We start from the raw sequence: 72,089 nt of genomic DNA, 5'->3' as shown, positions 1-72,089 counted from the left end.
TTTGTTTACCGATTTTATGACAATTAAGTAACCACGAGAGTAAAACTGAGAAAGGTTCTGTTAACTTTGTTCCAGGAACATACTGAAGGATAAAATGTATATATCCCCATTTCATTGTGACCCACCCTTAGATATTAAGTGAACAGAGTCTGAGGCACTCTTTTTGTTTGTTCTACAGGACAAACCAGATAATGGCAGCCTGGTAGCTGCGTGAAAGCATGGAGTGACTTGGACACAACTCACAGTGACCCCTCCCCTTTCCCCCATGTAATTTAGAGTGATCGAGAAGGACGCACACCATAGCAACTTCCCCTCCTCTACCCTTGTCAATGGAAGTGTAGGACGCCAGCCAAAGCGGCTACAACCACGTGTGTAAAAATTATTTGTGAACTTTTCTTTCAGGTTTAGAAAAGACTGCTAAGAAATATTCATCTGTTTATGTATCATGTTATTTTCTTTGAATTTGTGTATGTAAAAATGTATTTAATGTATTTAATGGATTTAAGATTTTCATAATTTTTCAATTTGTGTGTGTTTGTTTGTCTAAGGCAATATGTATGCCAAAATATTTCAATGACTTTGCTTAAAATTTTGAGTAATGACATTGTTTGAAAGGCAGTGAACATGCCCACAATTTAAATAATTAATGTAGGTAATCAGTTTTCTTTAATGTTTCTACCGGTTTATATTTCAATTTTGATTTTCATAGGGAGTTAAACTGTACTCTTGCTTCCCTTTTTGTAATTAAATTTTTTTTTCATTCATTAACATTCATAAACAAAAAATTTAAGTAGAGGGTGATGTAGGGAAGCAGCCTACTCACGCTGTAGTAAATTCACATCAGTTTCCATTGTGTGCCAGTCAGTCTGCTGTAACTAGCTCTGACGTCATAAATGTTGCGCAATACCTTAAAAATCAAGCAAATGAACTAAAACTTTTCTAGCATGTCAGGAATAATACTAAATTAATGTGTGTTAAATATCAGTTCGATAACTTCAGCCATTTTCGAAATTTGGACGTTTTTCTGGAAAAATCATTGGCGCAACAGAAAAGAGCTAGAGACTTCAAAATTTATATTTAGATTCATCTTTCATAATGATTTAATAAAAACAGTACTTTGGATTTCACAAATTAAGATTTTAGTGGAAATTCATGATTTTGTGGTTTTCGTCTCAAAACTGAAGGAAGCAAGATAGATTAAGTAGGTTAATAAATAAGGCTAGGATGTTTAGATTTAAATAGGTTGGAGGTCCGCTATGACTATGAAGATGTGAAAAGTTTCTTTTGAATACCTATAAAATTATAGCGATAGCGGATCTCAAAAGGGCCAGTTCAGAGCTCATCTACTGCGTACAGTGTAATTTAATTAATTCTCTCGCCCAAAATATTTAACTTAGCCACGTCAAAATTTTATTATCAATACTTACCTGCGTGCTGAATTCACGTTTAAATTAAGAGCTTCTTCGGCCATCAGCAAAAGAAACTATGAATTATTATGTAACTTGAAGTGGTGCGTTACTAGCCCAGCGGCTAGTCGGGAGAGCCGAAAAGATCAGGCGTTCCCTTAGCCGTCCGCACCGCGACTTTATATACAAGAACGCTGCGCGAGGAAGCAAGGCCCCAGTTCTCTCCAGACGCTGAATGACACGCCATCTGTGTCGGGAGTCGCGTCGTATCAGTGTCACTGCTACAAACAGCCTCGGGTGCCGTATTAAGTTACTGGAGATATGCGGAACCATGAAAACATTTCAAGTGAAGTGTTAATTCTGATGATTTTCATTATCTAGCTTCAGTTTGCGTATTGTCGTATTTTCACGTGCGGTCGCGGGACAGACATTCTACCAAATATTTAGTGTGGCATTTGATGAAATATTTTCATCAAATTATGGCGAGCATTCTTTTTAACATTTAATTCGGACATTTATAGTTGCATCAGCGCATTGGACTCTGAACTGCTCTGTTAGTTAGGTTGAAGGGATACTTGTGTTTTTTATCAATGAATTTCAGAATATACTCAACTATTTTGGAAAACCGTTTTTGATTAGAAATCCCGGACAATCTCCTAATTCCTCAGAGCTATAAGCTGCAGCTATAATGGTATCTCAAAAGAAGTGGGCACTAGGATCTCTAATTACTGGTTCCATGTTTTATTAAATCACTTTCTGGGTGCCAAAAAGTAAATAGAGAGCCAGTGTTGAGAACGGCGAAAGACAGCATTAACAACATTCTAAAAGCCAGAAACTGATTCTACATGCAAGCGTTTATACAGCAATCAGCAGATTTAGTTTATTTTCTACAAACTTATCCGCCGCCCCACAAAGTGATGGGGACAGGAGCACCTGCCATGGATACTCGCCGCAATCAAGCCTCCCAATGGACAGAGGCTACGTGACTAATCGAAATCAAGCACTCCAAAGGTGAGAGCCAAGGGGCACTCATCGATATCAAGCATTCCGTTGGAAACAGAGAACTATTACATCCACGTCATTGTTCCGGGATCACGCTAAACGTAGTTTCTAACCGGACACTGTCGCAGCTAACTATAATATACTGTAATATACTAACTATAATATACTGTGCAGCCAAAATTGCAACATCAAAGCAAATTTGGGACATAAATATCACCCGTTAGAACACAAAGGATTCCAGTCACATCTTATTTAAAATGTAGAATCAGAAGCATGGGTTCTTAATTGCAGAAAGAGGCACACTTGATACCTGTCGACTTAAGATCCATCTACCACGAATGAAAAACAATGGTTTGAGTAAATCGTGCGCATTGTTTGGTGTAGACTCCAAATATGCACTAAAATACGGGGGTTCCCATTTTAAAATAGGAAGGTGACGGTGCCCACACAAGACTGATGGCTAGGAGGTAGCCAACTGTGGCACAAACAAATGTCCCCTTTACTAATATTAACTTTTGACCTACAACTTTTTTTTTCATACGATACTTCGTTTTCGAGATATTTAACTCTCTCAAGTTAAAACGAAAACACTGTATATGCTACAGATGAATCTCCACAACACCATCAGAATTTGGGAGGTTGTTCAAAGATATTTTCTCAATATTTTGGTCCAAGAAACCTGTAGACTCCGGTAGCTTGCTACAGATCATTAATGTAATTATGATTTATTAGGATTGTTACTCCAATTACCTTCGTTTGTACGCAAGGAAATTCACAATAGTGAAGAATCCTGCAATATGTAATCACCAAAACTTACAAGACGTGACGCCTATGTACAGATGCGAAAGTACTCCGATGTGGTTCCTATCGCTGAGGGAACAGCGCAGCCTAGCGTTGTTATGCTGTTTTTTCATTACATTCAGTAAAACCGTAGACGAGGTGCATAAAGACTAACTCTTCAAAAGTAAATCTATACACAATGGTTTGTATCACAACTAACATAGTCTGGTAAATAAATACGAGACAGAACTGAATACGAGCTTGTGGGCAAAGAATGTAGCGGGCATCATTCTTGTCAACAGCAATGAAACATGTTCGTACCCAGACAAGACACACAGCACATACCGCTGACATTTCCACTGTTGTGCAGATGTTTTCAGTGCAACACAAATACATATACAAAAAGGGTAAAAGAAAAAAGAAATGCAATTACTCTGTAACAGGCCATAGTATTCTTCGGGTAATAGAAAATGCCTCTGAACAGCCTCCGAATTCGAGTTGCCACTATCTAGAGTGGACTCTGTCAAGCAACGAGAGGCAGTTGGATGAAAATACGACTCGTACATCAATATATTGTATATTACGAATATGTCGCCAGGAGTATGAACGCTCCAGTAAAATAGATAACTAACTACATTTGTTATTATTGGTCAAACGTTACTAAATTTCAGCCTGAGCTTCTTGAGTGTGCTGCTGGTAACAATAAATATTTCTCATAGCAAGACTTTGTACAGAAATGTCTGACAATTAGCTGTAATAAACTGACGGATATGAAAAGGTTACACAATCTACATCAGTGGTTCCCAACATTCTCGAGACTGTTACCCCTAAATAAGATCAGATGTCATCCTATACCCTGTGTGAAGTTTGGGGCTTAGCTACACATTAAATTGCAAGAAATTAACACTCCTATTTTTAAATTGGCAAATCATGTATAATAATTAATGTTCAGACAATAGAAACTCGCTCGTTTTTTATGGTTTTTCATTAACTCGAGAAATAATGAGTCATTCAGGATAGGGCATACCTCGGTTTGCTTATTTCTCATAATTCATTTTTCAATTCCATTTGTTGTGCACGATTGCATATCAAAAGTCATGTAACAATTTTATTCCGTTCTTCACCCTTGCTTGCATTGCTGTTTCAGTCGAACGTCTGTTTCAATACCTGTAAAGTGTGGCGAGCGAAATCTGTATCCTCAAAGAATTGTTACTATTTTAATAGCTGCTAATCACATACCGTTTGGTAAAATAATGACAGTACTGCTACATGAAAATCTATTTATAGTGTATAGCCTTCTCAAGATGCATGAAACTGCACTGCCTCTCGAATTTCAATACATAAAGGTATTCCTTCATTCACGAAATCTGGTCTTGCAACCCTGAAATTTTCTTGAAAATTTCACAAATCAGAGAAAAGAGTTTCTAATAGAGTTTACTGTGGAAGAGTTACTTGATAAACACCAAAAGAAACAAAGTGAACAGTAAAAATGGCTTACGGTAGTCTTGGCAAAGTAAAGGAAGTTTTCAATGTCTATGACATGGAACGTTTGTAAACAGTTCGTAGGTGCAGTTGTTACTCGTGAGGGTGGAACGCGGTCTTTTAGCACGAAGACCATTCAAAATCTGAGAGTGTCTAACTGACAAATGGAGAGATTGAAGTTGCAAAATTACTGGAAGAGACAGGAATGCAAATAAATGGATTAGGAAACGTACTAGAATAGATTATGATAGCGATGGAAATGCGGATGTGAGCTGCAGAATTGCCAGCGAGAGGGTCGGTAGATGACCAAAGGGAGTTCTTTTCTGTATTCCAAGAAATAACAGAAGACTGAGAAGACAAATTAATGGAAGATAGGTAGATGACACTAGTAAATATGCAGAAGCAACATGGATTCGTAACGCTGATAATCGCAATGTATGGAATTTCTACAGGAGGCTTTTGTACATCAGTGGATGTCAGATTGCTGCTGCTGATGATGATGACCTGTTTTATTTTTTAAAAAATAGTTTAGTCTGGTGACTAAATCTTCATCGAACCTATTTTGTTCCCCCCCCCCCCCCCCCCACAAAGTTTCGTTTTACCCCTCTGTGGATAATTACGCTTCAGATTGCGAAACACTTATCTTCATCTTCACTGAACGCAAAGAAACTGATAGTCATATCCATTTCTGTGAGATACGTTGATTACTGTTTCCTCCTTACGCGATCTTATTTTCAGTAGCTTCACTACAGAAAAAAGTCATTCCTGCACATGAAGGATAGTGTGAGTGTATGATGGGTATTGACAGTGTCTAACGGTACTAGAATGTTTAATACACCTTTGTATAAAGCATCCCACTGATTTCAGACTTAACTGTTAACAGTGACGTATAAATATTGGCATAGTGCTCAGTACTGTTCAGCATGTGAGAAGGGATACCCTGTTCCATCGCTTCGGCAAAGTAAGAAGCAGAGTCAAGTGAAATGCCGATACGGCCATGTAACATTTGCTGCAGTCCTCGTCCCAGTAACTCTAGCCTCGCGAGGAAATTGATAACTGGATACTGAAAAAAGCGGCGACCCGGTTTGAAGAAGCTATTCGTTTTACTTGAGCTTCCATGTTCATTTCACGTTACAGTTTAACGAGAAAGGAGTTCTTGGGTTTTACGCTACACATAAAACTGAACAGGCAGGGAAGCAGTAAACTAGCAAGGTAGGTGGTGGGGTAGTCATGATTTCCATACTCCTCTCCCCGCCTGCCTCCTGTACCCTCTTGAATTTGCACCTAGTAGCTGTCTCCAGCTGCTAAGAAGTAGACTGATATTGTCCGTCTGTAATTAGTGTCACGCTTTAAAATTTCACCCCCAGCTGCAAAGAGTTACCAATGAAAGTCGTCTGCCGACATTTCGCTCCCCCGACAAAAACACTGAACGACTCAAAAAAGCAGAAGTTGACAAAAATCGACTTAAAGAATTCTACAAAACTTATATTGAAACAGGATAAGCGTCTTAAAATTCCAAGTAAGTAATTTTGGCAGAAAATTCCATTATACTCTACACAGGAGTAATAAAGACGAGTTGTTCTGTACTCGTCGATTATGAGATGTTGTGAGGTAATTATTAATTAATTCTTTGAGCTGTGCCACTTTTCTTGGTTTTACAAAGACTTTCTTGTTTTTGTTATGACCTCTCATGTTATACTTTTGCCACTTTTACACAAGAAATGATATTTTATTTTTACTTATTGTAATATAATACGTTCGAACCTCCATCAGCCAAAATTAGTATGTAAGTCAAAATAAAAGGAGTAGAGAAATATAAAATGCAAAATTGTAATTTGTGAATAGTAATACAATTCAGTAAGGTAGATCAGTTAGGTAGAATTTAAGGAACACAATTTGCGAAATGTTACAATCATAAATGAGCTTCTGTGAAGTAGGAATACTTTTAATCGACAAACGGGATTCAATATGACGTTTCTTTATAGCAGAAATTTCCATTTTTTTTACTCGTTAGCTGCATCGCACGAAATTTCATGAAATTTACAACACCAGTAATCCTCAAAACAGTGTCTACTCCCTTATGCATGCATGCATGTCTGAAGAACATTGTAATGTACATACAGGCACTGTATAAACGCAGACATTGTAATAATCAATGTTAATGCTACTTACCTTATTTACGAAAAGTTTCTCAACTCAGAATGCGCTTTTCTTGTTGAATGATCTACGCGAACCTGCCAGTAGTAACGCTGAAGTGACACCGTTCTCTCTGTGGTGAATAATGCAATAACCTACGACAAAACTGACACAACTGCCCTGAAGTGGAGAATTTGCGAGATAGAGACGTGACGTTTCTCGTGCACTTGGGGAACTTCACACGTATTTTTCAGTGACAAAAACTAAAAATTGCTCTTTTCTGACTTGTCACTTTTCTTGCCGGGGTGTGATGTGAGTAACGTTTCGGAATAATGTTAAAGGAGGCTGACACTGCAATTAAGTGATGAGAACACCATCACCATGCTTTTTACGTTTGCATAAAAATTCAGAAACCTACATTTTCCTCTTCTATGCTGATACACTCGCTCCGTCACGAGAAGTGCAGTCGCCATACAAAATATCACTTTCTCAAAAGCACAGTTTTTCATCGCGACTATAACTAACGTGGTATCAAATGAAACATACGTACCGATGACCAGTGACGGCAAGTAAAGGATAAAACCAATTGAATTACGTGAAACTATAATTTTTCATGTAATTTTTCCTTGTAATCGATACACTTCATAAAATGTGATTTGTTCCCGTAACTTACTTAATCGAATAAAATAGTAGTCATTATAACATTGGAATCATTATTTTATAAAGGGGCTATGTTTCCCAACACTGATTCTTAAGCAAGCACTCCTTGCAGTGTTGGATGAGGCCCTTCATACTTCTCCACTAGTTCAACTGAAGTAAAACTCCACATGCAGTACACATCTTTAAATGATTATTTTTAAAACTAAATGAAGGGATAACATCAACTGCTTTTAATTATTGCCGTTTAGTGTATGCAAGGAGATTCTTTCAGCCAGACGGACCAGGCTCAGTGATAAAGACTCTGAAATGCAGCTTTTTTGCAAAATCAGTCGTAATCTAAAACTATAACTGGATACTGAGTGTATAAAATGGGGATAATAAAAGAATATATGTATAAAATGGTAATAATAAAAGAATGAATACACAATATACATATAGTCTATCAACTGTAGTGTTTGGTGTCTTCTTCACATGCCATGATCTTCTCCATCTTCATGTACTGGTGATGACTGTCAAAATGCTCATTCTTTCTCATCCAGAGCACAATATAATCAGTGAGTGAATGGCACCAGTTGAATAATATAAAAGTCGCTGCATGTGAGGGAAGAGGTTGCGGAAGGTGGTATTGAAATGAAGCGGAATGGGTTGGAGTAAGCGATGTTGTATTCTTTTTCATGTTAATCCGTCTCTTCCCTTTTAAGTATTTTATATTTGCTTCATGCAGCTTTCTAATGTTAGTTTCTTTTAGTAACTGTAACTGTAATTTGTAATTGTAGATACGCTAGCTACTTTTTGTAAACATAATTTGTAATTGTAATTGAGTACATAATTTCTCAAACAATTGTAAGTGATTCCAATTACTTTTTATGAGTACTTTTGGCAGCACTGCCGATGACGTAGACGTAGAAAATAAAAATAAAATTCTGGCAATATTGCAGCGCCCTCGCAGTGCTGGCACACTTCGATGATAATTCTCTCGTATTCTCTTCGTTTCTGCAATAAGAAAGCTTCCCCACATGCACAGGCGAATGGTAGTGTAGACTGGCGTGATGTAGTTCACTTAATTCTCATCCATTCGTTCCCTTGGAAACGAGGCATAATTTCGGTTAACGTCTCATAAAGTTCATGTGTTGACTAACGAGCTGAAAAACCAGAGTGAAACCTCCGAACAGACGTTGCGCCGTAGGACTGTTGCGACGCACTGGTTAGCAGCGATAAACAAGACGTCGCAACATTCCTCATTTCGTGGGTAGTAATTCCATTAATGGGCCTGTATTTATCACGTCACGAATCGGCCTAAGGCGGGTGCTGGTCGGACGTAATTGGAAATCTCCGCCTCCTGTCTTTTCCTTTCCTCTGCGCGTGTGCCTGTAATGGCGCTTGTGGCAGTCTGACATCATGGGCAGTAGCTCATAGCCTCTGCGGCCGGCGGCGACACGAATTAGGCAAGCGCTATGCTTAGCCGACCGCTCACTCTTACATTTGGGTTACGTCTGCGTTTCTCTCACTGTGATAACCTTCCTTTCATCTGTCGATGTCTTGTGGGTAGAACTGAAGCTGATTAATGATTTCGCCGGCACATTGTAACCACATATGGGATATATGAAATCGTAATTACATCTTAGTTTGTGTGCCTGCACATTTCTCTCTCTCTTCTCTTTCTCTCTTTCTCTCTCTCTCTCTCTCTTCTCTCTCTCTCTCTCTCTCTCTCTCTCTCTCTCACACACACACACACACACACACACACACTTACCTATGCACAATGATTACAGAGGTCCGACGACTTTGATTCTCAGTAGTCACACCCTTTTTGAATCTTTTAACGTAAGTCTTGATAAGAGTCTAGTGTATCTTTTATTTCTTTCATTCTCTCGCAGTTCTTTACTGTACACACTTCTTAATTCTTCAAGAGTTTTTCCTTGTTGCTAAGCATTATGGCAGTGGTATCATTGGTCACTTGGACGTACTGCCGGCCGGAGTGGCCGTGCGGTTCTAGGCAGTGCAGTCTGGAACCGCGAGACCGCTGCGGTCGCAGGTTCGAATCCTGCCTCGGGCATGGATGTGTCTGGTGTCCTTAGGTTAGTTAGGTTTAAGCAGTTCTAAGTTCTAGGGAACTGATGACCTCAGAAGTTAAGTCCCATAGTGCTCAGAGCCATTTGAACCATTTTTGTGGACGTAATGAATTCCCTGAGAAATGAGTAATGAAAGTGTCCTCGTTGAAACCAGTTTTCCGACTTCGTCATTCGGCTTCCGGGAGCTAGTCGAGTTCACATCGTACAGTATTCAGAGCTGCACTCTGAAACGGAATTTAAGTGTCACTCGCATTGATGACTCACTTTCTCCATTTTGCTGTTTCCCATTGGTCATAAGGACCATTAACGCCTACTCGGACGCTTGAAAAATATAGGACGTTAAACCGATCAACAGGGCACTACATGCATGTTAACTTCAAACTGACCAGGGCCACATCAGGCGAAAGAGGGATAAATTCACGTGGACCGTGTTTTCCAGGTTTTAAATCGTTCAAATGGCTCTGAGCACTATGGGACTTAAGTTCTGAGGTCATCAGTCCCCTGGAACTTAGAACTACTTAGACCTAACTAATCTAAGGAAATCACACACATCCATGCCCGAGGCAGGATTCGAAGAACCTGCGACTATAGCTCCAGGTTTTTTTAAGTTTGTATGGTCTGTGCTGAAGCAATATAGGTGGATCAGCCCACATTTGAAAAGATTTTTATTATTATTATTTGTTGCCATTTGTTCTTCAGGTCGAAAGAACATATGGCCTTAACTCAAAGTTTGTGTTGAGCTTAGACCAACACATATATTTTGTAAGTTATACGGTGCCACTCCGTAGCCTATCTGTGCTACACGCAGTAGCCAGGCTTTAGGGAAATCACCATCTGGTTATACAGATTTAGGTGTAGTGTGAAAGAACATATACCTCTAACTTAAAGTTTGTGCTGAGCTTAGACTAACACAGGCGTATTTTCTAGGTTATAATTCTTATTGGTGCCTCTCCAATATTCCGTTTCAGATCTGTGCTACTTGCAATTTCCAGGACTTTATCCAAATCTCCGCGTGGTTATACAGGTTTAGGTTCAGCATGGGTTTCTTAAATCATTTAAGGTGAATGCCATGGTTCGTTTGAAAGGACACGGCCGATTCCCTCCCCTACCCGTTCCCAATCTGAACTGTGTTCCGTTACTAATGACGCCATCGTCGACGGAACGTTAAACCGTAATCTACCTTCCTTCTCTTCTGTTAAAAGATTGCACTAGTTCTTTCTGTGTGTTGCTATCAAGTGTGTCGCAACCTTAATTTATCCAGACATATTATAACAGTGGATGTACGTACACATTTTAACTACTCGAACGATTTGTACCAAACGTGTTACACGTATCACTTACTGTCTTTAAATCATCGCTTTGGGTGTAAGAAAAACCTACCTATCAAAGGGGTGGGGGTGAAAAAGCAGTGTAGCCCACGACAATTAGTTCAGGAGATGTAAAGTCTTACTTCAAAAACGATAGCATCATGCACATTATTTATGACGTTGTAATGTATTCCTTTTTTACTACTAACTTTATTCACCAAACATTTCGCAGACAGTCGCCATATATACCACTGGATGTACCTGAAAAATTATATCACTGTACAGCACACAGTTCATGAGATACGATGTCATAAACATTGAGATGCATCAAAATGAAACTACAGAGTGAAATTCGATAGAGATACACGTCAAACATGTGTACAAATAGATGTGAAATGTGTTAAACACTTGTGAAATTTATTTGAAATTTGCGTATGCGGGCAAAGCCACGAGTGAGAAGCTCAGCCTAAGTCCCTGGCACTATTTGAACCAAATTTGGTAGACATATTAATTACAATCAGGGAAGAAATATTTTGGGGTAAGAGTCACCAGTCTCCTATTGGGGTGAGCGTGGAGAGACAAGTGGAGAGGAGGCGATGGACAGAAAGAGAGGGAGGGGAAAAGGATAATGAGAGGAGAGTATACCGAAATAGAAAGGAAAGAGATGGATAGAGACAAGGGGAGGAACAAATAGGCAGAATGAGGAGGGAGAAAGAGATGAACAGATGGGAGGAGGAAACGGAGAGATAACGGAAAGAGGAGAAGACGGACAGAGAAAGGAAACAGAAGGTGAACGGAGAGAGAGGAAAGAAGGAGATAGACGGAGAGAGGGGTAGGAGTAGGTGGAATTACAGGGGGGAGGGGATGGATGGAGGAGCAGATGGGCAGAGGGAAGGAGTAAGAAATGGACAGAGAGATGGTGAAGGGGATGAACAGAGGGTGGGGTGGGGAGGAGGTAGACTATGAGAGGGGATGGAGGAGATGGACAGAGAGGAGGTGAAGGAGGAGATGGACTACTAGATGACCAGATAAATGCATACCTGGGTAACGCCAGAAACTCAGCTAGTAAACAATAGATTTCCTTCTAGAGCACTAAGTGGTATGTTTTTCCATCACTTAATATGTCTCTCATAGTCTCCAGCTATCCACTTTTTACGTACTTTTACCCTCATATAACCTTCAAGCCCGGCCGCCTGGCTTGGAATGAAACGTGTGAATACACGGTAGAAGACTCTAAATCTCACGACCCCGTAACACCATTGCATGCAATATTTAAAATACGAATAAATGCAGAGACAATCGAACGGTTTGCTTTCACTCTTCATGAGGATTCAGGAGGCTATATAGTATACTGTTTAAGGTCTTCCTAAAGGACTATGGGGTTCTTCCACAAACATCGATGGAAAAAAAATTAAAACGATACTGAAATTCGAATTTAAACCCCACTTATTATATGCAATCGTACTTAAAATAAATAAAAATTTGAATTTCTCATTGCAGCCTAATATAGTTCCAGAAATGTATTATATGTCTGAAAAGTTTTTTTGCTGGTTCAGACTATTTACAAGCGCAACGAATTTTTTAATCGTGAAACTACGATTTGCGTTTTGCTACAAAATATCTGTTTATACTAAATGATTTTCAGCTTATTATGTGATTACGGGGCAACAAGAAACTACTAATCACCAGCATCTGATGATGTCCCAGGGAAGTTGAAAAGTGTTTGGCATAAGCAAATATCACTGGAACACCAATTTGTATTTCATTCTTACATATTAATTTCTGCCACCGAGCTGTGACAAAAGATTCCATTACAATGTATAACAAATTGTTTTATTTAGAAACTTTACTGTCAGTAACAAAAGTTGAAATTTACATCCGTTACATATTTTCTTTTCACGCGGAATATTTATGAAAACAAATGATCGTATGGCATTATTGGATGGTAGACCACCTTCGGTGTTGTTCGACCTCTCGGTGCCGGTTATTCTATTTGACGTCACTTCGATGACTTGTGCGTCGATGGAGATAAGAAGATATGACGATGCCAACACAAACACCCAGTCCCTGAGCGAAGAAATCTCCGACCTGGCCGGGAATAGAGCCCAGGGCCCACGGTCTAGAGGCAGCAACGCTAACCACTAGACCACGAAATGTGGACATTTATGAAAATATTTTTTGCTGATAAAATGATGATGATTGATTTCTATTTCACATCTTACTTTCATGTGACAGCCAAACCTACAATGTCGTAATGAATGGGTGAAGCCATTTCACAGATTTGCTGCAAATATACTACAATGCCGAAAAAAAAATAGTACACCTGGAAACATGGCGCCCATTTTAATCCGATGACGTCATATGCCTCCTGAAGTGTAGTGGATGTATTAATAAATGTTTCAACGTCATCCGCCAACAGATACTGTAGTGGCATAGATACCTATTCATTAACAGGGAATGCTCACGTTTCAAGAAAGCAGGCAACCATACCACGGAGACGCAATCGTGCTTCCTACAGCAAACTGAACAAGTTTGAATAGGCCAAATTGTGGCCATCTGAGTGGCGTGATGGCCCTTTCGGAAATATGGTGCACAAGTCGGACGTGTTGCGTCAGTTGTGCAACGATGCTGGTATCAGTGATCACGTGAACACTCTCACGCACGCAGACGACGTTCTGGATGTCCACGCAGCACAGACGCTCGTCTGTACTGTCGTACTGTAAGGGCAGCAGTGACGGATCGCACAGATACCACAGCACAGATAAGAAGTCCTGTGTGCCCAATTGTGTGAACACGAACTGTTGCGAAACGGTCATTAGCAGTGGAAGTACGGGCACACCGGGCCCTCTTCCACTCACGCCACGGCATCGAGGTGCACGGCTCCACTGGTGACGTCAGAAGATCACTTGTAACATGGAATGGCGTCCTGTGGTCTTCGGCGATGAAAGCAGATTCTGTCTGCACGTAAGTGATGGCCGTTTGTGCGTACGGCATAGACCCGGTGAGAGCTGTCTCGCAGAGTGCATTCATCCAAGACGCACTGGCCCCATCTGGGCCTTACGGTCTGGGGTGTGATAAGTTACAACTCCCGTTCACCTTGGATGGGAACGCTAACCAGCGCTTGGTTCGTGCAAATTAATATTGTTAGACCTGTTCTTTTTCCGTTCTTGCATCAGGAAGAAAAATGTGTTGCTCCAACAGGATAATTATCCACGCATACATTGCCCGTGAAACTTAACATGCTCTGTAAGGCGTGCAGTAACTACCATGGCCAGCACGGTCTCCGGAATTGTTTCCAATCGAGCATGTGTGGGATATGATGGGACGAGAAGTGACTTGTCAACCAGCAGTTCTTACAGAATTACGTGAGCAGGTCGACCAGGCGTGCCGTAACACATCCCAAGACAATATTCGCCATCCATACGATTGACTATGAAAGAGTCAGAGCCTGCATTTTCGCCTGTGAATTCTACACCATATAATACTGATACGGTGTTTCAGAACAGGTCGATTGCTGATACCTCTGAACCGCTTGTGCTGTTAATCTGTAAATATACTTATTTCGCAAACTCTATATGTACTGTTCCAATAATAAATCGTGAGTGAATTGGAAACCTCTAAAAGGGTGTACTAATTTTTTTACCTGCAGTGTTATGTGCCCTCTACTGATTCTGCCGCTATACGTTAGGCAATCCAGTTCTTCCAACATTAGTCGCAGCATGTCCCTAACAACTGTTAAAAAGCAGTGTTTGTGCGAGCTCACGGTTTTGGTGGATATTTTGCAAGAAGAGGTATAAGCACTGAGTCTTCCATATAACGCTACACAGAAAAATCGCATGTGGCTAGGTTAGCAGAGCGTGAAGACTATAACCTAAATTGCTGATAATCAGACCTATCACGACCGATTCATCGGTTTCTCTACTTCCCGTTTAAGAATTCACGAACATCATGATAGAAGTGGCGCGAAGCGCCATCCTGTTGGTAAATGAACTCAAAATCGTCAGTCTCCAGTTGCGTCATAAGTTAATTTTCCAGCATTTCTAGATACACGAGTCTGTAATAGTCAACATTTATCTCACTCACTGCAGACAAGTCCATTGATTTCCCTTTGCAGAATTATCCTGAAGCTTCAAACTGTGCACACTGTAGCCGAATGGAGTCGGCAGTTAGTGGAACTATGTTGAACTGCGTTCGGAAGTTTCGTTGTACTGCTACGGCAGATTGATCTAAATGCATTTCAAGCATAACATACGCTTTCTCATTGCCTGTCTCCATTTTGCTTAACTATTCACTGGTGCTCTAGAGGTAGAAATCTGAAGTGCGGCTCCAGCAACATAAAACTTTTCGAGTTTTTCTATAAGAGTGTTGAGCTTTGTGATAGTATGTATATTGATGCAGCTGGAGAGAATTTATGAAATTGCTTCAATCATTTATAATAATCTTGTACTTCAACCGATTATTTCTGCGTACTTCGTTATCTAAACAGTGATTTACTGTGATTTCAGATAGATTCCTATTTTATGTGACAGGTCCGTCAAATAGATAGTGATAATGGCAACTACTCACTGCAGGTTCTTCCATCGTTTCTTTTACTATAGGCAGGTTATACTGTCGAAATCACTGCTCTAACATCTACAACCCCAGACGTAGAGAAGACCCTTCAGGATTCTGTGTACACGACTCCTCTATCAGCACATGAAAGTTAGTGTTTAAGTGAAAGTTCCTCATACGACTTTGTAGAGACTGTAGCGAGAGTGGATAATCAACATGTAGGCCGATATCATTGGTATCAGTTTGTTCGACCTCATGTACTTGTGCACAGGCGTACACATTTTGAATATCTGTCGCGGCAATAAGTGAGAGAAGAAAAACGTTCCAAGCAATATCACTATTTTGAAGAGCATGTCTTGGAAACCAAGCATTTCCGGACATATATTGTAATGAACTCTCCTATTGTTTGTATATGGGGAATAAATACCCGAAATATGTTCTCTATCTGTGAAATACCCTGTATAAGTTGATGGAAGGAATACATTTCTTTACAAGTTTTGAAGAGTTTTGACAGCACTGCTCTCTTCGATGCCAAGCGGCTTTATTGAAGCGTTTTCCATTGTGGATCGTTCTGCATTTATGATGCCCTCACTCTAATTAAAACCAGCTTGGTAAACATGAGACAGTCAAAAAGTTCCATTTGAAGGCGTTGCTGCCGGCAGGAGTGGCCGAGCGGTTCTAGGCGCCATGGTCTGGAACCGCGCGACCGCTACGGTCGCAGGTTCGAATCCTGCCTCGGGCATGGATGTGTGTGATGTCCTTAGGTTGGTTAGATTTAAGTAGTTCTATGTACTAGGGGACTGATGACCTCAGCAGTTAAGTCCCATAATGCTCAGAGTCATTTTTTTTTTTTTTGAAGGCGTTGCTGAGATATATACACAGTGTAGAGTGAAGCTATTTTTACCAAATACATCCATATAGGACCTATATGCTGTTGCTTATTTTCTGGATGCCGACGGAAAAACACTGGTAGACATCCGGCAGAGAGTGAAGAATGTGTACGGGACAGCATTTCTGTCGAAAACGACCGTTGCGGAATGGTGAGCCAAGTTTCGCGTTGGTCCCTGCTCGGCACATGATGCCGTTCGATCTGCGAGACCAGCCTCATCCATTACAGGCAACTGGGAGACACTCGAGCGCACTCAGTATTGTCCTGATCTCTCCCCATCACGCCTTCGATCCCTCAAAAAAGGCTTTGAAGAATAGACGATTCCTGCCAGACAAGGATGCGCAGCAATCAGTTACAGGCTTCTTCACACACCAGGACACTGTTTTACCAGACAAGTCTCTTCAACCTGGTGCACCGATGGGTTGTTTGCCTCAGAGCTCAAGGGGATTTTGCCTGTTGGCATACTGATTCTAGACTGCATGGCCTTCCAAAGGAAACGTTTTGATCGTCCCTTATATGTCCCAGAACATCCAACAAATCTCAAAAATTTTTCAAACAAAGATTTTGCACACTATTCCCGTCGTCAAGGTCCCAAAAAGTGGAAGTTATTTAACTCTGCGGCCTAAAGAGTGCCAAGAGGATTGCAGCATCATTTTTACAGTAGGGAGCGTAAGCATATCGACGCCAAAGACTGAGGCAATACACTTGCAAACCAAAGGGAACAAGATGGAAGAGTTATTGAGCACTTGTCTACAATAGGAACAGCAGCAGCAGCAACACCAGAACCACCTCGCGAAAGAGTTCAACAAGGAAACAATGGAGAGGAACACTTATCGGACATTCAACAGTTGAATGGAAATGATGGCAGTCAGTCGGAACTGGATGCTGATGAGTAGGCTGATTACTGCTGTAATGTGTTCAGTGCAAATACATAATTGTTTAAATAGCAAACAAATATAATTTGACGTACAAATCCTTACGACAACGCAAAGGCTATAGTGCGCTATTGTGTTCGACCTGCACTGGATCAGGCAATTCTATGTTGGAGTTCGATAGGGGCGAGTGCTGGGTAGCAGTACCACTAGCATGCGCCAGTGGCTTCAATGTGGTATCAGTTAACGAATAAAAGTCGCTGTACGATATTTAGTAATGTTTCTGCTGTTTGTCTACTAGCGTACAGGTAGACTGTTAACTGTTTTGTGCATATACCTATAATAATCTATATGTAAACCATGGATGGGGGGTAGGAGGGGGCGGAGGGGCTACTGCTGGGGGAGGGGGGGAGGGCTTACTTCTCTCCACAATACCATCAGCGGTACAATCTGTCCCTCGGATGTGTTAGCTACTGTGTCACATACAAATCGCAGAATATAACATTAAATTATCCTATTACATTATTATTCGCCGCCATTTTTGCGGAATATGTTATGACGTCATTAATGGATACACGGCGCACTTGGGATTCAAATACTATTCTTACAAAACTACACTATTAATCTAAATTACCTGGTATAGTAACTGCATAAAGGCCTTTCCTAAGTAAAGCTTGACGTTAGCTTGGAGGTGGCATCTTGCTTGTACAGAGACAACTAAGCTTATACTTTACGATAAGACAGTTAGGGTTGATTTTTTAACGTAGGCGACCTCAAATTATAGAGTAAAATTATTAAGATATTTTATATATGTCAAATCACAATATTATCGGTAACCACCTTGCAGATTTCAAAGTTCAGAAGAACGCGAAATCCCGAAGTCTGGCTAAAATTTACAGACGCTCGAAATTTGGCACGGACTTCAATGCGAGATACCTTTCAAAGGTTCCACAACGAAACATTGTCGTCTCGCTTCCCACGCCCGGGTTCCCGGGTTCGATTCCCGGCGGGGTCAGGGATTTTCTCTGCCTCGTGATGACTGGGTGTTGTGTGCTGTCCTTAGGTTAGTTAGGTTTAAGCAGTTCTAAGTTCTAGGGGAGTGATGACCATAGATGTTAAGTCCCATAGTGCTCAGAGCCATTTTGAAAACATTGTCTCTAAATTTGGTAGAAAATCCGAAGAAATTCTGGTCGTATGTAAAGTACACAAGCGGCAAAACGCAGTCAATACCTTCGCTGCGCAGTGCCGATGGTACCGTTACCGACGACTGTGCCGCTAAAGCGGAGTTATTGAACGCAGTTTTCCGAAATTCCTTCACCAAGGAAGACGAATGGAATATTCCAGAATTTGAAACACGAACAGCTGCTGGCATGAGTTTCTCAGAAGTAGACACCTTATCGCTTGATACGGGCAAGTCTTCAGGTCCAGATTGTATACCGATTAGGTTCCTTTCAGATTACGCTGATACAATAGCTCCCTACTTAGCAATCATATGCAACCGCTCCCTCTCCGATAGATCCGTATCTACAGATTGGAAAATTGCGCAGGTCGCACCAGTGTTTAAGAAGGGTAGTAGGAGTAATCCATCGAACTACAGACCTATATCATTTACGTCGGTTTGCAGTAGGGTTTTGGAGCATATATTGCATTCAAACATTATGAATCACCTCCAAGGGAACGATCTATTGATACGTAATCAGCATCGTTTCAGAAAACATCGTTCTTGTGCAACGCAGCTAGCTCTTTATTCGCACGAAGTAATGGACGCTATCGACAGGGGATCTCAAGTTGATTCCGTATTTCTAGATTTCCGGTAAGCTTTTGACACCGTTCCTCACAAGCGACTTCTAATCAAGCTGCGGGCCTATGGGGTATCGTCTCAGTTGTGCGACTGGATTCGTGATTTCCTGGTAGGAATTTCGCAGTTCGTAGTAATAAACGGCAAATCATGGAGTAAAACTGAAGTGATATCAGGTGTTCCCCAGGGAAGCGTCCTGGTACCTCTGCTGTTCCTGATCCATATAAATGACCTGGGTGACAATCTGAGCAGTTCTCTTAGGTTGTTCGCAGATGATGCTGTAATATACCGTCTAGTAAGGTCAACCGAAGACCAGTATCAGTTGCAAAGCGATTTAGAAAAGATTGCTGTATGGTGTGGCAGGTGGCAGTTGACGCTAAATAACGAAAAGTGTGAGGTGATCCACATGAGTTCCAAAAGAAATCCGTTGGAATTCGATTACTTGATAAATAGTACAATTCTCAAGGCTGCCAATTCAACTAAGTACTTGGGTGTTAAAAGTACGAACAACTTCAGTTGGAAAGACCACATAGATAATATTGAGGGGAAGGCGAACCAAAGGTTGCGTGGCAGGATACTTAGAAGATGCAACAAGTCCACTAAAGAGACAGCTTACACTACACTCGTTCGTCCTCTGTCAGAATAATGCTGCGCGGTGTGGGATCCTTACCAGGTGGGATTGACAGAGGACATCGAAATGGTGCAAAAAAGGGCAGGTTGTTTTGTATTATCATGTAATAGGGGAGAGAGTGTGGCAGATATGATACGCGAGTTGGGATGGAAGTCATTAAAGCAAATACGTTTTTCGTCGCGGCGAGTTCTATTTACGAAATTTCAGTCACCAACTTTCTCTTCCGAATGCGAAAATATTTTGTTGAGCCCAACCTACATAGGTAGGAATGATCATCAAAATAAAATAGGAGAAATCAGTGCTCGAACAGAAAGGTTTAGGTGTTCGTTTTTCCCGCGCGCTGTTCGGGAGTGGAATGGTAGAGAGATAGTATGATTGTGGTTCGATGAACCCTCTGCCAAGCACTTAAATGTGAATTGCAGAGTAGTCATGTAGATGTAGATGTAGATGTAGAAGTATCCATACATGTGTCTACAGGAAATTTCCTTGCCTAAAGAACTTGGTATACCAGTCCGGAGACCACTACAGAATGGAGCAAGTGATTGATTCCTGTGCAGACTGTTCAGATATGTACACAATTACACAATGACTCGTATCTTTCTTTTGAACTACCTTGTTAAGGGATATAATTACGTCACTTTGGCAGTTATTGGTAAAAGCTCGCTGCTATAGCTGCTGTAATCATATTATTATTTCTCTGTTTTATATGTATTACGACGTCAGTATCATCGTCTCTTCAAACTGGCATTGTAATGCTGTCACACAGCGTATTTTGCAAGTATTTTAGAATTTTCCAACATCTTATACACAGAAAATAATTAATTTACGACTCTGTTGTGTTTTACCATCACAGATCTGACTGCAAACTGCTGTTATTATACACAGTCTTCTGTAGGTCTGTGCCATTTCTAATAATAGTAGTAACTGGCAATCAGTAGCATCGTTTGTATTGTTTCTAGTGAACAAAATGATGCAGTATTTTTATCCATCCTAAAATGGTGCTTGAGAAAAATGTAAATGTGGATGTATTTAACTCGAGGGGTCATTTTATGAGTTACATAAGCAGTAGGCCTAATTAATTACATTCAGTTCGTCTATTTGCCTGTTTACCATAATATTTTTAGCTAACACCTATTTTTCTGCAGTTACAAGCCTGGTCACGTTAGTTTTATGACATCGAGTTATTAGGCCTACATTCTCAAATGTCAGCATGTGTTGAATTCTAGCCCTGGGGTGTGTACCTTAGCATTTTGGGCACTAAAATGGCGAATATGTGTATATATGGAAATTAATTCACACTAACTTTTTCACTGCAGACATGTTTTTGCAATATTATCATACCATAGTAACTGATTTGTGTCTCACAGCGTTTTTACATAATATTAATCTCAACCAGCAATGTAAATCTTCCACTCGTCATGCTGCCGACTTATTTTGCAGACATTTCAGAATTTTTAGAGCATCTTAGGTGTGGAAAATAATTAATTTACGACTCTATTGCGTGTTTTAGCTTACTAAAGGTGGCGGAGGTAGGTGTGAAAGAGATCGCAGGTACGGTGGTTTTTCAGTTACCGCCTAAAGCGCACCTATAAGCTTGGCTGAAGAACTCCGAGTCTTTGGGGGACACTGATTTCAGAGATCAATGTGTCTACTGTTTAGGAATGATTAGCAAAAATTAAGAATGAACACGTGAAAAAATTTACGTATCGTGCCACAACTGTAGGTTTTGTCAGTAGAAACTTTGTTTTTGGTTATCAGTGAACCACTTGTGACCACATCCGCATAAATATTTGTTTTTCACTGTGTAGTGCATGGTGGAGCGTACTTCGAAGCAGTGTTAGAGTCGTATACCCTTTTTGTGTGGAACAAGAAAACTGTGCAGCAATCTATTAGTAGCAGCAAAAAGATACACACAAAGATCGAATATTGCTCGATTTTACAATGCTGCCCTCTGCTCGTGATAGGATCAAACAGGATGTGAAACAGGACATGCTTTTCTTTCACATTTTCGAAGGTTGTGCGATGACATTTAAAGTAAAATTCATTTTCAACAAATACAAGTTTCCAGCTCGTTATTTATATTTTAGGTGAAAAATGTTAGTTTTTAATTGTTTCTAAGGAAATATGCTGCCTACTTGTTCTAATATTCCATGGCGAATGATTTATAGCTTCAAATGAAATTTGGCACTGGCATGGTGTAACCAGTGGCTCCTGAAAATCAATCCTTCCAAGACCCAGGCAATCATCATAGGTTGTACCACTTGTTCCTTCCGGCTCCTTGATTTCTCCCTTACCATCTGCACCCATCCTGTCCACATCTCCCCCCATCCTCACCTACCTTCATCTCACCACTGACTGTCACCTCACCTTTATCCCTCATCTCCGCTCTATCCAATCCAAAGCCCACAACCACCTCCAATTCCTCAAACTCCTCTTTGGCCTGACATGAGGGTTGAACCCCTCTATGATCCTCCACACCTACAAATCCTTAATCCATCCCATCCTCTGTTATGCCAGTACCGCCTCTATATCTGCTCCCTCCCCCCCTCGCAAATTCTATCTGTCCCTCCCAATCCTCGAGCGTCATGCACTCCGCGTCGCCTTCCGTATATGCCTCCCATCCTCCATGCGAATCCTCTGTGATCTGATTCCTTTGCCCCATCTGCTCCTTTTCCTTGAACATATCCACATCCTCTACACCTCATCTCCTGATTGCTCCTTTACTCTCCAATCCCCACCCTCTGCCGTGCTTTCACTGTTGTGTCCCCCCTACCCTTCACCTCTCCACCCTTCATCTCCTTTCCTGAGGTGGCTTCTATCGACTCCCTCTCCCGGATGTTGCCCTCTCTCCCTCCATTTATCCCTCCTGTCAACTCTGATCCTCACCACCTTTCCTCTGTCCTTTCCCTGAGCTTCTTCCCCCCTTCCATCCTGTTTTTTCCCCACCTAACCTCTCTCTGCCTCCCTTCTCTCTCCTAAGTCCTTTCTGCTCTCCCCTCCACTGCCTTTCCCACTCCTCCTCATGTCTGCCCAGCCCCACCCCCTTTTCTATGTCCCCTCCCACCACTGGATCCCCCTTTTTTTCTTCCCTTCCTCCCCTCTTTTCCCCCTTGTTGACCTGGGTCCTCTCCCCTCCCCCCATCTGCCACCATGTCACCTGTGTAGTGCTGGTATAACTGAGTGTTCAGTGTTGTGTTGTCCATCTCCTGTCAGTGTTGTGAACAGCTGGCATACTGTCTCTAGTTGTGTTTTTTATCTCATGCTAACAGGAACCAGACTGCCGCCGTGTTTTTTAATTGTGCCTGTCTACATCTTCTGTGACTTCATCCGCATCGTCACTGCAATGTTTTTATATTTTAAATTCCACAACTTTCCGCCATTTTACAATGTCTCCATTTTATCGCCTGTATTCTTGTTTTTTTATATTCTCATTATGTTTTTTAACATTTTGTAGGCTGTAGAGCAGCATATTACGCTACTGCCAGGGGGGGGGGGGGAATTGAAATCCAATAAAGAAAAAAAAAATTGCCACTGTGATTGGTGCAACAGTCCTTAAACGAATTTTTGGAAATCAGTAATGTAAACAGTTGACAGATTCTTCAGTGATTCAGATACTTCATCGTATTTAGCCTCTGAGCAGGGATGCATGGGTGTGCATGGTGCAGGATGGGTGTGCTTCATGCAAGTTGCAGGCGTGCAGGGTGTAGGGAAGCAAGTGGTGCTTGTGGCTGGTTGCTGATGCTGATGCTGATGCAGATGCTGATGTCAGCGAAATATGATATGCATCGGAACTGCAGTCAACTCTCGCTCTCACAAAAGTCTGGATGCATTGTTGCACTTCATGCTGACAACATGCACGCCACTGGTTACAGAGTGGAAGCACTCAGGGCTGGGAATGTTTCGTGCAAACTTCAGAAGATCAGGAGGGAATCAGTCCTCCCCTCCTCTCCCCCTCCCCTCCTCCTCCCCCTCTCTCCTTGACCTTAGCACACGGTTCCTGGGAAAGCTTTCGAGATAAAGAAGTGCTGATGCTACTGTCAGCAAATACGACAGGTGCTATTGCTTCAGCCGTAATATGACACCACAGATAAGAAAGCACTGGTGCTGATGTTAGCACATTCTTCACCAGAACATACACAGCTCTACTGCTTGATAGGCTCCGAAGTGTCTTCTACATTGAGAGCAATTGGTAGCAAACAAATTTTTTTTCTTGGTAGTTGGATTGATTATTTCTACTAACTTATACAACCAAAATCTCTTATTGAATTCACTAGGATTTTATCTTTTCAGTTCCCTTTCACCTTCTTGATAGGATCCGAAGTGTCTACTAGATTGAGGGCAATTGGTAACAGAAAAATTCGCGATTTAAAGATTTTTTAATTTTTTTGGTTGTTGGATTGATTATTTATGCTAACTTTTATAACCAAAATCTCTTCGAGAATTCACTAGGTTTTTATCTTTTCAATTCTTCTGTGTCAGTTTATTGCCTGCGTGTTAACATATATTTTAGTTTAAATAATTATTTCCTGCTTTTTAGTGTCATGTATGCTAAATTATTCAATCGATTTCAAAAATTTCGTTATGACAGAAATGGAGACATGTGTAAAATTTCAGGTTTAGTTCAGTTTCCCTTCACCTGAGTCAAACAATCTACTGCTTCTTATTCCCTATATCTCGCGATAAAATAGTGAAATTCTTCTTTATGAACTTCTCCATAAATTTGTGCCTCATTACTACTGTTTCAAAGGTTACATGATGTTTTGCTCTGTAATTTTCACGTCTCGTAAATCTTCTCTAGTGTCTTCTAAGCAGCTAATTTTGGTCTTGTCTGACTTAGTAATGATGATAAGATCTTCGATGAGGCTGCTGTCCTACATTGTATAAATTTAGCCATAGAATTTTAATTGCCTCTTGTACACGGTGTGAATGAACTTACCTATTACATATGGAGATCAGACGTTCTCCTCTTCATCCAATTTTCATTATATTGTGCGTAACCATAATTTTCCGAAAGCTTTTCAGATCCTATTTCTCCAAAAGTTAATCCCAGTGATGCATATAGTGCTTCTAGTAAAAGTAGATATTGCTACGCAAATTAAGTTACTTATGAGATAATTGTCTGGATAAAAATCAAGTTTGATATACCATATTTTTAAATTGGACTATTTATTTCAATAAAAATCTATTTTAATATACATCATTTTTATACTGGACCAAATGTATAAAATAATTTCTGATAGCCTCATACTGATTCCTAACTCCATACAGACGGCCCTGAAAATTTTTGTGCGCGGTATTTAATAGCTATGAAAATACTTGTAAAATTTAGAACGAAAAATTTGGAGTGCAGGCATATAATAATGAGGTGAACTATTCAGGAATGCATGAATGTATTACAAGCGCCTCATGTTTTTCGTTTTAAATCTTAGGAGTATTTCCGTAAGTATTAAAATTTCACACTCACAAATTTTCAGAATTCTCTGTATCACCTAGGAGAAATTCTTGTACGCATTTTAGTCCAATTTTAAAAAGTAAAATATTTAAATTGATTTTTATTTAAATAATTGTGTCCTGCTTTTTTGTGTCATGTATGTGAAATTGTTCAATGATTTCAAAAATTTCGATATGACAAAAACAGACATGTGTTAAATTTCAGGTTTAGTTTAGTTTCTCTTCACCTGAATCAAACAACCTATTGGTTCTTCTTATTTATATCTTCTGATAAAATAGTGAAATTTAACAGTGGAGATATTCGAGCTCATAAAGGCTTACTGTCGATCGTTCTTCCCGCAAACAATTCACCCCTGGAACGGGAAAAGGGAGAGATTGTAGTGGTACATGAAGTACTCTCCGCCACACACCAGGCAAGCAGGTGAGTTAATATTGCATGTCATCCAGTTTTCAGTTGTGATGTAAGTAGTGAGTTTCTAGCTCACTGGAAGTAGGTTTAAAATCAGTTGCAAAATTTGTGCTGTGCGGACAGAAAGACATGAAAGCGACCGAATAAAAACGTGATAAATATATTACTGATAGTGAAACTACAGAGCTGGAATATTTGAAACTTTTTATTGAGTGTGTCTCGAAAGTACAAAACATTTTAACAGATTATTATTTGACCAGAGGTGGAGAGGTCAGTAAGAACATGTCAGTGAGGCTGTAGCGACATTCAGTGATGGACCCACAGGGCCCAGATAGCTTCGTGTTTTCCTGGTCGTGTTCTACCGCGCCAGCGATTGAGATGTGTGTGTCTTTGTGTGTGTGTCCGTCTGACAGCTTCCTAGGCGTGCCCCCCGGAGATGCCGACGGTGTAGCCGGTGCCGCTGGTCTTCTCCTGGATCCACTTGTCGAAGCGCTCGGCGAATCCTGGAGGGAACTCGTTCCTCCAGCCGCCCGGCTGGCCGCGCCGCATGAACTTGGGCAGGTCGGCCGCGTTCGGGTCGAGGCCCATGCCCTTGCGCACGGCGGCCACGTAGCCCTCCTTGTTCACGGCGGGGTTCGTCTTCATGTTGTCGAAGCTCAGGTGGTCCACCAGCTTCTGCAGCAGATCCTCGCTTACGTCCGTAGACATGAAGCGCGCGCACCGCCGTACTGCTGCCGGGAGGTCCTGCAAGGCAATTCAGACAGGTGCTTACTTCGTCACTTGTTTCCAGGCTCGGGTCCACGATTCGCTTGAGGTGGAGGGGGGATGTCTCAGTTACCGTCCACTGTCACGTTTCCATCAGAAGCGCCACGTTCCTTATGGATCATTTCTATTAAAAGGTACTGCAGTGGGTGAAGTTGCCTTCAGCGCAGGCAAGTATATCATTAAAAAATGGTTCAAATGGCTCTAAGCACTATGCGACTTAACATCTGAGGTCATCAGTCCCCTACACTTAGAACGACTTAAACCTAACTAACCTAAAAACATCACACACATCCATGCCCGAGGAAGGATTCGAACATGCGACCGTAGCGGTCACGCGGTTCCGGACTGAAGCGCTTAGAACCGTTCGGCCACACCGGCCGGCAATAACTATGAAAATACTTGTAAGATTTATAGCGATAAACGTAGGATGCATGCGATAGATACGTAAGTCAACTATTCATGCATTTATTATTTTCTGCATGTACTAAACGTTTTTTGTCATAAACCTTACAAATATTTTTATAACTATTAAAGTTCACAATGACAGATTTTCAGAACTATCTCTATGTGGGTATCAATCTGTATGGATCTAGGGGAAATTATTTTATATTTAAAAAAAAAGGCTAGGAGAAACTATTTTATATTTTCCAGTCTGATTTAAAATATGCTATATTATAGAATTTATTTTTATTTAAATAATTATTTTTTGCTTTTTAGTCGTGCATGTGAAACTTGTCAATCGATTTTAAACATTTTTATGAGATTATAACAGAGAGATGTGCTAAATTTCAGGTTTATGTTAGAGTCTTTCCACTTGATCATATTTAAAATAGAACAGCATTATACTAGTTCGCTATTAACTAAAGTGCAGCTAGTCACGGAGATCCACTGTAGGGTATAATTATTGTATGATATCGAAACTTGGCACATATTCTATTGGGTTAATGCCAAACCGATTTACCCTGGAAAGAATTCAGTTCAAATTTCTGGAGCTGTACAGCATCTCGTCGATGTCCCTGGTGACCATATAACACAAATCTTGTAGGTGACAGTTAATAACAAAATCACCTGTTTGACCATTGTTACCCACATACCGTTCCTAATCTGTTACGTAAGGAAACATTTCTGTACGTCTTTCTTGCCGTGAGAGCACCAGTTGGACCCTGGTGGCCATACTTGGAACTAACATTTTTCCAGCGTATATCGATTTCGCATTATCACATCACAATATCTACCAAGTTTCACTGGCATTAAAACCCACTCTGGACTTCTGAGAGTAGCTGTACTTTCACTGAAACCACCTGGTACCTACCTAGTAGTAAGATATAGAATGCAAAATTAATTTTATATAATTTCATATAAGACTTTTATGTGAATACTATCTTTATATCAGTGTCTTTGCCCTTGTTCACATCTTCCTCTCCCTCCTCTGTCTGTCCATCTCCTCCTTCCCCTCTAATTGTCCATCGTCTTCCCTAATTCTCTGTCTACTTCCTCCTCCTCCCTCTACCTACATCTCTCCTCCTCCCCCCTCTGTCCGTCTCGTCCTTGGCCATCTCTGTCCATCTCCCCCTCTCACTTCTCTGTGGCTATCTGTTTATCCTCCCTCTCTCTGTACATCTCTTACTACCACTTCTCCTTCTCCTCCTCCAATCTTCTCTATCAATCTCCTCTTCCAACTTCATCTTTTCGTCTCCTTCTCCTCTTGTCTCTGTCCTCTCACTCTCCTCCCTCTCACTACCCATCACTTCCATCTCTCTCTCAGCCATGTTATACTTACATACACCTCCTGAGACGCAGCCCAATAGTACTTGGTCACGCAGGGTAACCTACATGTCAGGTGTTACCAAACACTTTAACTTTCGCCACACTGGGTAGTCACACAGTCTGAGGCGCCTTGTCATAGTTCACATGGCCTCCCCCTGTCGGACGTTCGAGTCCTCTCTCGGGCATAGATGTTTGTGTTGTCCTTAGCGTCAGTTTGTTTAAGTTACATTAAGTAGTGTGTAAGTCTAGGGACTGATGACCTCAGCAGTTTGTTCCCTTAGAAGCTTACCACAAATTTCTGAAAATTTTCACTCTCACACCCTCCCCTATCGATTAGATTGACAAGAAAGCGAGATAATACTAAATTGTCATCCAGTTCTGAGCGAAGTTTAAAGTTTCAGGTCTCTAGGTTTAGTTTAAATTAAATTCCAAATTTTGCGGCGAATAGACGGACAGACAAGAAAACATCAAATAAAAATGTTTAAAATATTCATAATTAAGAAACCCAAAATTCAGGGAAGTTTTAGTAATCATAAGAAAGACGCCACAATATAGAGAAACTGATAATAAATATAATTTAATAATAGGTGGGGATTGTATTTTGAAACGAATTACCCTTGAGAGATTACAAAGATGCAGGAAGTTCAGTTCAGTGTTATAACGACATGAAGCCAGTGACCTCTGACGTCTCCGAAAATAGTGAAAGCGTTAACTGGATGGCACAAAGTAACATTCCGTGAGAAAAATCAGGTGATATCACTGTACATCATTAGGGAAGGAATGGTGCTGATTCCATGTATTTTGAGATTCTTCGTCAATACTGAACTGCCTTTACCATTAGACGCAAGACTACATAAAAGTTTCACATATATAAAAAATGTTCTGTACTATGTATGGTAGAATACACACTTATTTTACAATGTCATTCTTGTATGTAGTTTGAAAGTCGTAACACATCACGGGGTCGTGACACAGACGCCGCATCGTGGGTGATTAGAAAAAGTGCGGGGTCAGGAATCTTATTAACTGGACAGTGATGGGATACCAACCTCAATATCACCAGCCATAAGGCGCAAAAACCTAGAGTGATGAGTCTGAGGTGCCATTTCACCTCATAGCCGGACCCCTTGTCATCCACATCACTCTTGCAGCACTGCTGTCCGTCGACGACATTCTACGCCTCGTTTTGCTGCACTTCATGAGCAGCCATCCTGGGCTTACATTCAGTAAGATACTACCCTTCGCACACACGGCGAGAGGTTCTACTGCTTTTATTCTTAACTACCAAATCCTACGTTGGCCAGCAAGGTCGCCAAATCCCTCCCCAATTGAGAACGATTGGAGCATTATGGCCAGGGCCCTCCAACTATCTTGGGATTTTGATAATCTGTCGCTCCAACCGGACAGACTCCGGCACGATATCCCTCAGGAGGACTCTGTCAATCAATGCCAATCAGAATGACTGCTTGTACAAGGGGCTGAGGTGGACCGACGCTTTACTGATTTGCTCAGTTTGTGAACCTCTTTCTCTTGAATAAATCACCCAGTTTTTCTGGAACCATAATCTACCGATCTCCCACCCCTTCGGATAATTCCCTTTTTTTTTGTCTTAGAGAGTATGTAAAAGTAAATATCACTTGAACGACCCAGTGATTCCTCAACACTGTAAACTATAATCAGAACAACTAGTGCACCTGTAAATGACACAATCTGGTACTTTTTCTTATCAGAACAGGTCCACAGAAGCTAATGTTTGGAGCTACTAACACGGCGAAGGCTGGCTGCAAGTGTGTGACGTCATGATAATCCCCTTATTTACCTCCATGGTCTCTAATGTCTTGATTATGCACACAAAGTGCTCAGTCATGGTACATACATGTTTGTATATAGGCTTTTGTTTCCTAGGAACATGGACCGTGCACGCGAATAGTTGTTGCCGTGACATTCATCGAATCGACGAATGACGTTGAAGCACATTATGTGAAGACACAGTTACAAACAAAGCGACCACGAATTCTTAATACTGCTATATCTGTTTTTCTTGCTTTTATATATTTATTTTAGAGTAATTCTGAGTATGAGGACTTGCATCCTCGAAACGAGTTACTCCAAGTGCTTTTGCTTTATGAAGGGAGATTGAGTCTAGATTTTAACACTGAGTTTAACAACCACGACCTCTCTTCCATCATGGATACAAAAAATTGTACTTACCCTCTTCATTTCTTCATAAGTGGTGAAGAGGACGTTCGGCTGATCCCGAAGCTTCCAGTAGCCCAGGACGTGCGCCCAGTATGGGCCGTACGGAACTGAAACATTAGAACGCTTGTCATAAAGCGAAGCTAAGTTTTTTTATGTTTGTTTGATAAAGATATGAAGTCCCCCCGATATGATATCTGCAACATATCATTACTTTTACCATGTTGCCAAAAAAGGAACTATATTATGAGCTCACTGTTTTTCAGCAAACTCTCTTCTTCTTTTGGTCAAGAGTGCTCTTCCCTGAGATGTCTAGTCCCACGACAGTTAGAACGTGACGAGAGCATAGTGATGAACATTCTCCTGAACTGCGAACTCCAATTTTTCAAATTTTTTATTCCGTTTTTGCAATTTTATTAGGTATCGAAGTACGCCAGCTTTATCATTCAAGAGAACAGTTGAAGTTAGAGGCCCTGATCAAGTAAGGTAGGAAATTTACAGATCAATAATTCGTCGAAATCACAGTTCTTATGGACTGCTGGACATGGATGACTCGGACAGGGAAATACTGCGGTATTCACATCACGTATACTAGCTAGCGGACAGGGACTCTAAATCAGGCCAGCTGGACAGAGCACCTGAATACCAATCCAATGTCTAAGCCGCTGGGAGGACATTACAAATATTACGTACCTAATTTGAAAACTAAGGGTCTTGATGGAGAAACGAATCCAGCTGCATACACACAGAGTGAGGATAGTGATCTAATAAAGAAACTGGACTCGTTTGTATTCGGGATAACGATGGTTCGATGGCAACAACATTTAGATTTTCTAAGTCTTTTCCCCTCAATAATCTAAAAGAATGATAATATTACATTGGAAACACTTGGTAATAGTCTGAAAAATTATGTTTATTTAGTCGTGAATCGCCGTCCGACTTATTAGGCCATCTTCATCTGACAAAGTATCACCCAGATAAAAATAACGTACGACTTACAGAGATATTATTTACACAGAAGACACAAACACGATGATATATAACGTGTTTTCAGATGAAAGTGTTACTTTTTTGTCTTGTAGAAAAAGTTACACTAGCTAAGAAAGAAAACAAAGTTTTTTATGTGGAGACACATTTAACAGCTGATGAGAAGTAATACTGAATTTGCAATCTGAATCTAGTATTTGCAACTAAAACTTAATTTAACAGAGGAGAAACAGAAAATTAAGTTTCGGCATTTAATACTAAGGTGGAATTCTCTGTCATATGTTTCTTGATTTCCGGTATACCCAGTAGGGTCATTATTCTTTACACTCTGTTTAGAAAAGAAGACAATGTGTCATCTTTCTATATTTTCTGTTAGGAAAAGCAGAAAGATGACCCTACTGTAAAAACTGGAAATCAATAAAACGTATGACACCGATTGCCAACTTACTATTCAATGACCAAACACAGTTTACTTTTTGCCCTGTGTTAAATTAAGCCGTCGTTACAAATACTAGATTGAAATTGTTCAATAGTTGTTAAACGTGCCTCCTCATAAAAAACTTTGTTTGCTTCCTCAGGTAATGTAATTATTTCTGCATGATTAAAAAACGTAACACTTTCCTGTGTCAACACTCCACAGGTCTTCATTTTGGTACCTTTTGTATCTTCGTGCAAAAAATCTGTCTAAGTAGCAATGCACGTTTTCTGTTTTTGCGACATTCAGTTGTCATCTAAAGATAGAGTAAGACGCCGGAAGCTAGTTCCTGACCAAATAAACAGAATTTAGCTGAACATCAGGAAGTGTATCCTATTTAACAGTGTCATATTCTGCCGAGCACTGACGGTAAACTCAAGTAGTGTTAAAAGAATGGTATTTTTTGCCAGTTGCCATACGTTTTATTATCAACTGTTTTTAGCTACTGTGTGCTTTTTTTTAGCCATAAGATGTAACTGCTGACTGCGCGGTAAATATACCAAACGAAAGTAAGTAAAGAAAACTAGAATTTTTTTGAGTGGAATCGAACGTTTCAAAGCAAAGATCATGGCATTCATCTTAAGAGAATTGGTATAAACACGAGAATTCTAAGTCTGGATGTCCGTGTGGTGATTTGAACCTCGCTCTTACGTAATACAAGTCCATCGCCATATCACTGCACCACCTCTGCAGAGTTATTTCAAGAACCCATGAGCGACCTCGGCTTGGTTTTTTTTTTTTTTAAGAAAAGGGAAACAATCACGTTGCAGTTTTTCTCATTTTATGAAAGTTATTAATGTCACTATTCTCCCTCTGAAATGAATTTTGTGTGAGGTGTTTCAGTTTCCATAGTAAACAGTTGTATTACAAGTTGGAACAAAAACAGTCATTGCTTGTACGGGTGCTTGTGTGTTTCTAGTGCGTTTCACGACGAAAGTTTGGCGCTAATTTTTAGACAAATGTATGATGTGAAGAGAGCAAGAATAATTCACCAGGGATTGGCGTGACGAATGCGTCACAGCAAACATTATATGACTAGAAAAACCATTCCCGTCAATGTTTCTGGAAATACTATAGTTGATTGTAGCAGCACGTTCTGCTTGTTCGGTTCGGTGCGATACTTTCCCCTGGAAGATCTGCTTACAATTTCAGGCGGTGTTTCAAAATCTCGTAATATTTCCAGTGAACTCTCATTACCGGTAAGTTAAGTAAGAATTTCACATATCTCAATGAGCGTGTAAAATGTGTGAGTAGTAAATGCCAGCCTCATTGGTTGAAGCTGGTTTTTGTGACTCTCTATAGTTTTCATTTTTGTTCATTTCGTTATTGAAAACTCAAATTTAATGAATTACATGTGAATTCCTTTACTATGAAGAATCCATGGTGGATATTCAGTTCAACACCTACGCAAGCAGTTTATGTTAGAAACAGAAACTTATTTAAACGCATATGAATTCCTTGACTATGGCGAGTCCGTGGTGAAATATTTCGGCACACGTCCATGGATGCTGTTCATACGTGGAAAGCCAACCAGGCTTGGATATGAGGTGTCGTGCCTAAACAGTGACAATAGATATTTGGTGAATTTAAAGGCTACTCAAGGGGAAAAACACGCTAGCGATGGCAAAGCAACGGTTCTTGCGATTTCTTTTGTAGGTGAACTGGCAAGTGATAAAATAACATTGCCATATAGTTACAGACGATTTATTCACTAGCTAGAATCTTTTCGAGGGTTCAAAGAATGTAGGTATTCGGGAACTGGAACAATAAGGAACCACTGAATTCCAAAAGATTTCAATTTCATGAGGTAATGAAGCTAATGAGCGTTGAAATTTTGAAGAAACTCAAAAAAAAAAAACAAGATGCTATTTTAACAGAAAAATTTATGGACGGTAATGTGGTCCTTATGGATTTAGATTCACTGGGATGAAAACGACAAACGCTCCTAACAAGCAGTAACTGAAGGAATCGATAGAAAAAAAACATGCTAACACACAAGAATTTATTTTGATATCTTACATGCTATATGTTTCGCTGGACTGAAAGACAAGAACATAAACACAACAAGACAAAATAATACGTAGCCAAAACAGTTCTTACTGACAATAGATGTCGAATTACTAGTTATCAGCGCGAATCAGACAATACTGTCAGACTAAGGCTTACTAAATTGAACGTTACATCTTTCTACCGTTATCCCTTCAATATTTATGCCTAATGAAAACATGGGCAAGACAGATAGAATGGACCATGAAATCAACGAGTGTCGTATTTCTGTTGGAGGAAAGAAACAGCACTGGTCAGTACACGGACGTGGCCTTTTGATGGCACAATGAAAATGACATAGAGGAAAATGATAACAGATGGTTTCAAGTGATCTGACATACATTTTTAAGTACAAAACTCGTGAAAAATCTGCAGGACTAACGGAAGTTTCGACAAAGAATTCGATGAGTGTTCTAAACAATAAACACTATAATCGCACAGATCTCCTCTTCAGAGAGATAGATAAAATAAGAAGGAATTTGCAAAAGCAAGGCAGCACAATCGATGTTGCATCCACTTGAGGAAAATGTGGTGCATTAAATAAAATATTCCGTTGCATACGAAACAACAATTATTTAGTTTTTATGACGATTTAATCCCAGTTCTGATGTTTAAACTTTGATACTTTGGCTACCATAAAAGTGGTTTACTAAATACTTACATCCACGGATTAGGCAAAGATGTACTTACTGATACTGACATAAATCTGTCTTACGCAGAATATACAGTTTCTTTCAGCCCTCTACTGCATGACGCTACAAACGATGAGTGTCACACGCCCCCCTTCCTTATTAAATACTGATAACAATCTTGTAGAATTTTTATAGGTCTGAACTAAAGTTATCAGTTAAAAATTATAACATGTTTTTGTTTTCCAACAAAAAATAATTCCCATGCTTTGGGGCGATAAAGTCGATGCATTCACCGATGGAAAACGAGGCGGAGCCGTACCGGCGCTATACTGATTGCTGGCGCTCTACTTACGGGATTCGTCGAGGAAGGCCTCCAGGAAGTCGTCTATGGAGCCGGAGTATCCGTAGCACGTCCTCATGTAGTGGTAGTAGGACACGGCCACGTCCTTAGGGTCGCGCGCCACGTAGATGATCTGTAGACAGCGCATACACGTGACACATCATACAGGCCAACGATGGAAACACCTTTCTTTATGAAAGTGGCTTATTCTTGAGGTGTTTAGTAATTACAGTGAATCCTAACACGGTAACACAAAAGTAGTATGTATTACTCAACCTTTTTCTTACAATTTACTCTTTAGTGAGCCTGTTTTTGCAATTAAGAGTTAACGCATATGATTCTAATTTTGTAACCTAACGGTTGATACTGATATTCAGACGTTACTTGAGTGTTACAAACATGTTTCTGCATTACAAATATTGATATTTCTGGCAAATCATCAACTTGTATGGTAACGTAGTTTTCTCTTCCCCATGAGACTTATTCCGTTCACAAAAACTGACAACGGCCGGGAGAACGGCGTGCTGACCACATGCCGCTCCATATCAGCATCCAGTGACGCCTGTGGGCTGAGGATGACACGGCGGCCGGCAGGTACCTTTGGGTCTTCATGTTAGGATGGAGTTTAGTTTAATTTTTATGTGATTGATTGTCAAAGTCCATAGACAATCGGTGTACTTGATTTCGATGTCCGTCCTCAGATCCCATCATCACGGTGATTGATTTCGGTGTGTGTTTCCACCCAAACCGCCGTAACTCTCGCACTGGCCGCTGCACGGCTAACGGCGAAATACAAACAACAACCGTTGTAATAAGGTATAACGTCCCTTAAGTGGTAGTGACAGCTCACGTGCCTTTGATACTTAGCATAATCAGGCACCCCAATGGCGAGAGGCAAGGGGATTCACCGAAATCAAGCATCTCAGTGGAAACAGAAAACTATACGACCGTAGATGCTTCTGGAGAACGCTAAACGTAGTTTCTAAACAGACACTATAACGAGTAATCGTATTATACTCTACAGTCAAATTTGCAACACTAAAGTGAATTTTGAACACAAATATCAACCGATAGGTCTCAAATGTCTAGATTTACATAGTAAATTAAATGTAGAATCAAATGAGTCGGTTATTAATTGCAAAAGCAGACGCACTTGAGATCTGTCGATTACAGTGCTATCTACCACGAATGGAAAAAGAATGGTATGACTAAACTGTACGGATTTCTTGGCGTGGAATCCTATTATGCAATAAAAATGGGAGTGGGTGTTGGGGTGGGGATCCCATTTGAAAATACAGAGTTGACCCCGTCCACGCAGGAGGGGTGGTTAGAAGGTGGCCAATTGTTTCACAGTCAGATGTCCCCTTTACTAATATTTTCACCTAGAATATTTTTTTTCGTACGATGCGTCATTTTCTAGATATTCAGTTCTCTCAAGTTGAAACAAACATCCTGAGTATGAACATCCCAACTCACTCATCACAAAATTTAAATAGAATGTTCTAGTCCGTCCCCTGATTTTCTTCCATACTATCGTGACTTAGCAAACAGATCGTAAAGGTTTGTTATGTCTAATTAAGTGTCGAACGAATTTTGCTTTGCATTAGTCTACAGCTTTCAGTAGTCCTTTCTCCTCTGCTGTTTCTAGCAGAACCACCTAACTCATTTTTCCGTCATTCCAGTTCTCCCGCGGATCCACATTCCTGTAGCTTTCTCCTGCTTTGCTAACACAGAGTTTCACATCCGTATGTCAGGACACTCCATACAAAGACCTTCACATATATTCTCTTAACGTGGAAATCGATATTCTTCTTGAGCAGAAGGTTCTTCTTATTTTGGATGACACCCTTAGTCAATATTGCTCTTCCATTGATCGCCTTGAGATTCCTCCATAATGATAGTGAGACGGTGAAATTCGGTTACCTTCTCGAGCTGCTCACTGCGTGCTCTTATTTCAGTCTTACTTCCATCACCTTTCCTGTCTACAACCCTGAATTTTGTCTTGTTGGTATTTACTTTGAATTGTAGTTTTATTATCTCTTGATTTAAGACCCTAACCTTTTTATGTAATTCCTTCTCTGGCTCTGCCTCTATTGCTGTGTCATTGACGAATCTGACATAGTGAACATGCATTCCATTCATTTTGACGTGAATGTGATGGAAACAAAGTTATCATATGACAGAATCAACTAATGTCCTCTGATTACAAGCTGCTTCACCGATTCGATGATCAGTTATCATTCTAACACAAATGAAGATACTTTAATAACTAGATTTGGTACGTGGGGCTTTTTCTTAACCTCCTATCAGTGAAATCCGATGAAGCTTTGCGCAAATGTGTTGTGCAGTGTATCTAATATACCCGTGAATCGCGTCACTTCGCGCTTTCCAGGTCTGACGACACAGTGAGCACATAAATATGCCTAGATCAGAAGTGTTGACCGCCACGAGTGAAGTGCACGCTGAAATGTTCAGCCTGATTTCACGTAGCCCACACAACGTAAGTGCCATGTGTGTCCTTCTTCATCATAACGATCAGCCGCAAACTGCTGATACAACAAGGACACGCCTTCAGCATTTTCGGTGGGAAGTGTTTGATCGCCATCCATACAGACCGGGTTAGACTCCCTCTGATTTTCATCTCTGTGTTCACTTGAACCGCAGGCTATGACAGCATTTTGGCACCGGAAACGAGCTGCAGACCAGCGTAGGTACTGGCGGATAGCATAGGCGGCCACCTTCTTTGACGAGGATATTGGAAACTTGGTACCACGCTACGAAAAATCTCTAAGTCGGAGCGGCAATTATATAGAAAAGTAGCTAGTAACTGCAGCTAAATGTTGCAAATAAAATATGTCAAATTTCCACAGTGGTTTCCATTTCCCAACCGATCAGGGGTTGAAAAGCAAAGTAGCCCTCGTATATGGCTTTCTAGTTTGCTTCTTGGAAGTTTGTCAGCTAACGTTTGTGAAGAAATATGGTTTTGATACGTTAGCACATTTTGCAACTCGCGTCCAAAACATTCTCAACGCAAGTTTCAGGGAACCGAGCTTCCCAGATTTGACTACTTTAGTCCTTCTCCGGTGGAGTGATACGTGAAGTGTGGGTATAGAGATTTCTACGGAGTCGGAAGAAAATATGTTTCCACCAGTTGCTGGTAGGATAACCAGGGTCGCGTTAACGTCACGCAGGGTCTGGGCTTGGGATACTATTGAAATGCAGCGACCCTGTTGAACAATGCATACTCATATTCTGTAATACATGCTGTTTTATTTACTTATACGAGTAATACGTGAAGCTAGAGTCTGATAAAATTTTATTTCGCGAATGTAAGCATTAACAGTCACATCTGATTGTTATTCGCTCCATTCACATATGAAGGAAAAACTACTGCTTAAAAATTATTCCGTAAAATAAAAACTTTTAATACTCTTTTTATTTTTCTTTGTTGATTTTTCTGTCTATTTCTAATTGAAGTGCTGACGCTTTATGCACTTTATCTTGGTAATCAATGTCACATACTCTGCTGGCCATTAAAATTGCTACACCACGAAGATGACGTGCTACAGACGCGATATTTAACCGACAGGAAGGAGATGCTGTGATAGGCAAATGATTAGCTTTACAGAGCATTCACACAAGGCTGGCGCCGGTATCGACACCTACAAGGTGTTGACATGAGGAAAGTTTCTAACCGATTTCTCATACACAAACAGCAGTTGACCGGCGTTGCCTGGTGAAACGTTGTTGTGATGCCTCTTGTAAGAGAGGGAAATGCGTACCATCACGTTTCCGACTTTGATAATGGTCGGATTGTAACCTATCGCGATTGCGGTTTATCGTATCGCGACATTGCTGCTCTCGTTGGTCGATATCCAATGACTGTTAGCAGAATATGGAATCGGTGGGTTCAGGAGGGTAATACGGAATGCCGTGCTGGATCCCAACGGCCTCGTATCACTAGCAGTCGAGATGTCAGGCATCTTATCCGCATGGCTGTAAGGAATCGTACAGCCACGTCTCGATCCCTGAGTCAACAGATGAGGACGTTTGCAAGACAACAACCATCTGCACGAACAGTTCGACGACGTTTGCAGCAGCATGCACTATCAGCTCGGAGACCATGGCTGCGGTTACCCTTGACACTGCATCGCAGACAGGAGGTGTACGAATGGCAAAACGTCATTTTTTTGGATGAATCCAGGTTCTGTTTACAGCATCATGATGGTCGCATCCGTGTTTGGCGACATCGTGGTGAACGCACATTGGAAGCGTGTATTCGTCATCGCCATACTGGTGTATCACCCGGCATGATGGTATAGGGTGCCATTGGTTACACGTCTCGGTCACGTCTTGTTCGCATTGACGGCACTTTGAACAGTGGACGTTACATTTCAGATGTGTTACGACCCGTGGCTGTATCCTTCGTTCCATCCTTGCGAAACCCTACATTTTAGCAGGATAATGCACGACCGCATGTTGCAGGTCCTGTACGGGCCTTTCTGGATACAGAAACTGTTCGACTGCTGCCCTGGCCAGCACATTCTCCAGATCTCTCACCAACTGAACACGTCTGGTCAATGGTGGCCGAGCAACTGGCTCGTCACAATACGCTAGTCACTACTCTTGATGAACTGTGGTACCGTGTTGAAGCTGCATGGGCAGCTGTATCTCTACACGCCATCAAATCTCTGTTTGACTACATACCCAGGCGTATCAAGGCCGTTATTACGGCCAGAGGTGGTTGTTCTGGGTATTGATTTCTCAGGATCTATGCACCCAAATTGCGTGAAAATGTAATCACATGCCAGTTCTAGTATAATATATTTGTCCAATGAATGCCCGTTTATCATCTGCATTTCTTCTGGGTGTAGCAATTTTAATGGCCAGTAGTGTAATTCCGGAAATCTGTAGTGTTACTGAAGTTCAGCATCCGATGAACTGAGAGTTGCCCACCATTGCAGGCCTTGACTTGTGCACATTATCTAGAAGTTAATTAGAAACTGCTACAGCTCAATTAGTAAGTCCTGTCAGTTTTTTATAATGGGTACTGGACCAGAATGGAACGGAACAAAATAAAATTGTTGTGCTTAATTGCAGTACATAAAATGTGGTTCAATGAAGTAGAATTACAATAAATGGCGTGCGTGAAGAAGAAATGGGAGTCGATGTGGAACACATAGGCGATCGAATATTAGAGTCAGGGTTTAACAGAGCTTTGGAAGATTTGCCACCAAATGGCTGAAAAGGAATGTCTAGGGGGGGAAAATGTAAGGAATTAGAAACATATTTCACTAAGAGAAAGGTAGATATCGCCTACAGGAAAAATGAAGTGGCCTTTGGAGAAAAGAGAAGCGGTTGTATAAATATCAAGAGCTCTCATGGAAAACCAGTACTAAGCAAAAAAGGAAAGATGGAATGTGGAAGGATTATATAGAGGATCTCTGCAAGGGAGATTAGCTTGAAGGCAAGATTACAGAAATGGAAGAGATCGTAGATGAAACTGTGATTGGAGGTACGATACTGCGAGAAGAACCTCACAGAGCTCTGAAATACGTAAGTCGGAACAAGGCCCCGGAAGTAGACGACATTCCGTCAGAACTACTGGTAGCTTTGAGAGAGCCAGCCATGATAAAACTATTCCATATGGTGTGCCAGATGTATGAGGCAGATGAAATAACGTCAGGCTGGAAGAAGACAGTAATAATACCAATTCGAAAGAAAACAGTTCCCGATAAGTGTGAAAATTACCTATCAATTCAATACTGCAAAATAGGCGACTAACACGAATTCTTTACAGAATAATGGAAAACCTGGAAGAAGCCGGGCTTGGGAAGAACAGTTTGGATTCTAGAGAACTGTAGGGACAAGCGAGGCAATACCTACCCTAAGACTTATCTTACAAGGTAGGTTAAGGAAAGGCAAAACTTCGTTCATAGCATATTTAGACTTAAAGAAAGCTTTTGACAATGTTGAGTGGACTAGTCTCTTTGAAGTTCTCAAGGTAGTAGGGGTAAAATACAGGGAGAGAAAGGCTATTTACAACTTGAATGGAAACCAGGCGGCAATTATAAGAGTCGGGGGGCCCAGAGGGGGAACAGTGGTTGAGAAAGGAGTGAGACAAGGTTGTAGCCTAACCCTGTTATTCAATCCGTACATTGAACAAGCAGTAAAGGAAACAAAAAAAATGGAGTCGGAATTAAAGTTCTGGCAGAACAAATAAAACTTAAAGGTCTGCCGATGGCACTGTGATTCTGTCAGCAAAGGACTTGGAAGTGCAGTTAAACGGGATGGACAGTATCTTAAGAGGAGGGCATAAGATGAACGTATACAAACGCGAAACAAGTAAAGTGGAATGTAGTTGAATTAAATCAGATGATGCCGAGGACATTAGATTAGGAAACGAGACACTGAAAGTAATTGATGGGTTTTGCAATTTGGGCAGCAGAATAACTGATGATGGCAGAAGTAGAGAGGATGTAAAATGCAGACTGGTAGTGACAAGAAAAGTGTTTTTGAAGAAGAGAAATTTTTTAACATCGAATATAGAATTAAGCTTTAGGTTGTCTGAACGTATTTCTCTGGAGCGTAGCTACGTATGGAAGTGAAACATAGGCGATAAACAGTTTAGGCAAGAAGAGAATAGAAACTCTGAAATGTTGTGATACTGAAGAATACTGAAGATTAGATAGGTGCCGGCCGTTGCGGCCGATCGGTTCTAGACGCTTCAGTCTGGAACCGCGCGACTGCTCTGGTCGCAGGTTCGAATCCCGCCTCGGGCGTGGATGTGTGTGGTGTTCTTAGGTTAGTTAGGTTTAAGTAGTTCTACGTTCTAGGGGACTGATGACCTCAGATGTTAAGTCCCATAGTGCTCAGAGCCATTTGAACCATTTTTTGATTAGATAGGTAGACAGCTAATCAGGAGGTACTGAATAGAATTGTGGAGACAAGAAATTTGTGTCCAACTTGAGAAAAAGAACGGATTGGTTGATAGGATACATTCTGTGAGATCAATGAATTGCCAGTTTAGCATTGGAGAGAAATGTGGGGGTAAAAATTGTAGAGGGGAAACCAAAAGATGAATACAATAAGCAGTTTCAGAAGTGTGTAGTTTACAGCAGTTCTTCGGAAATGAAGGACTTGCACAGGATAGATGGCATGGAGAGCTGCACCAAACCAGTCTTTGGACTGAAGACCACAACAACAACAACAACAATGGTGCGGAAGTGGCAGACAACATTCCTTTTCAACTACTACAAATCAGCAACCAAACATTTTTGTTTGTAAAATCTATGAGTTTCCAGACAATGTTTCGGGAAAGTGTCATTCGTACAGTCGCAAAGATACTAAGTTCAGGTAAGTGCGAGAACAAATTGCACAACCGGCTTAACAGCTCTTGCAACCAAGATGCTGGCAAGAATAACATAGAGAAGAATGGAAAAGACATTAGGGGGTATGTTATATGGTGATCAGTTTGGGGAAGGTCAAGGCACCAAAAGGCAGTTTTGTCGTTACGCGTGATATTAGAAGCAAAACAGAAGAATAATCAGGGAACTTTCATAGGATTTCTCCACCTCGAAAAGTGCTTGGGAATAGAAAAGGCTTAGAAGATGTTCGAAACTCTCACAAATATCTGTGTAAGTTATACTGAAAGACGAGTTGTGTACAATATGTACAAGAAACAAAAGGCAACAACAGGAATGGAAGGCCAAGAGCGAACTGAATTGCTCGGATAAAAAAATGGCGTAAGACGGGGATGCAGTCTTTCATTACTACTTTTTAATGTATACTTCGAAGAAGCAATAACTAAAATAAAAGTTAGGTTGAGGAATGGGATTAAAATTCACAGTGAATGGTTTTCAGTGATAAGATTCGCTGATGATATTACTATCCTCAGTGACAATGAGAAAGAATTGCAAACTGAATGAGCAGTGTAATGAGCACACACGGTGGTCTGAGAAGAAACCGAAGAAATACGAATGTAATGATGAGCAGCAGAAAAAAACATAAGTGATGAAATTAAAATGAAAATCGGTGAGCACAAAATCAAGGAAAAGAAGTAATTCTTCTATGGCTCTAACGCTTGGCAGACGAAGCAAGGAGGAAATAATAAGCAGACTAGCAGAAACAAGGAGGGCGTTCCTGGCCAAAATAACTCCACTAGTTTAAAAAAAATTTAGGAAACATTTGTGATCATGTAATTTTAGAGCACTGGATAGTTTGGAAGTAAATCGTGGGCTCTGGGAAAAACGGAGAAGAACAGAACAAAGCGTTTAACATGAGGAGATTCAGAAGGATGTTGAAAATTAGTTTGACTGATAATAAATGCGGAGGTTCGCCGTGGAATAAGTGAGGAGAGCAACATGTGAGAAACATCAACAAGAAGGAAGAGAACAATAGTTCGTGTGTTAAGATTTCATGGAATATCTTCCATTGTACTTAAAGGATCTAAAAACTGTAGAGAAAGACAGGAATTGTAACATATCTAACAAATAATTGAAGGTATTGGATTCAAGTACGTAAGGCCAAAACAAAAAAGTACAACAATACATACACGTATACACGCACACACTTACACCTTGGTGCTGTCCACAGATATATTTTTTTTGACTGAATGTGTCAGTTTAAGGGCGTGCCCAGCATGCGACGCTCTTCCCACCCCCACCCCCCCTCCCCCCCCTTCCCAAAATTGTGATTTTCGTTAGTCGAATTCACATTTCCCCCATAAGCATTTGTTTTATTGCAACTGATTATTTTACGAATTTGTTTTGATCTGTTGTTGTTGTTGTTGTTGTTGTGGTCTTCAGTCCTGAGACTGGTTTTATGCAGCTCTCCGTGCTATTCTATCCTGTGCAAGCTGCTTCATCTCCCAGTACCTATTGCAACGTACATCCTTCTGAAGCTGCTTAGTGTATTCATCTATCGGTCTCCCTCTACGATTTGTACCCTCCACGCTGCCCTTCAGTACTAAATTGGTGATCCCTTGATGCTTCAGAACATATCCTACCAACCGATCCCTTCTTCTAGTCAAGTTTTGCCGCAAACTCCTCTTCTCCCCAATTCTATTCTATAACTCCTCATTAGTTATCTGAACTACCCATCTAATCTTCAGCATTCTTCTTTAGCACCACATTTCGAAATCTTCTCTTCTTGTCCGAACAATTTATCGTCCATGTTTCACTTCCATACAAGGCTACACTCCATACAAATACTCTCAGAAACGACTTCCTTAAATCTATATTCGATGTTAACAAATTTTTCTTCTTCAGAAACGCTTTCCTTGCGATTGCCAGTCTACATTTTATATCCTCTCTACTGCGACCATCATCAATTACTTTGCTCCCCAAATAGCAAAACTCATTTACTACTTTAAGTGTGTCACTCCGTAATCTAATTCCCTCAGCATCACCCGAGTTAACTCGACTACATTCCATTAGCTTCGTTTTGCTTTTGTTTGTGTTCATGTTTTGATCTAAAGATGGGAACAGCCTAAAACTTTTAATAAATAAATACACATTGAGTGAGGTAGACGACATTATTAGTAATCAAAAAGTGTTCGTGAAAAAGTACATAAAATTTATATCCGAGTGCACAGTGTTGTTGGTCATTTCAAAATTTAATTTCTGTTAACGCGAGCAGGACAGTACCTTGGCCTTGGTCTTCCAGATCTGCTGCGGCAGCAGCTCCGTGGGCAGGTGGCACTTGATGTAGCGAGGCGCCGGCATGTCGAGCAGCTGCTGCAGGGGGTTCACGCCCTCCTCGGACCGCACGATCACCTGGTGCCTGCACACACACCCGACACTTATACCTTAACCACTGCCCACATATCTTGTTGCGCTGGTTTTAAATCTCCCGCTAGTGCGTCATCGGGGCGGCCTCGCTCTTCCATTGCTTGCACTCTCCGATGAGGAGGGGGTGAGGGGGCCGCATACACGCCGCTGGAGGACGCGGAACTGACACGACATCACTGCTTGAGGCTCCGATTGGCCCGTGCGTCTTTTTACGCAGCCGCAATTCAGAGCTTCACCCCAGTTCAGATCGTCTGTATACACATTAATACAGAAGACTGCACTGAGGACAATACAACGACACAGCACGACGCTACTAACCTTTACTAAAAGTCCTTTCTGTCTCACGCCATTCTTCAGCCACTTTCTCGAAATCCTTCTCAGTTGCAGGAACCCGACAATGAAATTACCTCGAGCACTATATTAGAGAAATGAATAAAATCTCCCGCTTCAGAAGTCCGAAGCAACAACAATGACTACCATTGTCCCTGTACACATTCGTTACTCCTGTACATTATTCTCTCCAAGCAGATCTTCCTCATTTCCCACTATTCTTATCTGTTGCAGCCTTCTACATCAGAAAACATCTATTTTGTATACCTATAAATTCTTTTTATAGCTGGAACTACCATTATTATTGTTATTGTCATTTTTACTATTATTATTATTGTTATTATTATTAGTTGCAGTAGCAACAGTAGTAGAAATACCACCAGTATCAACTTTATTAGTTCATAGTCACTATTATTTAGTCGCATTATCTCTATAGACACTAAAAGTATTTTAACATTGCTTGTCATGCTCAAATTGTTATTTCTGAGGTAAATACGATATAAAAAAAGTACTGTACGTGCGAAAACCTGGTGATCCTAATCAGATCAGGTTAAACAAGTAAATATAAAAAATTAATTCAGTGTCTTATTGAAGTGCATGACCATTAGAGACTATTTGTTGTAGTCAAGTACTTTACTCTCGCTGTATACACTCTAGCACCAGAGAAGAACCTACAGCACTTCAAAGTTATGTACATCTCATTTATAAAGCGTACCTAACATAAATAAACTTATTAATGTGTTACCTTTTTAAAGATTTCTGATTACCTTTATATTCCCCTCTACTATGGACATTTTTCACTTCCTTAGAACTCACAAGTTGGGTGTGCTGGCTGTGGTACAACACATTGCTCTTGTGTCAAAAGTGCAGGGTTATTCGTAAGCACCTCCTGGGCTCAGAACACAACTTGTGAAAGCTACATTATATACAGAAAATAGACATATATTCGTGGATAGATCGTCTCTCCATTCTTTTAGCTCACTCTGCAGGTGCTCAGTATAGGCACCGTTTGTTTCTTTCGCTGTGATGCAGCAAGCTGCTGCCAACTGCTGGTAGTTTGTTGGAAATCAATATTACCTCCTGCCAACTGCTAAATCGATGATACACCTCTTAATATTTTATTACACTTTTAAGATTTTCACATGAATCACCCTCACAAATAAGCATAAAACGGTGGCCAACCCAAAGGTTTGGTCGAACGCTGCGTCGCTTTGCTAGGCCTGGTCCTGTCGGAAGAAGGATGCCATTGTCTTCCTCTAATCTCAGAAACAACTTATCCAGGTGATAAGAGCAGGACCTGCATTTTAACATAGTCTGTGAACCACAGTGCAACTCGACATTTTTCATACATACTGAAACGGGTCTCCTTTTTCGCCTCATTTGACTAACGCATTAAGATGACGCTACTCCAGCTCGTTATATTCTTTGCTATCCACAGTCCAACCAGTATCGTTGAGCCAATACAGACTGCGAAGATCTTTGGACCTGCAGGAAGCCGGACGGAAGACATGTCTCACGTGGATCGCTTTTGGTACATTCAGCCATTCAGATCCGTTGTGGTGAGAGTTCGATTCACGTCAGTTAAATTTCTACACTTCCATCTGTCCAACAGTAGTTTTCCAGTCTGAGGTAGTGATTCGTTTTGTGTCCTATTTTCGGTTGGCGTGCTGTCTACACTCAAACTGCGGCTGATTTTGGTCATTGCTACTGCAAACTGTTGGATTCTCTTTGGGCGACCTTATAATTATTCCTGATGTCGCCACATTATATCACCAGATGTGTAATTCAGTGAGCCTGCCAGGAAAACGGCTTCAGCGAAATTCCGAATATTACTGCCTTGCGATGTTTATTTGTTGTTCAATCTTCCGGTGACCCTAGTACTTTTCGGTGACATTATCTCATCTTTGATCCCCAGAAATATTATGTGTTGGCAGTTAACTATTATCTAACCGCAACGTAGCAATATTTGGAACTCCTGGCTGGCTCATTTAATTACGCATCTGATGCTATTATATGGCGGCAACAGTTAACCTTCGTAATATTAAATGCAATGGAACACAGTCTATGAAGCATCAGCAGAACTAGTTAATTGAAAGAATGAAAGTCTACCCCACAAAATGATTTACAGAATATGTAGCTAAGAGCCAAATGCTAAATTTTTGATTACATGCTTAGGCTCTTAGCCACTGAGACTCTTTTTAATGTGATGTATCAATAAAATACTGAAGATCTATTTTTGCCCATTTCTTCAAATGGTTCAAATGGCTCTGAGCGCTATGCGACTTAACTTCTGAGGTCATCAGTCCCCTAGAACTTAGAACTAATTAAACCTAACTAACCTAAGGACATCACACACATCCATGCCCGAGGCAGGATTCGAACCTGCGACCGTAGCGGTCGCTCGGCTCCAGACTGCAGCGCCTAGAACCGCACGGCCACTCCGACCGGCACCATTTCTTCCCTGTCTTTTTAACGTTCTCTACCATTTGTAACATTTTTTCAAACTAACAATTTGGGACAACCTGAAAATCATCTGTTAGAAATGTCTTTCAATTTACGCTTCGAAGAGCGAGTTGGGATTCACTCCCATGGTTCAAAGACTGTCAGGGAACTCACACTTTTGGTTGTGTAGTGAAGCATATCAGGAAGTTGTACATTTATCAGGGAGCTCTGCTGACCAACCAGGTGGCGGGGCAGTTAGTCTACAGTTTGAACAGCGTCGTGTGGCAGACACTTACTGTTGTTCTGCTTCCTCCCACGGTGGTGGTTGTATTTTGTGACTTCCAGCCGCACAGGGTATTGTGGTAATACAGTGTCGAAAGTTGAAACTGTCTGCGCATCGGGATTCAAACTCGAATTTCCCGCTACTCTTGAGCGGTTGCCTTAGCTTCTTCGGCCATCCGGACACGGTCTCTGACAGACTCAACTTTCCAACTTACCCCATGGTGCAATACAGCGTCCCTCATCCGTTAACACGCTATTACTGATTCCGGTAGGTGCTCGTACGATATGTCAAGGAGCCGTCACGATCCTACAGAAATGTATGTATGTGGCTAAGAGCCTAAGCATGTAATTAAAAATTTAGCATTTGGCTCTTAGCTACATATGTTCTGCCGGACATGTCGCACAGCTCGCAATCTACGACAGGTGGTTCGAAGAGAACCAGTATGCGTTTACCGCACCCTCCTGGCCACCAGATCCAGTCGAGAATCTGTAGGGCCACCTCAATTGGACTTTTCACTCCATGGACACTCAACCGAGCAACACATTAACGCGACTGGACATGTAATTGTTTACATGTTTTCAGTTTTATGTTTTTTTTGTTCCAAATTAAGTTTCAGACATGGAGTGAACTGATAAATCAAAAATGTGTACTTTATTTATGTTTCTATTTATTAAGAAATTTATTGTGTACTAAACTGTGAAGCATTAGTTTTTATATTTGTATGTATATATTTATGTATTCTTTTCGTACAGTTAAGTATACAATGTAACCATGTATTTTAGATGGATAAATTGAGTACAAAATCTGAAGGCCAAACAAAAAAACCTTGGTCTTAGACAGGCGAACGTGCGTAGTTTTTCAAGATACCACCACCAACGCCAATAAAGCAGGTAGTTCTTACGAAATACTAATGGTTTAAAAACACGAACGTTACACACATTGCCCATCCAAGATCGCGAAAAGCCTGTAAAAATCATCTCCGAGCATTAGTTACATATCTGAAAAGGTTTAGAGCAACCTCTATTTTAGTCTCTAGCAGAGTAAATAAGACAATTTTCAATTAAAGTTTTATGTTACTTCCTTCTTTGAAATAGCGTGAAATATTGCTGCGTCCGTCAGAAAATACAGTACAGCTATGCACGGAGACGGTACCACACGGCAAGGCCAGCGACTAGAGAGGCTCATTTGGTTATGGTCACACACAACAGAGAGTATACACAACACCGTCTATTATTATGCTTCTGCTTTGCACTACGCAAGTGCTAGGGTTGGAACTTTAATAGTGGCAACGGGTTATACACAATGCTGGTGACTACTCTGAAGGTCAGTAAAACTTTGAAACACGTATCTATTTTGTACGAGCTGTAAATAAATAGTTACCACTATTAAAGTTCCAACCCTCGTATATCCCGGGTGGACACCTATCAGCCAAACGCGTATATAATCAGATGCACAGCTCCACTCATGTAGTTATATCGACAGTATCAACACCCAGCCTGAAGACAGCATCAGGTCGTATCTACAGTCACCCAAAAGAAAAGCCCAACGTTACATTCTGCTAGTTGTGTTAGTCAATGTTCACTAGATTCAGGACTAGTCTAGTGCCCAAAGACAGATCAGGAAAAGTAAACAATTTACAGGCTATATGAAGATAATAACTGTTCCGAAAGAACAGCTACCAATGATCACCATGCAGCCTCTCTAGAAAGAAATGGTAATTAATCGAAACCCTCAGCTGCCAACTGTACCTCAATGGGGACAGCTGAAAATGTGTGCTCCGACCGGGACTCGAACACGGGATCTCCTGCTTACATGACAGGGGCTCTATCCATCTGAGCCACCGAGGGCACTGAGGATAGCGCGACTGCAGGGACCTATCCCTTGCTCGCTTCCCGTGAGGCCCACATTCCCAACTGTCCACAACCTATAAGGTAGTTATAATTAAACTTCCGCAATATGAAAGAGCACCATGACAAACGACTGATTGTGCGACAATGAAACTTTGTGGAAACATTTGTAAGGACACGCGGAAGAGAAATAACGAATTAACTATTCAAAGAAACACAGTGTAATTTCCACATTAAAGGATAACATCTGATAATTGCGTACCATGTTTACGTTCCGAATGCGGTTCTAGGCGCTGTAGTCCGGAACCGCGCGACTGCTACGGTCGCAGGTTCGAATCCTGCCTCAGGCATGGATGTGTGTGATGTCCTTAGGTTAGTAAGATTTAAGTAAAGTTCTAGGGGACTGATGACTTCAGATGTTAAGTCCCATAGTGCTCAGAGCCATTTGAACCATTTTACGTTCCGAGTTACAATGTTGGTCAATGTGACGACCGTCTCCATCCGCGACAGCCTGGAATCGCAATAGAGATTAATCTGCTGCTGTCCTAAATAGTGGTGGACGATGGAGTGTCCAGTTGTCATGACACAGGTGGTGCTCCTTTTGAAGATCACACATTCTCACATGTGCTATTGTCAGCCATGGAAGCAGTAACTTCTTCAACGATCTGTGGCGCTATTGGCCTTCGGACACTCCTAGGAGAAATTCAAAAATCGCTAGTTATTTCGAACTTCGGAATCATGTTTTTCAACCTCCTTCCTTTAATGCGTCGATACTCACGAAGAGCAGTGCCACCATTGTTGTTGTTTCCATAAAACAACTTTACCAGAAAAGTCCTGCTCACCTTGTCCAGGCCCATGTTGACTGTCAGCAACTTACTGCACAATGATGTTTGTGTTACAATCGTACGTCGCCGTAGCAGCAGCGGCGCCTAACGGGAAGTCTTAACACCAACACTACTAACATGGCAAATGCTGTAGCGCAGAATCTGAACATCATTCCAACACAATTGGGTCCCCATACGGTGAACAGTTTCCATGTCTACACAGACTCAAGTAGGAAAGTTTAATTATAACCTCCGCGCACCACACTGACACGCGGTCTCAAGACACGTGATGTATAACTTCCTTTAATAAATTTGTAAACGTTTCCTAATCTGTCTTGCCACAATTTTTGTCATACACTATGTGATCAAAAGTATCCGGACACCCCCAAAAACATACGTTTTTCGTATTACGTGCATTGTGCTTCCATATACTGCCAGGTACTCCGTATCAGCGACCTCAGTAGTCATTAGATATCGTGAGAGAGCAGAAGGGAGCGCTCCTTGGGACTCACGGACTTCGAACATGGTCAGGTTATTGGGTGTCATTTATGTCATACATTTTAGCGAGATTTACACACACCTAAATATCCCTAGGTCCACTGTTTCCGATGTGATAGTGAAGTGGAAATGTGAAGGGACACGTACAGCTCAAAAGCGTACAGGTCGACCTCGTTTGTTGACTGACACAGACCACCGACAAATAAAGAGGGTCGTAATGTGTAACGGGCAGATATCTACACAGACCATCATTCTGGAATTCCGAACTGCAACAGGATCGACTGCAAGTAGTATGACAGTAGGCGGGCGATGAGAAAACTTGGATTTCATGGTCAATCGGATGCTCATAAGCCGCACATCACGCCGGTAAATGCCAAACGACGCCTCGCTTGGTGTAAGAAGCGTAAACATTGGACGATTGAACAGTGTAAAAACGTTGTGTGGAGTGACGAATCACGGTAGACAAAGTGGCTATCCGATGGCAGGGTGTGGATATGGTGAATGCCCGGTGAACGACATCTGCCAGCGTGTGTAGTGCCAACAGTAAAATTCGGAGGCGGTGGTGTTATGGTGTGGTCGTGTTTCTCATGGAGGGGGCTTGCACTTCTTGTTGCTATGCGTGGCACTATCACAGCACAGCCCGACATTGATGTATTAAGCGCGTTCTTGCTTCCCACGTCGAAGAGCAATTCGGGGATGGCAATTGCATCTTTCAACACAATCGAGCACCTGTTCGTAATGCACGGCTTGTGGTGGAGTGGTTGGACGACAATAATATCCCTGTAATGGACTGGGCTGCACAGAGTCCTGGCCTGAATCCTAAGAACACCTTTGGGATATTTTATAGCGCCAACTTCGTGCCAGGCCTCACCGGCCGATATCGATCCTCTCCTCAGTGCTGCAGTGAAGAATGGGCTGCCATTCCCCAAGAAGCCTTCCAGCACCAGATTGAACGTATGCCTGCGACAGTGGAAGCTGACATCAAGGCTAAGGGGTAGGCTAACACCATATTTAATTCCAGCATTACCAATGGAGGGCGCCACGAACTTGTAAGTCATTTTCAGCCAGGTGTCCGGCTACTATTCATCACATAAGTGTAGATTTTTCCAAACCGTATTCGGCTCTGGTACGAGATGTAGAGTTTCTGCGTGCAATCAAGGCACATGCATAACAGTAACTACTTTCGACGACACGGGGTTTAGTTCTTGCCACAAATTATGTTTGACGGCATGTATAATTGGTGAATACAACAAATATCCTGCGAACAACTTTTTTTTTAATACTCACTCGATGTGTGGCATTCTGAAGTCGAGGGGCACCTTCTTCGCCGTCTCGAAGTCGCAGTTGTGGCCGAGCAGCCACGACATCTCCTGCGTCCATGTCGTTCCTGAAAAATAATCGGTGCCGCTAATGTACTGGAAAGTGTGGGAAATACCAGTTTTAAATTTAATATTTGAAACTGAGAATTTCATCTACATGTGTCTACAGCTATACTCCGCAAGCCACCTCACGGTATTTGGCTGAGGGTACTTCACGTTCCAGTGTCAGTGCCCTCTTCTCCAATTCCAGTAGCGAATGTTTCACGGAAAGAACGATCGCTGATAAGCGCCTCCGCGTTGGCTCGAAACTATTTGAGTTTTTTTTCATGGACTTTTTGCGAGACATACATAGGAGGAAGCTAAATATTACTTGATTCTTCGTGCCACGTACACTGTCGAAACTTTAACTGTAAACTACACATTGATGCAGAGCGCCACTTTTGCAGCGCTGCGTCTACCACTGGAATTGGTTGACCATATCCGTGACGCTTTTGTGCTTACTAAATGAAGGTGTAACGAAACGTGGTGCTCTTCTTTGTATCTTCCCTGTTTCCTCTATCAGTCCTGTCTGGTACAGATCCCAGATTGCCTAGTAGTATTCAACCATTGGTCGAAGAATTGTTTCATAAGCTACCTCTGTTGCTGATGGTCTACATTTCCTGAGATTTTTCCATTGAATCTCACTGTGGAACGTGCCTTACCTACTATTAATTTTACGTGGTCTTTCCACTTCATATCGCTCCGTACACTTACACCTAGATGTTTTATGGAAGTAACTGCTTCCAGTGATTTTTCTGCAATTGTGTAATCATATAATGTCTATGTATACGCAATACATTTATTTATGTTGGGTGTCGATTGCTACCGCGAGCACCAAGCGTCGAACCTCTTCAGATCTACCTGCATTTCGGTGTAATTTTCTGGCTTTACATCTTCTCTGTATGCAACATCATTCGTGCATAGCCTCATTGAACTTCTGACGTGATCTGCAAGATCACTTATATATATTGAGAGAAGTAAGTGTCCTGTATCAGTCTAATGGAGTACGCCCAAAGTTACTTCTAGGTCTGAAAACCTCTCCCCGTTCAGAATGACATGCTGTGTTCTCTTTGCTAGGAACTCTTCGGTCCAGTCACACAGTTGGTCTCGTATTCCGTACGCTCGTATTTTGTTCATCACGTGCCAGTGCCGCGGCACTGTATCGAACACCTGCCGGAAGTCAAGGAATACGGCGTCTACATGTGTTTCTGTATCTTCTGTTGGCTCCCACACTATCGTTCTGCTCTGAATCCATGTTTATTCCTACAGAGTGGATTTTCCTAGCAAGTAGGTTTTCCCAGCAAATTACCGAGAAAGTAATTCAATGATATATTTTGTTAGTAGAGTATATTTTGTGAGTAACGTGTATTCCTGATACAGAACAAGTGCTATGCGGAAAAAGTTCATCAGTGACGATGGTGATGATGATTGTGACTATGAGAATAGTACGATCAACCGAGGTATTTTAGGACCCTTATTAAGGCACTCTGGTTGTTGTCATAACGCCCAGAACGCCAAATATCCGTTAGTATAGCACTTCCCCATCTCCCACCCCAAGTACACACACACACACACACACACACACACACACACACACACACAGACGCACGCACGCATTCACACGCACGCACACAAAAGCAAACAAAACTGTAAGCTGTTAATAACGTCTTTCCTGTCAAAGTAAGAGTACGTTAACAGACTCAAACCTAGATAAATAGAACAGGTACCACAGTCTATTACCTTATAAATTGCTGGTTATACGAAATATTTTCTTGGTCTTCGTGTACATGACTGTCAACACATTCTACATTCTGCTCTCTGGTGCTAGTTTTCCGTTTACTGTTTTCGACGTTACTCGTTTTCGTCTCGTTAAGAACAGAGCAATTATCAAATGGCTCTGAGCACTATGCGACTTAACTTCTCAGGTCATCAGTCGCCTAGAACTTAGAACTAATTAAACCTAACTAACCTAAGGACATCACACACATCCATGCCCGAGGCAGGATTCGAACCTGCGACCGTAGCGGTCGCTCGGTTCCAGACAGTAGCGCCTAGAACCGCACGGCCACTCCGGCCGGCAGAGCAATTATCAGCATGCGCTTTGACGTACAACGTCTTCGTCTATCTTACGCTGAAACGACACAAAAGTTTTTAAATACTTGAAACCGTAAGCAGAATAGCTGAGCTGAAGATATTTCACTAATTACTTTCGCTGAAATGCTGCTTGGATCACTAACATCGCAAGCCTAAACATCATAATGTTTCTGACTGAAACACAAACACAGAAGTTTCTATGTCCAATGGCTAAATACTGTCATTCCTTCTCAGGAACCTCATTCACACCTTACTTACTATGTTGTAACACAAATTAACCTAAATATACTCCTACACGGCGTAGACATCTTAGATCGATAGTCATGTTACAAACTGCAAGGCTTTTGAGGCTGTGGAATAAACGACATATATTTAATAAGAATGTACCAGCAAAATACAATTTCCTTTCTGCAAATGAAACAAACGTACAAGCCATCGCTTGCCATCAGTTAACGTGCATCTGAGACGGCTAGACATCGTACCAGCAGATCCGGTGAAACCCGAACAAGTCACCGTCTTCTACAGTGCGGACATGCAGGAACGGATTCAGTGAGGTTCTGGAAGCTACCGACAGGGATGCAGTGCCAGGACAATTCAGCGATGGGTTTCTTGGTTGAGGACCCATGCCGGTCGCTGTGGCCGAGCGGTTCTAGTACTTCAGTCCGGAACCACGCTGCTGCTACGGTCGCAGGTTCGAATCCTGCCTCGGGCATGGATGTGTGTGATGTCCCTACGTTAGTTAGGTTTAAGTAGTTCTAAGTCTAGGGGACTGATAGATGTTAAGTCCCATAGTGCTTAGAGCCATTTGAACCATTTGAGGATCATGGTGAGTAAAGCCGATCGATGTGATCCCACAGATTCTCGATTGGGTTTATGTCGGGGGAGTGTGGTGATCAGGTGACTGCGGTAAAATCTGCCCAGTGCTCTTCGAACCTCGCTCGCACACTGCTAGCTGTGTGACATGTTGCATTGTCCTGCTGGCAGATGTCATCGTGCCGAGGAAAACAAACTGCATGTAGGGGTGGACGTGGTCCGCAAGAATAGTTGGGTACTTTTGTTGTTCCATTTTGTCTTCCAGAATGACGAGATCAACCAGGAAATGCCACGAAAGCATTCCGCAGACCGTAACGCTAACTCCTGCGTACTGATCCCGTACGACGGTCGTTGCAGACCCACACAAGGTAAGGGCTATCTCTAAGAGGAAACATAAAACGTGATTCATCTGAAAAGGCCACCTGTCGCCACTCAGTGGATGTCCAGTTGCGGTATTAGCGTGCAAATTGCAGCTTTCGTCGTTGATGAACAGCATTCAGCATGAATGAGGCGGCTGCTGCGGAGGACCATACGCAACAACGTTCGCTGAACAGTCTTTGAGGAGACAGTTTTGGTAGCCACTTCGTCCGTCTGGATGGGTAGTTGCTCAACCGCAGCACTTCTACTCGCCCGTGTACATCTCCGCAGCTGCCAGTCGCCCCTGTCATCTATGACTCTACATCTACATCTACATTTATACTCCGCAAGCCACACAACGGTGTGTGGCGGAGGGCACTTAACGTGCCACTGTCTTTACCTCCCTTTTCTGTTCCAGTCGCGTATGGTTCGCGGGAAGAACGACTGTCTGAAAGCCTCCGTGCGCGCTCGAATCTCTCTAATTTTACATTCGTGATCTCTTCGGGAGGTATAAGTAGGGGGAAGTAATATATTCGATACCTCATCCTGAAACGCACCCTCTCGAAACCTGGCGAGCAAGCTACACCGCGATGCAAAGCATCTCTCTTCCAGAGTCTGCCACTTGAGTTTGCTAAACATCTCCGTAACGCTATCACGGTTACCAAATAACCCTGTGACGAAACGCGCCGCTCTTCTTTGGATCTTGTCTATCACCTGTGTCAACCCGACATGGTACGGATCCCACACTGATGAGCAATACTCAAGTATAGGTCGAATGATTGTTTTGTAAGCCACCTCCTTTGTTGATGGACTACATTTTCTAAGGACTCTCGCAATGAATCTCAACCTGGTACCCGCCTTACCAACAATTAATTTTATATGATCATTCCACTTCAAATCGTTCCGCACCCATACTCCCAGATATTTTACAGAAGTAACTGCTACCAGTGTTTGTTCCGCTATCATATAATCATACTATAAAGGATTCTTCTTTCTATGTATTCGCAATACATTACATTTGTCTATGTTTAGGGTCAGTTGCCACTCCCTGCACTCGTGGCTCATCACAGTTGCCACGGCGCCAGTTTTGGATAGCGCCATTTTGTCATCCACGATATAGTTTAACCACGGCGGCAATCGAACAGTTTAAAAATTTTGTCTTTCCAGAAATGCTTCCACCCTTGTCTCGAAAGTCAACGGTCACACCGTTTTGGACGTCAGATAAATCGCTCCGGTTCCACGTGCCACAGACACGCTTCATATACCCTCCACCGCTAGTGCTTCCATCTGCTGTCTGCGAGTAGTTTTTGCTCCTTGACGCCGAACGTTCACGTTGGTCACATCGATGTGACTGGATCATGCATACTTTCAGTTATCTGGTGACTTAAGTGCATAACTGCTGGCTTGCATATGCAAGGTCGGTGAGGGATGGTAGTAGTCCGCGCCGCTTAACTGATCGATCGCACCTGATGTATGGCTATTTGCGAAGGTCGCATTGCATCATTTTGATTATATCACATATTACAGTGAATATGCTTTTGCGAGCTGTAATTTAATGAATATGGAATGAATTAGTATAGTCACATTAAAACATCCTCTTATTTGCTTCACGTTCATTACTGGAATAATATATTGTCACAAACGACCTTACACACCACATGCAAATGAGTGACATCATCAGTGAAAAATTTTTATAATTTTAAATTCTTAATGAAAACAGTTATTCTTCTTTTTTAATGACTTCTATGCTGTCTTCCTCTTGTAAATCTGGTTAACTGAAATTACACTCCTGGAAATGGAAAAAAGGACACATTGAGACCGGTGTGTCAGACCCACCATACTTGCTCCGGACACTGCGAGAGGGCTGTACAAGCAATGATCACACGCACGGCACAGCGGACACACCAGGAACCGCGGTGTTGGCCGTCGAATGGCGCTAGCTGCGCAGCATTTGTGCACCGCCGCCGTCAGTGTCAGCCAGTTTGCCGTGGCATACGGAGCTCCATCGCAGTCTTTAACACTGGTAGCTTGCCGCGACAGCGTGGACGTGAACCGTATGTGCAGTTGACGGACTTTGAGCGAGGGCGTATAGTGGGCATGCGGGAGGCCGGGTGGACGTACCGCCGAATTGCTCAACACGTGGGGCGTGAGGTCTCCACAGTACATCGATGTTGTCGCCAGTGGTCGGCGGAAGGTGCACGTGCCCGTCGACCTGGGACCGGACCGCAGCGACGCACGGATGCACGCCAAGACCGAAGGATCCTACGCAGTGCCGTAGGGGACCGCACCGCCACTTCCCAGCAAATTAGGGACACTGTTGCTCCTGGGGTATCGGCGAGGACCATTCGCAACCGTCTCCATGAAGCTGGGCTACGGTCGCGCACACCGTTAGGCCGTCTTCCGCTCACGCCCCAACATCGTGCAGCCCGCCTCCAGTGGTGTCGCGACAGGCGTGAATGGAGGGACGAATGGAGACGTGTCGTCTTCAGCGATGAGAGTCGCTTCTGTCTTGGTGCCAATGATGGTCGTTTGCGTGTTTGGCGCCGTGCAGGTGAGCGCCACAATCTGGACTGCATACGACCGAGGCACACAGGGCCAACACCCGGCATCATGGTGTGGGGAGCGATCTCCTACACTGGCCGTACACCACTGGTGATCGTCGAGGGGACACTGAATAGTGCACGGTACATCCAAACCGTCATCGAACCCATCGTTCTACCATTCCTAGACCGGCAAGGGAACTTGCACGTCCGCATGTATCCCGTGCCACCCAACGTGCTCTAGAAGGTGTAAGTCAACTACCCTGGCCAGCGAGATCTCCGGATCTGTCCCCCATTGAGCATGTTTGGGACTGGATGAAGCGTCGTCTCACGCGGTCTGCACGTCCAGCACGAACGCTGGTCCAACTGAGGCGCCAGGTGGAAATGGCATGGCAAGCCGTTCCACAGGACTACATCCAGCATCTCTACGATCGTCTCCATGGGAGAATAGCAGCCTGCATTGCTGCGAAAGGTGGATATACACTGTACTAGTGCCGACATTGTGCATGCTCTGTTGCCTGTGTCTATGTGCCTGTGGTTCTGTCAGTGTGATCATGTGATGTATCTGACCCCAGGAATGTGTCAATAAAGTTTCCCCTTCCTGGGACAATGAATTCACGGTGTTCTTATTTCAATTTCCGGGAGTGTATTCTAGTTATTCTATATCACAAACAATCCTGTTGGAAGAACATCAGCAACTGAGCATTGTAACAGAGGTTGAAAATACCGCTTCAGTCGTAAATTACTTTATTTTAGTCCCTGTTCTGCGCTCATAGGCAGCACACCGTGCCTGGTACACGCGTCGCTTGGGGACCACAGCACAGCTACGACACCTGAGGATGGGCGTATAACAGTCCGGTCGTGTGAAAATAAAGTAATTTACAAGCGAAGCGGTATTTTCAACCTCTGCTATCGTATAACAACAGAACTAGGATTCTGTGAGGAACACGATTTAAAATTGTAGTCCGTTTACAGATGTTTGAATCTGGATTTCACACAATATTTTAAAGTGCCCTTTTAATCATAAATGGTGCGTCCATGTTTCTGTCGTTTTTTGCCTTAATGCAGACTGAAAAGACTATTACTACTGAGCACCCGTAGGAGTTGGACATGTGTCTGCTGTCGTCGTCTCTGTGTTGGCTTGTAAACAAGAGGGAAGTTCTTTTTTTTCTCCAAAATGAACACATAAACTAACAAACCAGTAAAAACAACGAATCCTGGATTGCGCAATCGAGCGCAAAATTTTTATTCCTGTACTTGTAGCCCTCCCGAAATTTTGGAAATGTAAGTTCTTATGGCACCAAACTGCTGAGGTCATTGGTATAGGCTTACACACTTCTTAAACTAACAAGGACAACACACACACCCATGCCCGAGGGAGGACTCGAACCTCCGATGGGGGGAGCCTCGCCTACCGTGGCAAGACGCCCAAGACCGCGCGACTACCCCGCGCGGTGTGGGCCTCCCAACATGTGCCCTCAAACACGATGGGCCCGATAGGAAAGTCAGAAAGTCCTATGATTCTCTCTGGATGTAGATCATTAATTATAAATTCAACATGCACTCGCAGGAAAAACAGTAGCGCAGATAAAACCAGCCGTCGAAGGAGGACAAACACGAGACGAGATACTGGCAAAAGTAAAGCTGTGAGGACCGGGCGTGAGTCGTGCTTCGGTAGCTCAGATGGTAGAGCACTTGCCCGCGAAAGGCAAAGGTCCCGAGTTCGAGTCTCGGTCGGGCACACAGTTTTAATCTGCCAGGAAGTTTCACATTGCAGTTGTCAGTCATCTCCCCCTTATTGTCTTCACTGGCTATCGAAATGCGTCGTTATGAAATACAGATTATTCCTTAGAGGACCAAAAGTGCCAGCCGCTGTGGCCGAGCTGTTTTAGGCGCTTCAGTCCGGAACCGTGCTGCTGCTACGGTGGCAGGTTCGAATCCTACCTGGGGCATGGGTGTGTGTCTTGTCCTTAGGTCAGTTACGTTTAAGTAGCGCCAAGTCTAAGAGACTGATGACCTCAGATTTTAAGTCCCATAATGCTTAGAGCCATTTGAACCATTTTTGGACCAAAAGTAAATAATTCAGAAACTTATCAATAAAATTCTTCTGGGTTTGTGAGCGCATTGTCAACTATCAAATTCCTACGTTTCGGTGACTAGACGCCTTCCTCAGGGCGTGTTGCTAACTGCTGAATGGGCGCTAGTTTGATTACTTATATACTATGGAGGGGTGCTGTAATTGGATATGAGGGTGAGGAGGAATGGTATCAGGTGTTCCTTTTATTGGTCTTTGGTTTCGTGTTGTCATCCACACTCGCATCCGGAGGCATGAAATTTGTCAATTGTATCTTTCGTTGAGCCCAGAACCTCTTTGTTGTTGCTACGACGGAGAATTTTGCCCAGGCGTTGAATGACGTCTTGTACATATGGTAGCAGGACGGTGTTCCGTGTTTCGTTGTGCATTTCCCTATTGCCCTCCTCCTTTGGCGCCATAGTTTTTCGTATCATCATGATCTTGAGGTCCAGTAGTTCAGTTTTGAGATTGTGTTCGTCGCTGATCCTGCAAGGTTTCTTAGTTAAAGTTTGCAGTGCCGATTTCTTTTGCGTAAGATGGTGGTGGAAGGATGGATGCAAGGACCTGTCCGTGTTGGTGGGCTTTCTATAAAGTCCAAGCTTCCCATGGTACTTACAGTAAACTTCCAGGTCGAGAAAAGGCAGCACCCCATTCTTTTCTATTTCCATGGTGAAGGGAAATTTGCTGTGCTGCTGAATGAGACGTGGATGGAAGTTCAGAAGCTCTTCTTCTCCGTGTGGGCAGGTAACAAAGGACTCGTCGACGTACGGTAGCCAGCATTCTGGGCGTAATGGTGCCGACTGGAATGCTGTTTCTTCGAACACTTGCTTAAAACTGTCTTCTGCGACAGGTGATAGAGGGGAACCCACAGCTACACTGTCCGTCTGCTCGAATAAACTTGATTTAATTGTTCTTAACTGTTGTTGGAGACAGATAGAGCTCCCTAGATTTCCGGAAGCTGGTCAACACTCAGTACTAATCGATATACGATCGTACGGAACATCGTCACAAATATATGATTGGCTCAAGAAATATATATGATAACAGAACCCAGTGAGTTATATTAGACGGGGAATGTTCATAGAAACGAAACTGACTTTGAGTGTACCTAAAAAAAGCATTGTCGGTTCCACAACGTTTTCAACATACATAAATGTTCTATCATATACGACCTGTAACACTATAAGAAGACGCCGTCGCTTGCAGCGAAATATCATCCGTAATCGTTCATAAGAAAGTGTAAAAAGACTGGAACAAAATTTCCATTTAGTGTAGGTTGTCAGCTCTTCTTTAACCTCTTTGTTTTTAGCCTTTCGCGTGGAACCACCCGCGCTATTACAAGACAGAGTCTCCACTTGGTACAATGGGGTACGTCTGTGGATGCAGCACTCGCCAACAGCGTTCAAAGCAACAGTGAGCGCGGAGTGTTTGCTAGGCAATAGTAGGAGATTTGTGTCTGCAAATTTTTGTTATACTTTTGCATAATAATTACATTATGGAGATCATGGACAGTGAAGACATGTATATCTGAAATTCTTGTAACATAAATTCGAATTTGTACTAAAGTTTTTATGAGTGATGTCAACAGGAAACCACTGGGGGTGTATGTACTTTTACAATTAATTTTATAATTGGATGTAAATTTATTAAATTTTAGGGTCTTTTTTAGTTGTTATTTAATGCTGTAATATGTTTTAGGCATTGTGTTTTCATGAAAGTTTCTAGAAGTCACTCATGATCTAAACGTCAGTGTCTTATAAGAAGAAATTCCGAGTGATTTGAAATCAGAGACACCTGAGGATACTTCTGTGAATGCTATTCATCAAGCAAGTACTTAAGAAACTTCAGCTCCGTTTCCAGTTCCTGAGCTGCTAATTGAAAATGTTATTCATGACTATATTGATTACGACAGTTGAAGATGAACCTACCATGATAAACTCACAAATAAAATGATTCGGCACGTGACTTCGCTGAGGATGTTGATGTAAGCTGGGAATCTCCTATGGAATTGTTTCTGGATTCGTTTCCACAGGAAATGATTGGAGATTGATAACTATATGCCCTAGTTGCTCCATAGTGAAACCACCTCCAGCAGTCGGTTGTTTACTTTTTGACAATTTATTTTGTTGTATTCATTGCTTACGATGTCAACAAAAGTTAGTTTTGTGGAAAATTTTAAAATTCTATTTTTTTCATATTGTTGGAGCTCAGAGGGTTAAATGTGGACAAATGCACAAAAATATTACTAAGAAGCGATACCAGATTCGAATATTACGTAAAATCAGTATTAAGGAAGTTGAATCGAAGACTTAGATCTGTTGGAATGGTTCTGGGAATTCGCGGTGCACCTGTAAAGGAAGTGACATACAAGAAGCCATAGCAGCCAGTTCTAGTGTATTGCTCCAGGGTTTGGAGTTCTTATTGAGTAATTGTGACAACAGACACCAAAAGAATTCACGGTCGTAAGAGGTTGGTATTGCCCGTACTAAAGCGGAACAAATATACTCGGACAACACAAATGGGAATCCTTGGAAAAAATACGAGGTACTCACGCGTAATCATGTTGGAGAAACCTATATTTGAAGAAGACTGTGGAATCATTACGCGTCAGCATCTTACATCTCACTGTGAAGTCATGAGAATGGGTGTGATTAGGGTCTATTTTACCTCACTCAATACGCGAATGGGATAGGAGGCAAAACTGGTAGTACTGGTACTATGTGAAACCCGCAGTTGTCTTTACAGTGTATCACCGAATATACATACACACGTAGATCGCCTTTGTACGTGTGCTGATATTTAAATGTTATTTACTCGGCGCCCATTAAAAGCTGTAGCAGCTTGTACAGGAATTCGGAACAGGCTGATACCGTGCTGTTGACCTTACCGCTCTTGGGCTGTGAGATGACCCAGATGTCTCCGTCGGTGACGGGGAAGTCCCTGAGCTTCTGCCAGTGCTTCATGTAGTTCCCTGAGAGGACGCAGTTGGACGGCATCACCCGCCACAGCCGCACGCCGCAGTTGTCCGCCACCTTCTTCCCTGGTCCTTCCTCCAGCTCTTTAAAGTCTTGCTCCATGGCTGCTACAGTTCCCCTGCGCACAACACACAGAAACCACCAAAACTTTATGTGCGAGCTTCTACAACGGAGGGTGCTCGTCTTTTACTCTGCAACAAGCGTTTGTCCTGTGACTGACGACGTTCTAAGCTAGTCTAGGTGACTGCGTAGTTGCTGCGTTGTGCTAGTTTTATCCACTCGCAGAGGAAGAGGAAACAATATTGTCGTTTAAGGTCCCTTCGAGGTCATTAGAGATGGATCACAAGCTCTGATTAGGGAAGGACGGGAAAGAAAATCGGCAGTGGCCTTTCAATGGAACCAACCTGCCATTCGCGTTAAACGATTTATGAGGATCACACAAAACTAATTCTGGATGGTTGGCCAGGGATTTAAACCGCCATCCTCCCGAATATGAGTTTAACGTGCTAACCACTTCGCTCGGTAACAAATCCGTACTAATGATGATGTTGGAAGTGCATCTGGCGGTCAGGATAGCTTCAACAATTGGGATTACTATGGAAGAGAGACAGTCTTTAGGGGAATATAGCTAGCCTCAAGCAACACAGCATCCTATGAAAGCAGTCTGCCAACCTTGTTACGCAAAAGTCTTGATAGAACTGACTAGTGTAGCGCCAGAGACATTTTAAGATCAGAGCAGCCATCAAAGCGAAAGTTCATTGGAACAGTATAGTGTTCTACTAAATCGAGACTTATTGGAGGTTGTGTGTTGTCACTTAGGCTTCAAAGCCACCTTGTCATATTTTTTAAGGGAAGCCGTAATCTAACATGGAATCTAGACCGTATCACAAAGTGACTCATCTTACATGAACAAATCACACAGCTGTCAGACATTAATCCCAATTGAGAACCAAACTTCATACATTTAGATTTGTGCTCCGACATTAAATCAGCCAGTCATGGACTGTGCGGCTGGTTCTGGCAGAGGTTCGAGTCCTCCCTCGGGCATGGGTGTGTTTGTTTGTCCTTAGGATAATTTAGGTTAATTAGTGTGTAAGCTTAGGGACTGATGACCTTAGCAGTTAACTCCCATAAGATTTCACACCCATTTGAACACCCACTAAATCAGAGCAGACAGCAAGTTTATCCGCCTCTTCGTCACTAAAGGCCTTTAAACACCCGACTAAATACGCCCAGTGTAGGGTCACGTCACGCATCCAAGGGAATGCAATTTCGTGGAAAATGGATTCATATTACAGGCGTGTTTTGTGTCGGGATGATACAACTATTTGAGCTAGTTCGAAAAAGGAACTTTCGTAGCGGGCTACTAGTTAAGACAGTCCGTGATTTGAGACCTGATGTGCCCAGGCACACCACTAATGACGTCATTCTTACGCCTAATAAACTGACTGATAGAGACCAGCGAGTTTCAAAGTGTGTTGTTCAAATATCCTGTCGGGCATAGTTGTTACCTGGTGCAGTGGACTTCAGTTGGAGCTGAGGTGCAAATGTCACCGCCAGACCTATCCATGGATAGTAGGACTGGAGCAAATGACATACCTCTAAGGTTCTGCGAAAATTATGCGAAAGAACTTGCTCCTTATCTATCAGAAGTTTATCGTCGGCCACTAGAGTAGCGAAGGATACCTAGTGACTATGAAAGAGCGCAGCTCATCCCCATTTTTAAGGAAGATCGTCGGTAGTGGCGGCCAAGAATTCGGCTTGCTAGCCTTGCCCTGGCGCAAGTGCTGCCATATTGCTCAGCCTCACTGCACACTTCCCCCACCGCCACGCCACACTGTCTGAGCGCAAGGAGGGGGCAGAGGGAGAAACAGGGAACACACCGCATTTACGTGGCAGTGTAGTCGTACTACAGACGATTTGTTTTCATATTCCACATTTCTTAACAACATAGATCACAAAAAAACATTTTCAGTATTTCAGAAAGACCTGCAGAGGTCGACGGTTGGTGTACAGACTGGCAGTTGACCTCGAGTGTAAATAAGTACAGCGTACTGACCATTAACAGGTAAGGAAATTCACCGCTATTCGATTATTGGCGACATATAACTGGAAACGTGAGTGACAGTAAACGCCTTGGTATAATCATCTGGAGCGACTTAAACGAAATTACCACGTAAAACAAATAGCTTGAAAAGCAGATGCCAGACAGGTTCATTGGGAGAATCTCAGGGAAACGAAACTCATCCACGAAAGAAGGGCTCACGAAACATGCGTTCGACAGATTCATAAGTACTTTTCATGAGACTGAAACCCATACTAAGTATCATGAACAGAAGATTCAACGAAGAGCGGCGCGTTACGTGACGAGATCGAGTGGTCGAAAGTGTTACACAGGTGTTCAACTAACCGCTGCAGTCAGTTGTTCTTCCTACGAGCCATTCGTGAATGGAACATGAAATGGGGTTAGATAGTTGTAACAGAAGTACCCCCCCCCCCCCCCCCCCGCCATACACCGTAAGATGGTGCACGGAGTGAAGATGTAGGTGTAGATGTTGTAGTTGCCAGGAAGCTGGAAGCAGTTGATCGCAAGAGTGAATGTGCTACATGGCTTGGGGAGGTGCAAATGACGTATATATTTGGCTGGACGAGTCGCAGTAAATGACGCGATAGTGAGAAGGACGTAGGTGAACTGTCGAGCACTATTTACTTGAAATAAAATTCGGTTATGGTAATGTGACGAGTGAGGGCTGATTTCCCTGCTATGAGTTCCGATTATTCGTTTTGGTGGCTGGCATGATGAACATAGGTATTAACTAAGTTATTTTAGAGCGAACTACATTTCGAATATAGTGCTCGCGAATGGTAAGTCAAATCTTTGAAAAGGTAACAGAAATACAGACTTGGGCAGGGAAAGTGGAGCCTCATCAGAATATCATGCGAAATGCCTACAATAAATAAAATGAACACAGTTTTTGTTACCACAAAGATCTCTGAAAGAGGTAATGTTAGTAACACTATTGAAGGGTAACTGTCAAATACCAAAGAGAGATATAAACTCTACAATTATGAGCACACGTATCCTTTGTTACGACGTTTGGGGGCCAACTGTCAGGCCATAAGAGAGAAAAATATATCCCTCTTATAATGGCTGCACATGCTCTGTTTCCCGATCCTCAGAGGTTACCTACTCAAACATAAAATAAGGAAATACATTTTCACTGTCTTTTGGGAGCTATCAAATCAGTTTTTGAGTAGTTTCTTACACTGGCCGAAAATCAGAGTGGAAACCACGCAGCAGAAGTCATGCACTCAGGACAGTCAAAATCAGGGAGGCAGCCCTGTTTAGTAGGAAGGGGAGCCCAAGGTTTGAGAGATGAAAGATGAGGCACATTGTTGGGCGTTCTGCACAAACATCGTGAACCTCAAACAGATGAAATCATTCTCGTTCCAAAAAGCAGGCGGAATCTGTGGAGAACAGCATAAAAACAAATGGTTAAAGTGGTCTCTGGGTCAGTTATTGTCAGTTTTCAGACAGAATTTCGGGAGGCACAAGCTGTGCAGATCCCAGCGTCTCCTTGAAACTCTGCCATTGTTTCTGCTACAGTACTTGTGTTGGGTATATAGATATGGGGTCCTAACAGTAGAAAACTATATCAGTCTCAATGCTTTTAAATTCATGTCACTTGTTCACTGTACTGATAGCAACTTGCATCGACTACCTTTCGGAGTCAGCTAAGAAATCTCCGATGACAGCCTACGCAGCTTAGGATAACCCGTAAAAAATTTAAAAAATGTCTTAATGCGGCTTATAATCCGGGAATTTTCTACATTTATCCATTTACACTGATTCTGGACTGTGGAAATGTGTTACAATGATTTATGTTGCGTTGTTTTTGTTTGACGGGATCTACCAGCTCTTTTCCTTAAGCATTAGCGAAGATAGCATTAAGAAGAGAGCTCTAAAGAAAACATTGTTTATGAAGAAAGTGTTCACGAAGGGGCTATTCAGGAAGGGACAGCTCCCGAAGGGACTATTTAAGAAGGGACTAATCAGTAATGTGCTACTCACGAAGATATTACTTACGAAGAGAAGTTCACGAAGACTGCACTTACAAAGATGTAATTACAAAAAACGTACCTACATAGAGCGTACACACGAAATGACTATCGTATGGACAATACTATTATAATATGTAATATTTCAAGTTACTCATATTTTTACTGGGAACTTACTGTTCCTTATATGTGCATCCAAAGTGAGTTACTGCAATATATGCTTGGTGCAATACATGAAGATTCTCATTCTGTCTGATTTTTGGAAGCGACTGCCTCTTCAACGATGGTTATCTAAAGTAAATAGTTTACAGATCCACTGAATTCATTTTTATCTGTGTTCTTAGGTTTAACAACATCTTTGATTTGTCACTATCTACTCGTTACACAGCATCAGACGTGCTATCGGCAAGTATTTTATGTTGCGTAAGTCGCCGTCATAATAGGAATTTGGGTTTCAAGAAATTGGGAATGGCAGCAGAATTTCTAAACGATTTTAAATAAATTTCGCTATACAGTTTAGCAACTGCAAACAACTTCTGTAAGCACTGCAGCATTTTACATGCATAATTAACTTCTCACAAGGTATCCATATATCGTGACTTATCACCATTTATCTCTTTTTCTCATGTTAGAGAATAAAGACTAACAATAAGAGTACCACTTGCGATTCACAACGGCATGCTGAAAAGTAATGAATCAGACTTTTTTATGTGAAAATTCTTAAAGCTTTTTAAATGAAACAAACGTTATTAACAATCTACATCTTTGTCCATCATGTGTAGATATCTGTTTCTCAACATAGTCACCCTGACGAGGAACATATTTCACTTAACAAGAGACCAGTTTGTTGATACCGTCAATGTAGAATGTTTGGATCTGTTGGTGCAGCCACAACTCTACTTGTACCGCTTCATGTCTATCAAAGTGATGTCCTCGAAGGCGTTCTTTAAGTTTTGGAAACAGATCCAAATTGGATGGGGCCAAGTCGGGAGTGAATGAAGGATGATCGATGACAGCTTGTGGGTAGTCTGGCATTGTCCACGAACTCTTCGCATTCCAAACTCAATTATAGCACATAGTTACGTTTCGCAAATGTTATACGCTACAATTCGGAGCCCTGTAGCGGAAGACATGTAGAATGTTAAGAAAGTTTGGTTTGTTTACAAAGCTACGTACAAGGGTTTTCACATAACGATATTCAGAGGCATTATCTATCAACTCGCTCTCGTTTGTTTGGTAGCAATGAAGTTTGACATTCGTATCTGGGGAATCGATTTTATGTGTTGCAATGTTCATAGCTTCAAGTAGTGAGCTGATATCTTCTTCCCATAGTTAACGAAGTTTTATGTGGTACTACCAAGACCTGGCAATCCCGTGTTCTGGAACATAACGTCATAGGTTCAGGTCTCACCGGATCCTACTTTAGAATGAATTGCGAAAGATGTGACGGTTTGCTGACGATATAGTAGACAAAAAAAGATTGGGAGTTAGTGGTGACGGTTCACGCGTTTCCAGAAGAAACAAGAAGTGGCGAAGGGGAGGTCAGGGAAGAGCAGTCGGTATGGAGAGAAAAGTGACGGGTGATAGACGGCAAAATAAGATTCATCGATTTGACTCTTATTCATCCCTCACACACTTCAGTTACACAGTATTTTAACAATCTAAATTTTGTTGCTGAGTGATTATGAAAGAGTTAGTCTTATATGTGCCCACAGCATCAAGGTATACAACGGTCTAGTCCGCAGCTCGTGGTCGTGCGGTAGCGTTCTCGCTTCCCGCGCCCAGGTTCCCGGGTTCGATTCCCGGCGAGGTCAGGGATTTTCCCTGCCTCGTGATGACTGGGTGTTGTGTGATGTCCTTAGGTTAGTTAGGTTTAAGTAGTTCTACGTTCTAGGGGACTGATGACCATAGATGTTAAGTCCCATAGTGCTCAGAACCATTTTATACAACGGCCTTTCGACGAGAGTAAGCCATTATAGTACTCCGCAATCGCAAAGAATGGCGACGTCTTACTTACCTTTCCTCTGTCCCGCTTCACTCTGCAGACACTACTGGGTATCTATTTGAGGCACACTGCCGCTTATTAAACGATTTGTCGATAAGATACGCCGGCGAAAATAGGCGATAAGACGACGCTACATAACACCTAATGAGTCTAAGTGATAAATGAAAATCACCTATATAGTATCGATCATCATCTTATATGGCGGACACATGAGAAAATCTCTTTTTAACGCTGTTAAGAAATCCTCATGAACATATTTTCTGGGAAGTAATTTGAACCCTTCTCCTACATATAGGATTTCATTGAGATGCTCAGTTCTCACGATTGTCTGTCATCCCATTGATCTTATGTTAAATCTCTTGATCTCACTCCTTTTAAACTTCCCTCCCCGATCTTTCACGTCATCGGTGGTCTCGTCAGCATAGTCTTCTTAGGTAATCTGGGTTCATCCCTGTGTTGGGCATTATCATACAACATTATATGGGGATCTCCAATGTGTCATAAATGAAGAAAACTTCACAAGCCAAGATCGCTAGAAAGCATCTTTTTTTTATGTTGGATTTAGATGGAGCTATGCTGTCATCATCGGATCTTATGCTTTAATTTAAAAAAATTAAAAAAAGTTTTTCAACAAGCTGTCCACCAGTGTTGCAAATGATAAAAATTTTAAATTATAAGCCCCAATCATTACATTATAGGTTTGCCGAAACCACTCATCCAATAAAATGGTTTTTTTAGCGATCTTGGCTTATCAAGTTTTCTTCAGTTATCACATCGTCATCATGCGTGTTCTGTCTTCTGGATATTCCCAATGACCGTCTGAACCTGTCAGTTTCTGTAGCATCGATCTTTTAGTTAGAATTTCATAGATAATATATTGAAAGGGTACAGTACCACCCGACATTGAAAATAGGTACAACATACTTAATTATTTTTGTCAGAAGAACACATTTTTTTTGTAAAATAACTCAATTTCAATTAATACAGCGAAGCCGGATACCAGTGTGGGAAAGAATGACAATTTATTTATTTAATTGATCACATGTGCACTCCCACAAAGTAAATCCCTACATCCAGTTTGGTGAGATCTGTGAAATGAATGAATGTATGGTCGTCTGCTAACCGCAGATAGTGAATGTGAATATATGATCATCTTTGAGTCGATCCTTTGGCCACCTTTGGTGGGACCAAAGAGATGAAAGTTACCAGAGCTTTGAGCGCCTGAAATGTGGCTGACCAATACGATAGCAAGGTGCTTCCCCCACCTCGACACAGGTGCGAGAGGACCTAGAGAACGGCCATGTTTCGGCACTCTGCCGCTGGATCTTGTGCTGTTAAGACTTCTTTTAGTTGTGCTTCGTAATGTTGAAAGAGTGGAGACATGGTATGCATGTGGAATATTTAAGAGTAGTTTGAAATAAAAATTTCTCTATTTCAGGAACTTTTGTGGGGAGAATTAAATGTCAGGCAGGTAATATTAATGGGATTGTAGGAATCTTCAGAAGTGACCAACGGTCACAATGAAACCACGTGTAGCAATAAGTTGAAATACTTCCGTGTGCTTAAGTTAAGCTGAATTACTAGCGTGTGTACAATAAGTTGAAATATTTAAGAAATAGCCTGTGTACCATAAGTTGAAATATTTAAGAAATGGCGTGTGCAAGACTTGAAATTAGAGACGAGTACTTCCACGTGGTGAGTACTGTGTGAGTCTCAAACTGTGTATGAGACAAAAGATAAAGAGAAGTACTCGTCCATGGTATCAGTTGAGGACTCGCGTGTGTGCTTAATATTAAACTGTATGATATGATTCCGTGTGACGCTACATTTAAACTCTGAGAGAGAATCAAGGTGAGTCGGCCGTCTATCCAGCAACGCCACTTGGCTTGCATTGCACAGGAAGACGTGCATTTATCTCCAGAGTTCACGGTAGGAAAGTAGAGTTACAAAGTGGGGCAGTGTCGTGTGAAACTGGGATAAATATTGATTGAAGTGGGAAAGCTGAAAGTGATAATGTTGTAACCATTCTTTGTGTAGTATTTCATATTGTTGTGTGGGGTATGTCATGTAATTTGGGTATGTGTGGTTTGCATGGGGGAGTAGCAAGGTAGTTTCAAAAGATTTGTGGGTTATGCTTGTTCCTTCTGTATCGCTCGATCTGGAGGAAAGTTTCGTGATGATGATTGTGAGAGGCGAAGTGTGAGGTATAATAAAAGATCCACCATCCTATCCAGAAAGTGCACTGTAGCCTTAAATAAATTACGAGACCATAATATAGAGATTCACCATTGTAAAGCCATGCCCACTGGGCGGAATTTCTCATGTGATATTGTTGTATGTTGTAGAATTTGTGTGTTTAGGAATAAATCAGATAGTGAAAAGAAAGAGATTGGTGGCCTTTTTCATTGAATTGTATGTTGTCATAATGTCCCGAATTTATAATGTGTGCGCCATTCGTATTCAGTGGGATGGCCACGTGTTAATAAAAGCCGTTAAATAAAAGACAAAAAGTAAATGTGGTATTGTCAGTGCATAGTGTACAGTCAGAGTTCTATAAATCACTGATAGTCAGATGCGTGTTTCCGTTGCGTATTATTCATACAGGAGAGTAATTTGTAACTAAATAGTAAGATATGAGAATTCATGTTACTCGATAAATTAAAGAAGAATCCACTCGCTTGGCAAACCACTCATCTTGCAGGCCTGACTGCTAGATGCCACCTCAAATAGACGACCTCAAATAGACGACCAAATGCTGTTACTTTACCAAAGTATTGACACAATTGTTCTATTATTGTACTCTCCACAATCCAGAGTAACGTACACATACAAGTTTGCAACAATCCACATGACAAATAAAGCATTACATCACACAAATAAAAAAATTATGTTGAGATAAAAATTTGCTTAATCCAAACTTCACTAATTCTATGACAAATAAAAAAAATTCTAATTGTACTCATGAAATTCTAAATTGCTCACCGTCCAAACACAGAACAAGTAATCTGACATTCATAAATTGCGGGGTAAAACCCTTTACACAGCAAAGTCTACATACACAACAAAATCAACAAAAGAAAAAAAAATTGCGTACACTAGTTACATGTAGAATTCAGGCTCCATATCAATACACGCAATAAATAGT

At 41.8% G+C, this 72,089-nt stretch overlaps 1 protein-coding gene across 1 annotated transcript; it reads right to left on the bottom strand.

The window, feature by feature from the left end:
- Positions 1–25,740: 25,740 nt before the first annotated feature.
- Positions 25,741–51,990, bottom strand: LOC126416786 (luciferin sulfotransferase-like). The gene is made up of 5 exons (XM_050084651.1): positions 51,957–51,990; positions 44,302–44,437; positions 34,667–34,787; positions 30,190–30,284; positions 25,741–26,190 (listed from the first exon to the last, which is right to left on the bottom strand). Exons 1-5 carry the CDS (start codon positions 51,968–51,970, stop codon positions 25,864–25,866), a joined length of 693 nt encoding a protein of 230 aa, XP_049940608.1. The 5' UTR covers positions 51,971–51,990; the 3' UTR covers positions 25,741–25,863.
- Between the last annotated feature and the right edge of the window lie 20,099 nt (positions 51,991–72,089).

Source organism: Schistocerca serialis, chromosome 8 (genome assembly GCF_023864345.2).
Source record: "Schistocerca serialis cubense isolate TAMUIC-IGC-003099 chromosome 8, iqSchSeri2.2, whole genome shotgun sequence".
NCBI classification, from domain to species: Eukaryota; Metazoa; Arthropoda; class Insecta; order Orthoptera; family Acrididae; genus Schistocerca; species Schistocerca serialis.
Note: the sequence above shows the minus strand (reverse complement) of the source record. Positions and strands in the feature narration are given on the sequence as shown.

Excerpts from the sequence above, each read along its gene's own strand:
- LOC126416786 (XM_050084651.1), bottom strand. Across the intron at positions 30,285-34,666 it reads GGCCTTCCTCGACGAATCCC|TTCCGTACGGCCCATACTGG; the intron begins GTAAGTAGAGCG and ends CTAATGTTTCAG. Across the intron at positions 26,191-30,189 it reads CTTATGAAGAAATGAAGAGG|GACCTCCCGGCAGCAGTACG; the intron begins GTAAGTACAATT and ends ATTGCCTTGCAG.